Source organism: Theobroma cacao, chromosome 6 (assembly GCF_000208745.1).
Source record: "Theobroma cacao cultivar B97-61/B2 chromosome 6, Criollo_cocoa_genome_V2, whole genome shotgun sequence".
NCBI lineage: Eukaryota > Viridiplantae > Streptophyta > Magnoliopsida > Malvales > Malvaceae > Theobroma > Theobroma cacao.
In genome coordinates this window covers 4,993,583-5,065,361 of record NC_030855.1, presented here as the reverse complement: position 1 = coordinate 5,065,361, position 71,779 = coordinate 4,993,583, and the positions used below count along the sequence as shown (strand labels likewise).

The window sequence follows — 71,779 nt, the reverse complement described above, 5'->3', positions numbered from 1 at the left end:
TGAGTGGTAAGTGTTGTCCAAATTAGGCATTGTATCTAATATTCAATGTCTTGCTTTGTCTTTTTCCCTTGATTATGGTTAAGCTACTCTTGCCTTAACTATCTCACTGTTGTGTCCCGTAAATGATATTTTTTGTCAGTCATTAGAGTTTTGGTTTTTCTTTTTTGATGCAATTGTATTTATTGTTTTTGATTGCTGTAATTTCTAATGGTTTTTTTTTGCAGGAAAAAGACTTGAAAATCATGAGAGAAGCTAAGATCCGAGAAGAGATGTTAGATCCGAAAGCTTCACTTCGTCGAGCAAGGGCAGAAGCATCTCTTGCTGATGGTATCTCATAGGGCATTGGAGAGGACGCTATCGAAGAAGCTGAGGTTTGTGTAACTTGTATTTTTAATCAGATTGAAATACCTTGAAACTAATAAAATTAGCTTAGATGCAACTTTGTATGGTTGTTTTGTTTTTAACATTTTATGCTATACATATAATTCTGTTAACTAGGAATTTTTTTGTTGATTTCCTATGTGATATTATAACTATTTTTTTTTTCTAAATAAAGAAAAACCTGAACTTTTCACTCAAAATTTCGATGAGTGCAAACACGAAATTGTTGTACTTCTTTGAGGATCTGCATCAATCTATCAACAAGCAATTCGATAGATATCAAGAATTTGGTGACTTTCTTCCCCGCTGGCAATTTAGTCTTATTGCTGATTCAAATGCCTTAGTGATGCATACGTGAAGAAATTAAGAATGCACCATCGGGACTGCTTTTCCAACGCAATTTTCTGTTGGAAAAGCATTTCTGATGGAATTTCTATTAGAAATTTTCAACAAAATTCCGTTAGAAATTAATTTCCTACGGAATTATTCATGGGAAATGTTTTTTTAACGAAAAATTTCGTTGGAAATTTTCAAATGAATTTTTCGTAGCAATTTTTTTTCCAACGAAAAATTTCATTGGAAATTTTCAACGTTTTTTCCTTTAGAAAAGCATTTCCAATAGAAAATTCTGTTGGAAATTTCCAACGAAATTCCGTTAGAAATTCATTACCTACGGAATTATTTCCAACAAAATTCCGTTGGAAATTCATTTCCTATGAAATTATTTCCAACGGAATTCTTTTGATAATAGTTTCCAACAGAATTCCAATGAGATAGCCAACAGAAATCATATTTTTTTTAACGAAATTTTCCAACGGAAAGTATTACCGACGAAATTTCCAACGGATTTTTCCATTAGAAATCCGTCGGAATAGGGCATTTCCAACGAAATTCAGCCTTTTTCCAACGAAAATTTCCATTGGAAAAAGGCTGTTTTTTTGTAGTGTAAGCTACTATCTAGTTGACTACCTTAGCCTAAATTTGAAAAATGCCAGCTTTTTGGAAGTGGATCGACTAGAGAACTTCTATACTCAACTATGAATGATCGTTAGACACAAAATTAAAAAAGAAAACGGCTAACTTCTTACCTTAATCATCTTCAACGACTCCAAGACTCCTACAACTATAAAACGGACCATTTGGAAGCATTTCAAAGTGAGGAAAAAGAAAGAAAAAGGCCAAACTCTTCAAGATCAAAGTCTCAAAAGAAAAAGAGAGAAACCAAACCTTTTTGAGCTAAAATATTTTTTGTGCTTTCAGTTCAATATTTATATCTTATCTTTATACTCATTGCTAGGCATTCTTCCTCCATTGTACTAAACTAGCAAAATCCACCTCTGAAAGGCACTTTTGCTATTCTTTGTAAAGGTTCTAACTCATCTTTAAAAAGTTAGTGAGGGTTTGTGGATGAGCTAGCTAAAAGCCATTGTATGGGTTATGCTTGCTCTAGATAAAAGGCAATGTAAGGTTCCACTTGCTCAAGTGAAAAAGCATTGTAAAGGTTCCATTTGCTATCGTGAAAAAGCATTGTGAGGGTTTCATGCTTGGTCCCGTAAAAAGTATATTTCCTTGAGTGGATTTAAAACTCCTTAGCTTGTTAAGGGAAAGGATGTAGGCATTTGATAAAGTCAAACCTCTACAAAATTTTTGTGTTTTCATTTTCATTTTTACTTTGATTTTTTACATTGTATTTCAAGAAAACCCATTTCACAAATTGCTTACATTTTTCACTTCTTGATTTGCTTTCTCTACCATCATTACTTAATCCTTTCTTAAAATATTCCTCTTAAGTTGCTTTAATTTGATTTAAACTTGAAAAATGTTTTAAGTATTTCAAAGTGATTATTTGCCCTTGTTTGATTGAATAGACTTGGTTAAAACTTACATATTCATTAAGGTTTTCCTTGGAACTCTTCTTACAAGCTTTCAAAATAAGTTTCTTATTTAAGAACTGTAGAAAATATTGAAAATCTAAGAAAAGAACTAAACTGGTTGATAAAAATTAAAAAACTACATAAGGAGCTATTTATAATAGTTAACTAAACCTAAACCTACTTGGTGTGCAAGTAATTATAATAGCCAACTAAACCTAAACCTATTTAGTGTGCATGTAAAGAAAATGGTAAATAAGAAAGTATTTTAACCCTAAACTTCCTTGGAGTAAAAGCAAAGTAAAAAGAAAATAGAAAAATATTCTCTCTAAAATATTCTTAGAATTAATAATTACAACTCATGCTGACACTCCCCCTCAAGTTGGAGCATAGATATCAATCATGCCCAACTTGTCAATTATACCATGGAACATTTTCCTTTAAATTGCTTTTGTGAGAATATCAGCTAACTAACCTTCAGACTGGACAAATGGAAATTGTATAATTTTTTGATCGAGGTTTTCCTTGATGAAATGTCAATCAATTTCAACATGCTTGGTGCAATCGTGTTGTACAAGATTTTATGCAATTTCAATGGCTACCTTATTATCACAATAAAGATTTGTAGGTTTTCCATATTCAATTTTCAACTCTTTGAGAATATTCTTAATCCATAATAATTTGCATACACCATGAGCCATACCTCAAAATTTAACTTCTGCACTTAATCTTGCCACAACCTTCTACTTCTTGCTTTTCCAAGTGACAAGATTACCTTTCACGAAAGTAAAGTAACCAAATGTGGATCTTCTGGTTGTTTGATCACCTGCCTAGTCAAAATCTGTAAATTCATCAATGTCAGAAACACCATTTTTTGATAACAACAAACCTTTGCTTGGAGCACTCTTCAAGTATCTTAAGATTTGATATACTGCATTCATATGTTCTCTACTTGGTGCATGCATAAACTGACTTACGACACTTACAGCATAAGTTATATCCGGTCTTGTGTATGACAAATAAATTAATCTCCCAACCAACTATTGATAACGACCCTTGTTTGTTGGAACTTGATATAGAAAAATTCCAAGCTCATGATTCATCTCTATGGGTGGGTGTGTTTGCTGGTTTGCAAGCAAGCATCCCAATTTCGGTTAAGAGATCTAGCACATAATTCTGTTGTGAAAGGAAAATCCCTTGTTTCAATCTTGCAACCTTAATCCTTAAGAAATATTGAAGTTGGCCGAAAACCTTCATTTCAAATTTAGTAGCCAAATATTCATGTAATGCTTTTATTTCGCATGGGTCATCTTCTGTCAAGACCATATCATCGACATACACGATTAAAGCTGCTGCCTTCCCCTTTTGGTGTTTTATAAACAAAGTATGGTCTGAGTTACTTTGCTTATAAACAAATGCTTTCATTATAGAAGAAGACCTCCCAAACCAAGTTCTGAGTGACTGTTTTAGCCTATATAATGACTTCTTCAATTCACACACTTTCTGTTGGTCTCAATAATATGTACTAGAGGGGGGGGTGAATAGCACACTTTGGCTCTTAACAATATTGGAAACTAATTTTCAGAACTTAAGAAAATAAAAACAGAGTACAAGATGCACAACAATTTAGAGTAGTTCGGTCCAAGACCTACATCCACTACCTTGATTATCCAACCAAGGATTTTCCCAACAAATCCACTAAGAACTGGTGAAATTCACAAGCTTTCACCAAGCTTGACAATGGCTTTTCAAGGCTCTGCCAAAAACTTTTACACTAGTTTTTCACGGGCTAAACTAAAACCCAAAGTGATTTTTCCAAGGCTCAACCACAACCTACAACAATCAAGCTATCCCAAGCTTGAATAACCCCTTAGAGTGACTTCCTCACTCTAAGAATACAAGAAGAGTAGTAAAAGAAAGTACCTATGATCACTGGTTGATCTTATTGGTACAAGATTGAGTGCAAAATACAAATGTAAAGAGTAGGCGTTTAAGTGCAGACAGGTGTAGTGAAGATTTTTTATTTTTTTCAACTTTTTATAGCTCATATCTCATTTAAGGCTTCTAAAAACTTGTTTATAATTGTTGGAAGACCTTTGTATACTTGGAGATGCAACTCTGATGGTAGTTTGGTAATTTTATGTCCGTTGAAAATAATTGAGGATGAGTTCTAACTGCTAATCGGTCTTGTAGTGATCTGGTTCAATTTACAGACAAAGAACTCTTAGTCGACTGACTTGGTCGACTAAGTTAGTTCTGTTTCAAGTTGCAGATTCTGGCAGAGAGCACTTAGTCGACTTACTTGGTCGACTAAGTTAGTTTTGTTTCTCAAACTCTTCAGCCCGCCATTCCTCTAATTTGAAACTTGGTCAACCAACATTCTTCCTTGTTTTACCAATAAGCTTCCTCCTTGTTAGACAGTTACATCTTGTTATTTTTATCCCTCTTTTTCTTTTTATATACTCTTTGAAGAGTTGAATAATTAATTTCATATATTAATTTTCCTGCACGCTTAAGTAAAGATATTAGACATAAATAAATGAAAATGTTTTATTATCATCAAAAACTAATGAAGCCAACAATCTCCCCCTTTTTGATGATGACAAAACATTCCTTGATTAATAGCATAGTGTCTTTTTACTCTTTGTAGTTTTCTACAGAAAATGAGAATTGTTCCCCCTAAGTATATGCTCCCTCTCAGTGTGTGTATATTTTGCTTACTTTATTCCAGCAAATTTTATTCTTGTCATATAGAGAGAATGACATTGTACACTTAGATTATATATGACATTGTACACTTAGATTATATATGTGTATATACATGTGCAGAAATCTGGAATGATTTACAGTAATATATGTTAACAGATTTTCATAAAGAATTCAGCAGAGTTCTGTCAACCGCATACAGTCATCAGATTTTATCTATTCCCTTCATGATTCAATTGACATTCTATACACAACATCTATATCTATTTATAAACAGAAGTTATTCTCAATGCCATATTGAAAATCATTTATCAACGTGTAAATCAATATCAGCATAGCATCAGCAGATTTTGTTCGTGATAGTAAAATTACCAGGATAGCAAAATATCAGCAGACTTCAATTTGTAGTAGTTAAACAACATAGACATATCAGCATGCACGTTTCACATACAACCATATAAACAACAAAATTAAGCTTAAGTGTTCAAGTGCCACTATGGCACAAATAGCAGTTAATCAAAAAATATTTCGAAATTGCCCTTGGACTATTTTGCTTCCTATCTCCTATTTTTCTAAGTTCCTGCTCTTGGTTCTGCTTTCTTTTCTTTCCTAGGTTCTTGGTTCCTCCACCTTAATATTTTTTTTAAAAATTCATTCTCTAGTTTTGCCATTCTACTCCCTCTTTTTGTCGGCATCAAAGGAAAGGGCTTCTATTAATCTGATGTGTCAGAGGGTGAGGATTCAGTGCCATAGAAAGGGTTTAGAGGAAAAGGAGAGGGCTCTCGGAGAGGTGATGACTTTCTAGGGGAAGGTTCCGGTGAGGACTTGTCTAAGACAGAGACTAGACTTTAAGGAGAAGAGGCTAAAACTAGTCTGGATTTCTCTGCCAACCTAGAAGACTTTCTTCTCTTGAGAAAAGCTGTCTTGGTGGCCATAGTCTTCTTTCCCTTGGTTGGTGGTTTTGCCTTTACTCTAGGAGCTGATGCAGGTTTCTTTCCTTTTCCTGCATCTCCACCATCCTTTTGAGTTGTTGTCCTTGCAGTGCTTTTTTCAGCTTGTTCCTCTCTAACCATTTGGTGGAAGACATCCATAATGGAAACTTCCTCTGAATTGGGAGGAGAGGCCTAGTGTTTATCTGTTTTTGAACCAACCACTTCAGTTCCTTGTTCTGATTCATTTTTGCTTTGAAGTTCAGGAAAGGGTGTCTTGGCTGGCTGATCATCCCCTTGGCGAGAGTCTTCAATCTGCAGAACAGGACTGGCAGATTTCTAGGTGGAACTTTCAGCTTGAATGCATTAACTTCCAACATGAGGAGCAGATTTTTCTGCTGGCTTAGCTGATCCTTTAGCACCTTACTGTGCTAGTGCAGTGCTAGATGTTGCAGAGTGGTCTGCAGCCATAGGTTCAGATGGCATGTTTTCCTTTTCCTTCAGCTTGTTTTCCAACTCAGTGATTTTCTCTTCAACTTTCTGTAGCTTTTCTCCTTGGTCAGTCAGCTTTCCATCAATCCTCATGAGCAAATTAAAAATTACTTCATTTGAGAATTTGGAAAAGGCTCCTTCAAGTTGAGCAAGTAAGCTGTGTTTTTTTCTTGGACCAGTCTTGGGGGTTTTAATGAACCTTTCCCCATCAAGCACATACCCCATTTTAACCAAGCTGCCATAATAAATAGCTTGATCTCTGGTTTTTACCAAGTCCATATCACACCTCTTTGCCCATATTCCCTTTTTCTGTACAAGGGATGTAATGACATTCCTATACGGTAGATTAACCTTATCAAGTCTGCATGCACTTCTCATTTTTTTCAATCATATATCTTCCCAGATTCAGAGATACCCAGTTGAAGGTATGTTCCATCAGCCAAAGGTCCTAGACGCTGATGTAACTAAGGCTTCCAATTCTACCTTGAATGTTTGCTGTTATAAAATAGTTTAAAATCCTAATCTAAGGGCTAATTATCAGACCTGAATTGCTCTTTGAAGAATATTTTTCCTTTCTCCTGATGATGATCTCCCACAATGAGGATGGATCATATTTTTCAGGAAACTCATACTCACCTTCTTTACATTCTATTCTCAGCAAGTTTCCTAAATCTTCAGTAGTCATAACAAAATTCTTTTCCATTCAAATATACATTCAAACCATCTTTGACATAATCATCATAATGTACTAATTCCTTTCCTTTCAAAGCAATGCCAGAATAGAACTCTTTAACCAGACTTGCACTATAAGATCTATTCTTAAAGGTGTTGTAACCTTTTAGTTTCAGTTCATCAAAGTACTCAGATAAACTAGTCTGGATTTCTACATTTTCATCAAAACTCTTCCAATCAATAAATTTGCCATAGGAGATTGGTGCATTCTCAATATTTTTGAACCTATATTCATGCAACTTATTCCTGAACTTTGAAGAAGAAGAACTAGTACCTTTGTGGAGTAAGGATTTTGTATCTTTCTTCTTGTCAATTTTCTGTTTCTTTTCTTTTAGTTTCTTGGATATTTCTTTCACTAAAGCAGGCATGATTTTCTATTTCTTCTTCAGAGTTTTCGTTCCTATTCCTTCCTTTTTTGGCCTTTTCCCTTTCTTCTTTTCTGATATCTCTTTATTCTGAGATGTTCTAGCCATTTTGATTCCAGAAATTTTTGACCAAGTTTTTTTTTTAATGGTGAAGGTTTGAGTCAGTTTCAGAGGCAAACAGGAAGATTTGAGTATTTGTTTTTAGAGCAACGGATTTTAGGGGAGAGAAAATGAGAGGTTGTCAGCAGTTATTTCTTAGAAAAACTGCTCACTTTCCCTTAAGTACTGCCATACTTTTATTTCTTCATAATTTTAAAATTCTCTATAAAATTTTGGTTATTTACCTTTGGCAGTTTTTCTTCATTCTTTTTGCACCCGGTAAACCCAATTTTTACCTCATTTTACTCATCTTTCTCTAAACTGATTGAGTCTTACTATTTAATGTGGTCAAACCACTCTTAGTTGACTAAGATTTCCTTAGTCGACTGAATGCACTCTGTTTTCTATGTGAGAGCTAAAGGTTTTCTTATAATTCTTTCATATTAATCATCCCTAAATTTCTTGTAATCTTACAGAATCTATCTTTATTCAGAGGTTTGGTAAAAATGTCTACTAATTGATGTAAAGTGTTCACAAATTCTATCTTAATATCATTTTTCATTACATGGTCTCTAATAAAATGGTGTCTACTTTCAATGTGCTTTGTCCTAGAGTGCTGCACATGGTTTTTTGATATATTGATTGCACTTGTGTTATCACAGTATATTGGTACGTTATGCATAGTTATTCCATGGTTTTTTAATTGTTGCTTGATCCAAAGAATTTGTGCACAGCAACTACTTAATGATATATACTCTGCTTCGGCTGTTGACAAAGCTACTGAATTTTGCTTCTTGCTGGACCAAGACACAAGCATGCTTCCTAAGAATTGGCATGTTCCACTAGTGCTTTTTCTATCAGTTCTGCTGCCAGCAAAGTCAGCATCTAAATATCCAACTAAGCTAAGAGTTGAGTCTATAGAGTTCCATATTCCTAGTCCTTGAGTGTCTATGAGGTATCTAAAATTTCCCTTAATAGCTGTTAGGTGTGATTCTTTAGGCTATGACTAAAATCTAGCGCACAAGCACACACTAAACTAAATATCTGGTCTACTTGCTGTTAAGTAGAGAAGAGAGCCGATCATACCTCTATAGAGCTTTTGATCTACATCCTTACCTTTTTCATCTAACTCAAGTTTGGTGGATGGACTCATTGGTGTGGAAATTGATTTCAGCTTCAGCATATCGAATTTCTTGAGCATATCTTGAGTGTATCTTTCTTGATTGATGAAGATTCCTTCCTCACTTTGTTTAATTTAGAGATCAAGGAAGTACTTCAACTCTCCCATCATGCTCATCTCAAATTCACCCTGCATTTCCTTAGCTAAGTTCTTGCATAAAGCCTCATTAGTTGCACCAAATACAATGTCATCCACATATATTTGCACAACAATTAAATCATTTAGATATCTCTTACTGAACAATGTAGTATCGATGCTGCTTCTATCATATCCTTTTTCAACTAGAAATTTTGAAAGCCTCTCATACCAAGCTCTAGGAGCTTATTTCAATCCATACAAGGCTTTATGAAGTTTGAAAACATGATCAGATTTTTCAAAGTCTTCAAAACCAGGTGGCTGTTTTACATATACTTCCTCTTGAATTAATCCATTTAAGATTGCACTTTTTACATCCATTTGGAACTGTTTAAAATTCATGAAACATGTAAAAGCTAGCAACAACCTTATGGCTTCAATCCTAGCAACGGGAGCAAAGGTTTCATCATAATCTATTCCTTCCTCTTGGTTGTATCCTTTTGCTACTAGCTTAGCTTTATTTCTAACTACATTTCCTTGCTCATCTACCTTATTTCTAAATACCCATTTTGTACTAGCAATAGGGTGATTTGAAGGTCTAGGTACCAATGACCATACACGATTCCTTGTGAATTGATCAAGTTCATTTTGCATGGCCATTATCCAACTTTCCTCTTTTTCAGCTTCTTCAAAGTTTTTAGGTTCAATTTGAGATATAAAAGCTGAAAACTCACAAGTTTCTCTAGTTGCTTTCCTAGTTCTAACTCCTTGTGAAATGTCACCTATTATTTGGTCTTGTGGGTGATCTCTTACAAATCTCCAACTCCTTGTTAGATCATCATGCTGATTTTTTACTCTTTGCATATTTTCTAGAGGTGGAGTTTCATTTTCTCTTCTAGGTGAGCTTTCTTCATTATTTTTGTTGTTCTCTAAGCTCATTTCCTCCATTTATTTTTCTAGGATTTCTACATCATCATCATCATCATCATGAACTTCTTTTTGTAAAGCATTTGACTCATCAAAAACTACATGGATTGATTCTTCAACGGTTAAGGTCCTTTTGTTAAAAATCCTATAGGCATTTGAGTTTAATGCATATCCTAAAAATATTGTTTCATCACTCTTTGTATCAAACTTCCCTAGGGGCTGTTTTCCATTATTCAATACAAAACACTTACAACCAAAACTCCTAAGGTGAGAAATATTTGGTTTCCTACCCTTGTAAAGTTCTTATGGAGTCTTTGAAATCAAGGGTCTTATTGAGACTCTATTAAGAATATAAGTTGTTGTATTTATTGCCTCAGCCCAAAGATATTTAGGTAGGTTGTTCTCACATAGTATAGTCCTAGCCATTTCTTTTAGGGTTCGATGTTTCCTTTCTACAACTTCATTTTGCTGAGGTGTTCCAAGTGCAGAAAAATTGTGATCCTACCCCTTTTCATTGCAAAATTTGTCAAACTCATCATTTTCAAATTCTCTTCCATGATCACTCCTTATGCTAACTATGGCTAGTCCTTTTTCATTTTCTACTTTCTTACAATGACTTAAAAAAGCTGTTAAAGTATCATTCTTATGAGCAAAAAAATAAACCCAAGTATATCTAGAATAGTTATCAACTATTACAAAGCCATAAGATTTTCCTCCTAAACTAGTTGTGCTTATTGGACCAAATAGATCAATATGAAGTAATTCAAGAGGTCTAGATATTGACACAATCTTCTTAGACTTGAAAGATGTTCTAACTTGTTTTCCTAGTTAGCAAGCATCACGTATTTTGTCACTTTCAAATTTTATATTTGGCAGCCCAACAACTAGATTTTTCTTGATTAATTTTGACATGGTATGCAAGCTAACATGTCCTAATCTCCTATGCCATAACCAGCTATCACTTTCAGCATTTGCAACTAAACATATTTCATTATTTATTTTAAGATCCTCAAGAAATATCATATACATATTCTTCAATCTCTTTCCTATAAATGAGATTTTGTTTGTACTTATATCTATTACTTCACACTTGTTTGAATCAAAACATACTTTAAATCCTTTGTCACATAATTGACTAATGCTCAATAAATTATGCTTCAAACCTTAACTAACAACACATGACTAATTTGAGTTTAGGAGTTCTTACCAATCGTACTTATCCCATGAATTTTACCTTTTAAATTATCACCAAAGGATACGATACCTCCCTTTCTCTTATCTAGCTGAGCAAATAACATTTAATCTCCTGTCATGTGCCATGAGCAGCCACTGTCCATGTACCAAGGCCGCTTCTTCTTGAGTTGAGCTCTTGAACATGTCTCCTTTAAGTGTAGCTCAACCTACAAAATATCATTTCATTTTTTCTTTATAGGTACCCATACTTTGATGGGTCCTTGAGTGTTAGTTGCAATATAGGATCCTTTTGGAACCTAAATTTTTTTAACTTTCTGCAGGTTATTTTTCTTAAAGCAATCATATGATAAATGTCCATATTTACCGCAACTATAACATTTAGATGATGCAAAAGCATAATTCTTCTTGTGGTATGCAATTTCTTTTGGAGTTTCATTTTTTAAACATTTGAGAGCTGTGTTTTCATCAAGTAATTTTTGCCAAGCTTCAGTTTTATTGTCCAGCTCTAGTTTCAAAACTTCAAAATCTATTTTTGAGTGTTCTAACTCAATTTGTAAAATATTTCTTTGCTCAAAAACAGAATTGAACTCGTCTCATCTTTTCTAAATCATTTTCAATAGATACAGCCTTTTTCTTTAATGTTTTGTATTTTGAAAAAAGTTTTTCAAATTCATCATAAAGGCACTCATACTCATCTTGTAAATCATCAAAAGAATTAATGCAGGGGGATGAGGATACCTCAGTTTCATCCTCTTGTGCCATTAAACAGATGTTTACTCTTTCCTCAGATTTTTCATCTTTAGCTTCAGAGCTTGATGGTCACTGTCCGACCATGCAGCAACTACCATTGCGTTCTTGGATTTCTTATTTTTCTTTGGAGTCTCATCTTTCAACAATGGACATTCTGAAGTGACCAGGTTTCTTGCATTCGTAGCAAATCAACTCCTCTTTTTTGTTAGAGTCATTTTTGTTCCTTATTTTTCATGAAGCAACTTGATCTTTTCTGAATCCTTTTTTAGCTAATCTCTTGTTTCTTCTACCCATAAGCTTTCTGAATTTTCTTGCAACTAGAGCTAATTCTTCATCATCATCACTTGACAACTCTTCCAGCTCTTCTTCAAGGATGTTAGCTTTAAGTGCATTTTTTTTCTTTTCCTTTGATTCCCTCATATCTTCTTCTTCTTCCTCTTTAAGCTCCAGCTCATGAGTAAGGAGAGAACCATAAATCTCATCTAAGGTGATAACATTTAGATCTTTTGCCTCTCGGATTGCAGTCACTTTAGGCTTTCAATTTTTTGGTAGACTCCTAAGTAGTCTTTTTACTAATTTATGTTCAGGGATAGGCTTACCTAGCTGACTCAATTTATTTGTGATGTTTGTAAACCTATCAAACATGCTGGTGATGTCTTCACCAGGCTCCATTTTGAACATTTCATAATTATGTGTTAAGAGAGTAATTTTGGACTCCTTTACTTGAGAAGTCCCTTCATGGATTATTCTAAGTTTTTTCCACACTTATTTAGCTGTTGTACAGCTTGAGACTTTGTTAAATTCAGAGGGGGTTAATGCACAATGCAATGTGTTGATGGCTTAAAGTTTATTTGAGCTTTCTTAGTTTCAGCCTCGGTCCATTCAGACCTTGGCTTGGGCATCAACTCATTTGTCACCACATTCACAGTTGAGGGCATAAAGGGTCCATCACTTATGACGTCCCACATTTCATAGTCTATAGGTCTAATGTAAATTGACATTCTAGTGCTCCAATAAGGGTAATTAGAGCCATCAAACAGAGGTGGTTTGTTTATTGATTGTCCTCCAGCCACTACTGATTTTTAGAGAGCCATTTAGATCCTCTCTAAGAATGTCAAGCCTTAATAACAAGGAACTCGCTTTGATATCACTTGTTGGTTCCAATAATATGTGCTAGAGGGGGGTTGAATAGCACATTTTGGCTCTTAACAATATTGGAAACTAATTTTCAAAACTTAAGAAAATAAAAACAAAGTACAATATGCATAGCAATTTAAAGTGGTTCAGTCCAAGACCTACATCCACTACCTTGATTATCCAACCAACGATTTTCTCAACAAATCCACCAAGAACTGGTAAAATTCACAAGCTTTCACCAAGTTTTACAATAGCTTTTCAAGGCTCAGCCAAAACCTTTTACACTAGTTTTTCACTGGCTAAATTAAAACCCAAAGTGGTTTTTTCAAAGCTCAACCATAACCTACAACAATCAAGCTATCCCAAGCCTGAATAACCCCTTAGAGTGACTTCCTCACTCTAAGAATACAAAAAGAGTAGTAAACGAAAGTACCTATGATCACTGATTAATCTGATTGGTACAAGATTGAGTGCAAAATACAAATGCAAAGAGTACGTGTTTAAGTGCAGACAGGTGCAGTGAACATTTTCTGTTTTTTTCAACTTTCTATAGCTCAAATCTCATTCAAAGCTTCTAAGAACTTGTTTCTAATTGTTGAAAGACCCTTTTATACTTAGAGATGCAACTCTAATGGCAGTTTGGCAGTTTTATGTTCATTGGAAACAATTGAGGATGAGTTCTAGCCGTTAATCTGTCTTGTAGTGCTCTGGTTCAATTTGTAGACAAAGATCTCTTAGTCGACTAACTTGGTCGATTAAGTTGGTTCTATTTCAGATTGCAGATTCTAGCAGAGAGCACTTAGTCGACTTACTTGGTTGACTAAGTTGGTTTTGTTTCTCAAACTCTTTAACCCGCCATCCCTCCAATTTGAAACTTGGTCAACCAATATTCTTCCTTGTTTTACCAATAAGCTTCCTCCTTGTTAGATAGTTACATCTTGTTATTTTTATCCCTCTTTTTCTTTTGATATACTCTTTGAAGAGTTAAATAATTAATTTCATATATTAATTTTTCTGCACACTCAAGTAAATATATTAGACACAAATAAATGGAAATGTTTTATTATCATCAAAAACTACTGGTGCCAACACTTTCTGTCATGACCCGGTACTCTCCTCGAGCCCATGACAACCGTCGCGATGTCTCGATAGACATTCATCACTCGAAATGCCGATCGATATCTCGCAAGGCTTTAATATCAGTTTTCTCACCTCCCCTGTGATCAACAGTGGTAAAATAACATGTTTTAAGAGGTTATAAACTATTTCCAAATTAAAATAATATAAAAATAATTTTTATCTCACAGGGGCATTTTGGTCATTTTTTCCACACTAATCTCGAAACCAGTTAAAAATGTAGTATACGAGTGGAAAACACATATTTCATTATCAAAAATAAATTTAGATGTCTAAAACATTCATTTTAAATGAAACTATATCTATTTGAATATAACAAAAATATTCAATAAAATATTCTATTTTCTTATAAAACAATATTTATAGAGTTACCGATAAATAATTTTTGTAGTGTAAAAGCAAAATAAATTCATACATACTGTAATACAGATAACCAAAGTATAAAATTTAATTTACAGTGACACGTAGACCCACGAATGACCAAAAGTATCATAAGAAATAAACCTACAGTTTTTGGATTATGCAAGTCCAACTGTAGTCCTCGACGATACCAGTTATCTACAATCTATTCTGAGCTTGAAATGGGTGGAAAGGAGGGTGGTGAGATTATAAAATCCCAATGAGTAAACAAACATCATTTAAATCAGCTAAAGCCGAGTAAAAGGAGACAATCAAAATATCCCATCACATTACGTATTTCACAATTTGAAAATTCATCCCAACCCATGCAAACGGTTGTATTTCATTTAATTTCTCATTAAGGCTTGTGACTTTCATAAACATTTGGCTCATGCCATCAAATAGTACTCGATGACANAACTTGGAGTTGAACGGGTAGTTAGGTTGTCATCTATCGACTCTGATGGTAGCGAAACAGAAAATTTTATTTAGCCTATCGTCAACCTGTAGTATATTTGGGAATTAATGTCTTAATCAAGTTGAGTTTCAAGGAAATTTCCTTCCCTGCAGTTTTACAAACTTTTCATGCAACTTCTAGTGGCCACACCAGGCAATCTGTTTACTTTTCTCATTGGAAAAAAAAAAAAGAAAAAAGAGTAGTTTTCTATGATCAGAATGAGTCCATATGGCTCATTTGCATCAATATACATATTCTCATTTTCCATCACTGAAATCCATGGGAAAGGGCTCCATCATCTTTCATTCTTTCTTTCTCAACACCAGAAAACTAAAACCACGTGAACTTGTCAACAGGCATTAATCGTATTCTCCCGTACCTGGCGGTTCAGAGGACTTTTATTTTCGTACCTTTCTTAGCTAAAATATGTATGTATGTATGACGTGTCTTTTGCCTCATCTTCCTTCGAAGAAGCACCTGATTCGTCTCACATTTATTAATTTTAGTGAAACTTCAATTCTTATCAATAACTTCACTAGAATTGATAAGCCTGATACTCTAAAAGACTTTGCTTGCTTTGCTTTTTATGGATTCAGGGAATGGGAGAAGCTCCACTCATTAGATCAAAAGCTAGGAGCTTCCTCACGGGCAAAACCCAACCTACTAGAAAGAGGGAAAGAAAATATTAGCTCTTTATAAGAAAACACACAGAGACGGTATCAAATAATTCAAGCTATAAATGATCTTTAGAAAATAAATTCAAATTTGGGTCTAGAAAGGGCCAAAGTTTTGAATTCATAACCCATCTTTGAATATCTGTGGGCCTAAACATCCATTAAAATTGTATGGGGAAATTATACATGGTCCATAGACTACTGTTGCGGTCCATGTGGAAGCTTTAAATGGGTTCGTTACTTGGCCTAAAGAAGAAAAATAAAAAGCACTAGCTCATTGTTGTCGCATGGTTATCGGTTTACCATTTTTACGTTCGTGATACTTTAATCCGACTGTTTCTTTATCTTATTTTTATTTATTTATGTACTTCATTTTGGAACATAATTATATTTTCTATTCCATGTTCAACCCTTGATTTACTGGATTTTATACATCTGTTTGTGTCGACCTATCTTACTATTCAGTACTACATTATATTCAAAACTTTGGGTTATACAAAGCTATTCATAGCTCTCTTCTTTTCTAATCTTTTTCTCTTCCTCTTCTCTCCAGCCGACCAGCAGCTTCTTGCTTATCTTTCTTTTTCCTTTCTCACGTACAAGAGCTGTCCACAATTTCCTCTCTTTCTTTCTCATCGTCGGCCACACTTTCTAGCTTTTTCAACCATAATTTTTCAACAGCCAAAGCTGCTCATATTGGCTTCAAAATCAGCAGCTAAGCTGCTCTATTTCTTCTCAAAAATTAGCAGCTAAATTGCTTTATTTTCCCTCCAAAAATTAGTAGCCAAAACAACAAAGATTAACAACCAAAACTGCACCTTACAACCTTCAAAATCAGCTGCAAAAATCTGCACTTCTCAGCCTCCAAAATCAGCAACAAAACTGCACTTTTCAGCCTCCAAAATCAGCAGCTAAAGCTACTCCTCTCACTCCTTAAATGGACAGAAAAATTGCTCTCTTTTCCTCCTTAAATGGTAGCAAAATCGCCCTCTCAACTCAGCTCTTCCACCTTCATTTTCTTCCTCACCACTTGGCCTTCTCTTGTTTCTTTTTGTTCTCTTTGCTCACTCCTTCTTCTTGTTTCTTTTTCTTCTCTTCACTAACCGACTTCTCTCTTTCATCTTGTCTTCTTCACTTTACTTATTCACCCATATATATATATATTTTATTCTTTCCATTTTATTCCAACTTGGCCGGCCCTTCACATTTTTCTTCCTTTCTTCATTTGTTCCACATGGCCGACCCCCTTCCATCAATTAAATTAAAGAGTCTTTTGAATCTTTTTATTGACCACATGGGCGGCTACCCATGTTGGTCTTCCTATATTATTTTTTTTATATATACATACTTGTATTATTATTTTTACCATTCATTTATTTTATCTCTTCCATTTAATTTCTCTACATAATCTTTCAACTTTTATACTTTAAATTCGATCTCTTCAATGCATCTAAAAATTTTAATTTTTATCTATCTTCCTTTCTCTGTACGTGTACCACCAAAATATCAAAATTGCACTTCAACGCGGTATTACCATAATATTTAAATATTTACTTATTCGCATTGGTTCGACTTAGCAAAACATGCGTATTTCACTTTCGTCGTTCATCTCCAAAAATTTATTTGTATTTCTTCTCCTCCACTTGGATCAACCATATGATCCTTCTTTATGACTGATTTTGATTTCGACATCCGGTTAAATATTAATATTTTAATATTATTTTATTAATAAAATATTATTTTACTCTAAAATTTTTTCCTTGTCTCCTTGGTACCTAAAATACCTTATTATGCCTCAATTGACTTCTGAATCACCTTTTATCTCACAAATTCTTTTTCGATAAAAATATTATTATTTTATTATTATTTTCTCACGTGCGAAATATTTTATCCTAAACTATTTCTTTCATCTTTCATCACTTTTAAACATTATAATTGACCTCAATTTGCATCCGATCAACTTTATTAATCACTGTTTCAAAATATGGGGTATCACATTTTCCTTCTACATAAAGAACTGTGTTTAATTCTTAGTGGTAACTCCATGTAGACCTCTTCCTTTGAGTCTCCATTGAGAAAAGCATTTTTAACATCAAATTGTTGTAAAGGCCAATCTCGATTTGCTGCTATAGATAAGAGAATGCGAATTATATTAATCTTGGCTACCAGTGCAAAAGTCTCTTGATAATCTACCTCATACCTCTGCGTATACCCCTTTTGCAACTAACCTTGTTTTATATCTGTTAATGCTACCATCTACTTTGAGTTTCACCATAAATACCCATCTATATTCAATTGTCTTCTTTCCTTCGAGTAAAGAAACCAATTCTCAAATAAAATTCTTTTGTAACGCCTCCATTTTCTCGTTCATCTCTTTGATTCATGTTGGATCTTTTAATGCATCATGCACACTACTAGGAATAGATACAATGGATAATTGATTAATAGTGAGTGCATACGATTCAGACAATCTATGGGAGGACACATAGTTGCTAATTGGATATTGGACCTCGGCTTTAGGATCAGGTTCATATTGTTTATTTGGGACTCCCTTATTCGATCTTTGTGAATATTTAGGAACTATCCTTTCTATAGGAACATGTGTTTCATGGGACTCATCAGATATGAAATTCGAAATTTCATGGGACTCATCAAATATGGGATTCGAGATTACTTCAGATATGGCATTTGGGATTACTTTAGGGAGAACATTATAGGTTAATTCTTCAATTAATGGTGTAGGCGTAGGCACGGGTAATTTTGAGGATTCTATGACAAAAGTACCTAATTCATTTGCAGGAAGAACTAACTCACTCTCAATTTTAGGAATTCTATCATAACATTATTGAACACTTTTCCCAAAATGTCCATTCACTTCCTCTAATTCCATAAACTCCTCTCTTACACCACCTTGTTGTAACACATTCTCTTCACTAGAGCTCTTCCCTTGAAAAAAAGTCCAAAGACTCCTCTTAAATAATAAGGCTCTAATTCACAAAAAGAAGCATTCAGGTTTTATGTAATTGATGGGTTTGAGGGTCATAACACCTATACCTTTTCTAAAAATCAAAATAGCCAACAAAGACACATCGTTTTGCACATGGATCAAGTTAATTTCGCAAGTTTTTAGGAATGTGAACATATACAGTTAACTAAAAACTCATGGTTCAAGATTAGGGAGGTGGGGAACTAAAAGTAAAGATCGCATTTTTTGTTAAAGGGCTTGAAAGTTTATCACTCAATAAGGTATTCGGTTAATAAGGTAGGTAATGGATTTTACAACTTCTCCCTAATAAAATTGAGGCATGTTTATGCCAAAGAGAGAGGCACGAACCATTTCTAATATTTATCTATTCTTCCTCTCAGTCAATCCATTTTACTGTGGATTATAAGTATAAAAAGTTTGATGATGAATCCCATGAAGGCTCAAAAATTCATCAAGAGATCCATCATACTTAGTACCATTGTTCGTTGTAGAGCATGAATTTGCTTCTAGTACTGAGTGCCCACCATAGTATAAAATTTCTGAAATGCTATGCATACATCACTTTTATTTGAAACAGAGGTACCCAAGTCATTCTAGTACATTCATCAATAAATGCAACAAAGTAATGAGCTTTAGAAACAGAAGGAATTTTTACAAGACCTTAAACATTAGAGTGAATAACTACAAAAGGTTTTGAACTTTTATTCAAACTTGGTGGATAAGAAATACGATGGCTCTTACCTAGTTCGCAAATGTCACAATGAAAATCCAAATCATTCAGACCTGAAAATAGATGTAGTTGTAACTTCTTAAGATAAGTGAAAGAAAAATGGCTTAATCTTCAGTGCCATAACCGTATAGTTGCTCGAGCTTTTTCTTTACTACTAGTTAGAGTCACCTTGTTGAATTTCGATCTATCACTTTTTGTTAACTTCAAATAATAGAGTTTGCCTTGCCTAACACCATGACCAAGAATCTTCAAAGTCAGAATACCTTGAAAAAGGCCAAATGAGGGCCAAAAAGTTACAATGCAATCAAGAGTAGATATAATTTGGCTAACAGACAAAAGATTACATTCAAGGGATGGAACAACAAGAACTGTATCTAATGTAAGAGTATTGGATAATATGACAGATCTTTATCCAATACCAAAACATGTACTATCATTAGCTGTGGAGATAACAGATTGAGAATAAGAGAGGACTAATTATAACTAACTAAAGTTCTTAGTCATATGGTCAGATACCCCTGTATCAATAATCCATGTATTATTCTTAGAAGTTGCAAAGAATACTAATGCCTTACCACCTATACTTGAGTGGGCAATGTTTGCCGTAGGCTGCGATTTGTCTGTAACATTTTTCGTAAGCTTCGATTGGTTTTCTTCCGTGGATGTCACCATGGCTTTCCTTTCAATCTTCTTTCTTAGTTTCTTTATGAAGTCCCACTACTCAGGATAGTCAATGATTTCATAATATCGTTGTTTCAAATGACTTGTTTCACCACAATGAGTACATACCAGAATGTTAGATTTTTTGGTTGATTGATTACTTTGATACTTCGAGGAGTTACACGATAATCCTTGTCGAGTTCGATTGGCTAGCATAGTCGTGCTCTCAAGATTCGGGTGAAAGCCTCTCATTATTTGTCTTTGTTGATATTCTCTCCTAACATATGCATATGTGCTTTTCAAATCAAGTTTTAGATCTTTTAGTAAGATTTCTCCACAAACCTGAACAAATTCAAAATCAAGTCCACTTAGAAAAATATGGACTTGAAGCTTAGCCATCGCGGAATGCAGTTGGACTATACCTTCAGTTTTTCCTTCCTACGAGATAGTCTTGTGATCAATTTCCTAAAAAATAGCCACAAGTTCATTATAGTATGTTGATAATGGTCGGCCACTTTTTTTAGTAGAGAAAGATCTCTAATTCAATTCAAAAATACAATTCTCGTCCCATCCATCATGGAAGGTTTTCGATATAGTTTCCTATATCGACTTGGTTGTGAGAAATGAATAAATTGTTACATTAATGATGGACTCATTGAGTCAATAAGCCAACTTTTCAATTTGTGATATTTAGTAATTCATGTTCCAAGAATAGGATCTCCGGGTACACACTTTTTTGCTTCTCTGGTGAGATATCCAGCTTTGTTGCGAGCGTCAATACGCATCTCCATGAGTTGAAATCATAATAAGAAATTTGTCTCATCTAGTGTAATACTGGTAGGAAACACAAAATTGTCTTGGTGGACAATAATTGCTGGTGTTAGGTTGTCTGGTGTGGCTGGAACCATGGAATTGCTTGGTTCAATTAGAACAATGGAATTGGTTTTTGCCATGTAGTTTCAGATGAATAGAAGAAAAAAATTTGATGGTGATTTTTTGAGTATAAGCTTCAGAATACGAGATTTGTGTTAAAGAGTTCTTTTCGGATTAAAATTGCTCTGATACCATGTAGAAAATATTGAAGATCTAAGCAAAGAACTAAACTGCTTGACAAAAAATAAAGAATTACATAAGGAGCTATTTATAATAGCTAACTCAAAATAGACCTACTTGGTGTACAAGTAAAAGTAATTATAATAACCAACTAAACCTAAACCTACTCGATGTGCAAGTAAAGAAAATAGTAAATAAAGAAGTATTCTAACTCAGGCCTCTTTAGTGTACAAGTAAAGTAAAAAGAAAATAAGAAAATATTCTCCTCAAAATATTTCTAGAATTAATAATTATAGCTCATGCGGACAAGATCAAATAGTAAGTCTTTATAGTCCACTATATATTTATTTAAATAGTTTTTGAAAAGGTTTTGTTAAAAAAAAAATACAACTCCAGTCAAATATAGCTTCTCCATAATTGACTATAGCAGTTCATGCTTCATTCTGCAATATTTTTAAAATCTAATTCATTCCCTTGTTGGATGTTCTTGTTACTTATTCATTGAGCTAACACTCCTAACAACTCTAATGAAATTGAAATATGCTATACAAAATTGTCATTCAATTTACTATGCCAAGTGTCAACTAATTACATGAATTGAACATAAATTGAAAGATGGTCCTTATATACATATAGTTATAGGTTATTGATAAATTGCATTTTTAGATGTGAAATAAATTTTTTTTTTGTTCGAGTTGAGGTTTGGGTCAATTAATCAAGTACTCATGAATAGATAAATAAATTTAGTCTTGTAAAGTCGAGAATGTAATGGGTTTGTTTATTTAGATAATGTCTAGAATATTAGGATTTGAATTCAAATAATAGTCTTAAATTTTAATCAAGATTCTAATATTTTATAAATAATAGGATTTTTGTGGCATTGTCAAAATTATGACTCTTTTGATATTTCTTTTACGAAGAATGAAGAGAAAAATAAAAAAAAAATAAAATGAACTTAAATTAAATAAATAGAGTATTCAAAGCGTTTAACATATTGACCGCTGCGAAAGCAAGACAGGCATCCGATTCAAAAACAAAGAATAAAGAAAAGTAAAAAAGGAGTTAGAATCTGACAGACAAACCATTTACTAAACTCTTCAAAGATCATTATCGTTGTTAGCTTTGAGGAAAGAAAGAAAGAAAAATGGCAGAGCCTCCCTTGCAACAACAAGAGTATCTCGATGTTCTTACAAAATCCGGTGAAAAAACCGGCGTTTCCAAGCCCAGGCACGTCCCCCCCTGCTTCCCCACTCTACTATAATCTTAAAGGAATCTTCATCTCTGGATTATCATTTTTCTTATTTGGTTGAATTATTGATCTTTCAATACAAATGACCTGACCGGTTATTCCAGTTCTATCAGCCAATTATTCTCTATGCTGTTAGTTTCTGAATATGTAAATCATTGTGGTGCTCTTGCAGGGGAGATGTTCACCGAGATGGGGATTACCATCGAGCTGTCCACGTATGGATCTTTGCTGAGAGTACTCAAGAATTGCTTCTCCAAAAACGTGCACACTGCAAGGACTCGTGGCCAGGGTTGTGGGATATCTCAAGTGCTGGCCATATATCTGCGGGTGATTCATCACTAATAACAGCGCAGTATGTGAATCCTAGTCCACAAGCTCTTCTTGCTGTTTTTATTTAAGGAGCTTGTATGCTTATGAAGAACTGTTTATAATCTTTCTTCTCTGTGCTATGCAAAGATATTGTCCTCATCTTCTTGTTTATCGTTGCTAATTTTCTTTTGTTGTATATTCTTGGTTGGCATGGTTAATATTTTTTGTTTTAAATATCTTATTGAGACAGTCTCCTAACTGATGCTAAACCTGGTGGTTTCCGGAGTGGCTAACCAACCCTTTTGTTGGGAACCAGTGAAGACATCTGACTTCTTTTTTTCTTGTCCTTCTTTTCAAAATGTTTGGTTCTCCTAATATTTTGAGTCCACTTGATATATAATCAAATGTTAGCATTTTCGAGAATATTTTCTTTCGTCAACACTAAGGTCACTGAAGATACAAGAAAAATACAATCTGTTCATTTTCCTCAGAAGGGACTTTCTTCAACCATAAAATCAGAAGTAAAAGTCCTAATTTTTAATTTTTAAATTGTATCAACAATGTTTAATTTGTTTACAGCTATGTTATAATCACTTTTTGGCATACACTCTATCTACTGTAGTGACACATAGTTTGATAACGGTGTTTTAATAGCAGTGTAAAGTTGACCCCCCCCCCCCCCCCCTTATTTTTGAGGGCTGTCCTTCTTGCATACTTATGTGCGATAATCTTGTAAGGAGGAAGATTCTTATGCAAGGTATTAGGGAACAATGATCCTCTTCTAAAATGGGGGCAAGTAAACATGTTAAATATACTAACTTCAAGTTTTCAGAAAATATATAAATATATTTCGAAGGGAATTTTTTCTGTTATTCTTGTTGTAAAGTTTTCTTTTTTCAATATTTTCAACTTCTTGGAATGTAATAGAAAATTGACATATTTTAACAATTTTAAAGATGGTAGTATCACAAGTGATAATTTTCAATTATACTAGATAACTGACAACTGTGAGAGGTAATTTCTGGTAGTTGTTAGCCAAGATTGTCATAATTACTTTTTAGATCTGAATTCAGTGAGTAGTTACACTGTCAACAATGTTTCCCGGTGGCTAAAGATGTTGAGACTTGAGAATAATGGGATGATCAGTGGATAGTAGCTAAGAAACGGTGCAGTCAACTCCTGGTAATAGTAATTTGATTTCCCCCAGAAATGACTTACTGTCTTTCAGAACAGAAAGTCACCTTTTTTCCCTAAAAACCAGACCTTGTTTTTTGTTCGAACAAGCAAATATATCCCTTTGACTAAGTTTCTTGTATTACGCAAAACATGGAGAACTTGAAAAATATCTCTATAAGCTATATTTTGCAAAACAAAGCGTATTGATGTTTTCAGTCACTTAGCGGCTTGAAGCAACCATCGCAGGAAATGGTGACAGCTTCAAAGTTGTGAGTTAAGATTGACTGTCCATAGTTCCTATTACGACCAATATTTGAAAAGTGAGTGGTTTCAGAAATATAGCTGCCCAATTTTCAGCTTCAATTGCACTCTATCTTAGTAATTTCCATCATTCATTCACCCCATATGTATATTCTCAGGCCTGTATCCAATGTTTGAATCCTTTAATCATGAGCCGAGGAGCCCTTTGCTTTGGGATTATAATGAGTTTCCTTTGAATTGTTATGACAGACTCCCCTGCTACTTTAAACCTTGTATATCTCATGGTTATAAATACGAGGAATGCACTTTGACCTTGAAATCTTGAGGACATGGCTCATGATGCTGGCAAGTTTTGAATTTGACCAGATTTCCTACTATAGCCTAACAGATTGTTGCTTAATAAGAATAAAATGATAGTTTTTTTTTTTTATTAACATTGTTCGACATGATACCTGTTAGTTTCCTTATTCTTCTAGCAATAGCTATCTGGAAGATGATCTTATTGTCCGTTCCTTTGTTAGTAACTATCAACACAAGAGACTCTTTGGAGATCAGCTTCTATGGATTTTTTCCTAGCTTAGCCCAGTTTTCCATCTTCCCCATCACTTCTTACTTGTTGAAAATATAACTCTCCACATATTTATCCATATTTGGTTGTTCCTGGTGTTAAAGTACGCTGCTTGCTAAATATCTTATGGATTCAGGAGGGAGCTTCATGAAGAACTGGGGGTGGTCCTCCCAAAGGATGCATTTGAGTTGATCTTCATTTTTCTTGAAGAGTGGTTAGTTGATAAAATTCTCTCTGTTGGACGAATTTTACTTTTCTCCTTATAATATAACTGCTCTAATGAATGGATGACTATGGTTCTTTGTTGGTGGTCTTGACCACAGTTTCTTTGGTTTTGTTTTTGTCATCTTTTACTTTTTCCCAATGATTAATGCGAAGAAATCACACTTTCATCCCATTTATGCTTTGCTAGACTTTTAGCAGCAGTGCAGTAATTTCTCTGGTGCTAATGCAGCTTATTATATTCAAGCCTATTTTTGGTCCATCAGGGTTCCATATTTTCAATAGACAACAAATACTTGAGTATATTTATTGGGAAACATATGGTTTTAATTTTCAATAAAGTTCATAGATGGATTGACTTTCTTTTTCTTAGAGAACAGCATTTTGATCTATATTTTTTCTAAGGTATGCTGCACCAAGGTGATGCAATATTGAAGACCAACTGGACCTTAAGATTTTACTTTGGTCCTGCATCACTTTCAATGAACCATTTTCACCATTTTTGCGTTTTTCATTTCATGCTGTGTTTATTTTCATGGAATTTTTGTTTGATGAATTTCAATGTTTTGGGACGCTTAAGTGGTTTTGTGATGTTTGCAACTTCATTTGACTTAATACTGCCATTTACATTTGGTTGCAGTGTCATAAATGATGGAAAATTCATCAATAATGAATACAGTGATGTATACCTAGTAACAACTCTAGATCCAATTCCTCTAGAGGCCTTTACACTTCAGGTAAGGAAGTTAATCATTATTTTCAGTTGAAAATTTCTACTCATTCAATGTTATTTCATATGTATATAACAAAATTCTGTTTTCTTTTTCTGTATCAAAGTACTTTCTCTAGCCTTTAAGAAAAAAATTGAGATGAACAATAACAGTTAGAATTATCATTCAACATTTTACTGGTTTTGCTTTCTATTGTTTTGGATGAAGCATGGATTCATTTTCTTGCTATTCCAAAATTTTCTCCAGGAAAGATAAAGTTGTGTATAAGTGGAATATGTGGTGTAGGTATGCTTTATCATCTCAAGTTTAAACATTGCTTGTAATGAATGTCCATATGGAATTCAACTCTGGATCTTAAGCCGACTACATGGCCTGATGATGAAATTCCAACTCTTGTTTGTGTTTCAATGCTGTTTTGTTTTGTAACTTCTGTTATTTGATCGGAAACTTCCTCGTGGATCTTAGTGAGCACTGAAAGAAAGATGCCAGGTGATGAGTTAGAGGAACTTAGTTGAACAAATTTCTCCTTTTTATTTTTTTCAAAATCTTCCAGAATACTATGGACTGCCAAAGCATGAGTAAAATTTAACTTTTCAAAATCTCCTTTCCCATGCATTTTTGAAGTTAAATAGGCAGTTAAAACAATCAGGAAAGTACATAATTTAGAAATAAAGGTTTTATGGCAATAAAATTGCAATACTGGGAAAACATCTTGCACTGAGATGAATGAGAATTCTAAATGTCCGTAAATGTTTGATCACATGCATTGGTTAGAAAATACCATTCTTTTACGGTTAGTTGTAGAACCTAATAGGCATGCTCAGATATGCTTCAGTAGTCCTATTTTAAATTAAATCACTATAGCTCACAGGTTTTTATCCGATAGCCTGAGATCTCTTTCTTCAAAACTTCCATCCTTACCATCATTGTCCATGAGTTGGTTTTAATCTTAGAATCTTAAAGGTGTAAGTGGTAGCCGGTGCTTAATCATTAATTCACTATACCCTTGTTTCACAATCATATATGAATATCATGCTTTGACTTGCAAAACATGTTCAAGCCTCAAATTCATCTTATTATAATTTCTTATTAATAACAGGTAAGAACCCTACTTCTACAAAACTGTCTGAAAATCTGAATGTCTCTTATTTGCTTTTGTTTGATGACAGGATACTGAAGTGTCTGAAGTAAAATATCTTTCTTATGAGGAATATAGGAGTCGGCTAGCTCAAGAAGATGCTGAATATGTGCCTTATGACGTAAATAAACAGTATGGTCTGCTTTTTGATATAATTAGAAGAAGGTAGGCTATGAGTAGCTATGGCCATGAAATCCAACAAAATAGTCGTCAAATTCATCTAACTGTTATCTATTCATGTTGTTGTTAACATTTCACATATACTTGCCAAAGGTACAAAGAGAACACTGAGGCACGCAGTTTAGCACTACAAAAGCAACTTCAGCGATATGCTTCTGTTTCTCTGACTGCAGAGGTTGTCAACTTTCTTCAATTTCAATATTAGTTACTCTGCTGTCTTGGTTATGACTTCTGATCTATCTTTAATATCTTACCCTCAAGCTTTTATGTAGTCAATCTGCATTTAGACATGGTGTGATGTGACTAGTATGTGTCTGCGTGCATGTGCATAAATGGACATCTAATTTATTATTAATGAAGCATCCTTAGATTTAAGTTTTTATGTTATATATACATTGAGTAGGATGTGGAATCTTTGTCAATCTACTGGAGGTAACTCATGGTACAAAAATAGGATATGCATGAGATAAAAAAGATGGCAGTGGGAAAGTTCTGTATGCATGTGCTTGAATGTTTTCTTTCTACTTACTGCTGGATGGCCCTGGTGTGAACTGCGCAAATTTCAAATGGAATGCAAAAGAATTTATTGTATGATGAGAGATGCTGGATAGTGGATAGGATCTTGACTATGTAGAGCTTGTAAAAGTGAGATGGACAACTTTTAATGGGTATTCTATGGAAGATAACTAAAGTATGACTGAACCATCAAATCACCTTCAATTGTACTTTAAAAAATTCTGATTGCACTTTGAGGGAATTTATGGATACTTTTGGTTTTACCTTCATCACTTTGCTCATTCTCAGGTGGATGACGTTAGAAACAGGCATATTTGGTTGATTTTTTTTTTTGGGTTATTTCTTTTTGTGGTCTGTCAGGTATCCTCCGAAGATATATAGAAGCATGGAGTTATAGGTGATGTAGGGAAGGATTAGTGTTATGATTCTTTGTTCTGCTTGCATTACACATTCAATGGATCACAATATATAAGATTCATGCACAACTGTCAGCTCTTCTCTCACTTTTTAAGTTTATAAAAGATCAATATTAGAGTAAGGCCTTTTCTAAGTATGTATTGGAATATTTACTAAATCTATTCCCTCATTGCAGTTGACAGGACTTACGGATGCTGACAAGGAGGCCTTGGTATTACTTATTAAGGCTGCAAAGATTATGGATGAGATCTTTTATCTTCAGGTTGTATTTATGCATACAAGTAGACAAAAAGTCACACACACAAGTACACAGATGCACAAAAACTTGTGCTCTGATCTGCTAGCATATCTGATGGTTTAGGTGTGCTTTATTTTTCCATGGGCTTAAAACTTGTTTTATGAAGCTTATCCATCTATATGTGTGTGTGTGTGTGTGTGTGTGTGTGTGTGTGTATACATTTATTTTTGTTATTATTATTATGTTTGGAGGTTAGTTTTGGATTATTGACATTTTGACATTGAGATTTGGAATTGAGAAAACCTCTGATTTTGAGTTTATGCAATTAAGATTGTTCAGACTATTATTGAGTATTTTTATTCTTGGTTATTTTTCCTAAATCAATATCATATATGCCAGCAGTGAGCATATAATTGTTGGTTTCTTTTGATTTGAACAGGAGGCATAATGTGTAGAATCATGCCACAAAATAGCTAGTCTAGTGCATAATATTCACAAGAACTCTCCAAAAGACTATAGAACTTTTAATTGATTAAAAACTTTATATTGAAAGCCACATAGATGGCTTGTTTTATTACCAACGCACTAGTTGCAAAACAGGGAGACAGAACACAAAAATTCTTTGCTAGTTCAGTGTTATAATATAGGTGGTTTTGAGTGATTTCTCTCAGATGCTTCTAGTGCCTCATTACCTTGTTTCTTCTCCTGGGGAAAATTAGTTTTAAACTTATGAAATGGAATGCATATGTGGTCTTTCCAAGAGCAATTCAATGTGAGATGATATTACAAGAAAGTATTAGGTATATGGGCATAATATAAGGAAGAAGAAGGCATAAGTCGATCTTACACCAGAAAGTAACTGCCAAGGATTACAACTTAAATGTCCAGAGTGCAAAAATAGAAACTTTGTTTCTTTCACTAATTGCACAGACTTTATTAGCTAAAAGGTCATTATCTTGTTGCATGCAAAAAAAGCGTTTTGATACATATTTACAATGAAATTAGAAGTATTCATTTTCAGTATAGGATTTCAGCCGGTCACTAACTCGATTTGTTGATGGAACCTTGTGCTCTGAATGACATAATTGTTTCCATGTCTGGAATATTGCACAGAAAAATTATGTTGTTGTGAATGTTTTCACCTAATTTTACATCATCTCTATCATCCTGAAGCGCTTAAATCTTTAGTTTATTTGGAATGAAAAGTATTAGATGGTATGGTGCTAAATTTTGCAATTTAAGTAAATGCTTAATTTTGATAGCATGGCACCATATGCTGATATTTGCCTTTATTCTCTTCCACCTCAAATAATCAGGTTTGGTACAGCAATCCAGTTCTAAGAGAATGGTTAAAGGAGCACGCTGATGTCTCACAATTGGACCGCCTGAAATGGATGTATTATTTAATTAATAAGAGTCCATGGTAAGTCTTTCTATATGATGCGTAGTTTTTTTGTAGGGAATATCTCTCTATTAATGATAAAACATTATTTATCAACAGGTCCTGCCTTGATGAAAATGAGGCATTTTTAACAACTGCAGATTCAGCAATAAAGCTGCTTCCTGAAGCCACAAAGCCAATTACTGGGTGGAAGGGTCTAGAGTACAAAGCTGCATTTCCGATGCTAAAACCTCCTGGTGCAAACTTCTACCCTCCAGACATGGACAAAATGGTAGTACAGGGAATTCATTATGTGCTGCAAAGAAGAATAGTTTATGATTATATAAGTGACTATGCAACTAAGCTGCCAGAGTAAGCATCGTTTTTTTATTACTTACATATGGACTGAGATTGACAAGTTTCATTTGTGTCGTAGGAATTTAAATTATGGAAAGGAAGTCTAAAAGCGGATCAGCAACAAGATGCAATAAGCTTTTTCAGTGTTATTAAAAGGCACAGTCAAGTAAATTGGGACTCTTGTCTTTACAATAATATATTTGATGGAACAAATCATTCAGCAGGTTCTAGTCATGATCTTTATATCATTCCTTACTCCCAAGAGTATCATTCTTTCCTGACAAGAGCTTCTGAACTGTTGCATAAAGCTGGGGATTTGGTCAGATCACCTAGGTATGGTTGTGGCTGAATTTTTTCCTTCTAATGTGACTGAATTTGAAAGCTTATGCCACCTGCTAATATCACTTCAGTTGTTCTTGGTCTATTTAGTTTGAAGAGGTTGCTCCATAGCAAGGCAGATGCATTCCTTTCAAATGACTATTATGACTCAGATATAGCTTGGATGGAATTGGTTAGTAATTTCTAAATTTTTATCCTTTTCTTTCTTCTTAGGTTATGTTACTTTTTCATCTTTTACATCATTGAATTGTTACAATACATATTTAGTATGGTATAATTTTAAAAAGACACCCATAAAATTAGATCCAAATGAATGGCTACCTGTGGAAGCAATGTGCTTGAGAAGTACTTAACTTGATGAGGGGAGAATTTTACTATGTTGATCTAAGAGTGGGATCAAATCCCCCACCCCCCCCCCCCCCCCCCCTTCCATTAGATATCAGAGTTAGCATGTAGGAGGATGACAACGTCGCCAAGTTAGCTCAATTTTAAACTTTTGAATCACTCCCTAAACAAGGTGAAAGTTTTCTTAGAGCCACCAATTCTCTGGTGTTGGTACTACTTTTTTTTCTCTGCTTTAAATTCAATTATATCTTTTTTTTTTAATTTCAAAATATCAGTGATATCTTGTTTTGATGTCAATACTTAATTTGACATTCATTTCAATTCATATTCTAATGAACTCACTGGCACTTCTTTCTCTCCCTGTTCCATTTTCCTGGTTTAGGATTCTGAGCTGGATGTCACCATTGGTCCATATGAAACATATGAAGATGCATTGTTTGGGTTCAAGGTAATGTTTTTCATATTAAACACATTTTCTTCCTCCACTCCAATCATTTTTATCCAGCATAAGAGGGTGTTAATGAAACCTTCTTCTCTTTAATTGTCCATCCTTTTCTGTTTTTTATTTAGATATATTTATTTGAGTCATTGTGGCAAGTCATGGCTTACTAGAGTTTGAGTGCTCCCATACGCGCTTGCACTTATGCATGCTTATGTCCATGTCCTTGTATAAATAAAGGTTGAAAATTAAATTTGTAACCTGGTGTAATTGTGTTGCAATTATGAGTTTCCTTTGATGGGATGTATAGCTCATTAAAGGCACTGTTTGCTTAGGCTACATTTGAAGCATTTATTGGAGTTCGGGACAAAAAAGCAACTGCTCAACTTAAATTGTTTGGTGATAATTTGCAGGTAGGTAAAGTCATTCATAGCCAAAGTTCTAGCAAATTTCTTCTGGTCACTTATTTGTTTCTGACAAAATATCCTATGTTTAGGTTTTGGAACAAAACCTTCCTATGGATGATGCATACAAATCAAAGGATATCATTGCTGCTCCAATTCGTGTTGTTCAGCTTATTTATAATGCAGGGGTAAGTTGTAGGGAACATTGAGAAAAACTTTTCATGATAATCATATGATTTTGTTGGCATTAATATACATCGCAGACGCATGAATGTTGTATGCATGCATTTTGTAGCTAAGATTTTAGGGACTGCATGCTGTATGAATAGTTTGTTCGAAGTTATATTGCTACACATAATTAATTCATGGTTTAGATCCTCCTCTTTCCCCAAACCTTTAATCTTGAAATTTCCCTTTGTAGATTTTATCAGCCGTTGACATAATGATTGCTTAGACAAGTAGAAAAAGAGTAAATGAAGTATCAAATGTAATACATCATGTGTGTGTGTGTGTGTGTGTGTGTGTGTGTGTGCGTGTGTGTGTATGTATGTATGTATGCAAGTATGTATTATGTGGGCGCATTAACTAGTTTAGTGACTCAAAAATGGATGCAAGGAATGAGATTGGAAAGAATGCAGCACAACAAAGAAATCATCTCTGAAATTTTACCTTTTTGGACAAAGTTCTGGTGCAAAACAAGTAGAAGAAAAAACTCATGTTGCCTACTGGTGCTGCTGCGTGGTCCTGGCTGCAGAGTTACTATAGTGTTTTTTAATAGAAAATCAACAAGTTAATTTTGGTTGTCTATCCATAATATGGAATTTATTGTTTGAAAAAAACCCTTGTTTGTATTTCTTTGTTTTCATTAGTTTAATTTTCCTCTAGAGCATCCTTTCTTATATATGCAATCATTTATCTCAGACCAATATAAGGTTAACATATTTGTATTTTACAACAGGATGTGAAGGGTCCTCAGACTATTGCTTTTAATTTACCAAATGATGAACGTATAGTAAAAGATCGAGGAACAGCAATGGTTATCCTTAAGAATGTTTCAGAAGCAAAGTACAATTTTTTCCTTCAAGTTATATGATCATTTTTTAATTGCTCTGTTGCTTACATTTCCATAATTCTTAATGATTATATGATTATTTTCATCCTAACCAGGTTCGAACAGATTCTTCAGCCCATAGCTGATGCATGTATTACAAAGGAACAACATGAACTTGTAGATTTTGAGTCTTTCTTCACTCACACAATCTGCCATGAGTGCTGCCATGGAATTGGGCCTCATACCATAATCCTTCCTGATGGCCGAAAGTCTACTGTTAGATTGGTTAGTTATAATGTTTTCTTTTTATTCATGTTTTATTTCTGTTTCTAGAATGTGTCTTTCTAGCATTTTCATTACAAACATAAATTCATGTACTGAAAGGAAAAAATTTGAGCTCTTTAATTATATGAGGCCAGTTATAGTAAAATATCAACCATCCAGCTCATTGTAGGCGGTACATCCATATATGTGAGCATACTTTGTATCCTGTGTACCTTTGGGTTGGGAATGGTTAGAAAACGCTTGCTTTGCTGGCAAGCAAGATTATATATTTTCTAACATCGATAATGTCTACAAACCTTGAGCTTCTTTTTGTTCATACTATTGACTCTGAGAAACATTTAACTGCATGTAACAGAAGGTATTATGTAAATAGAGGTTTATATATTATTAGAAATGGGGGAGAAAAGAGAAAAGGAAGTAATATAATTGCAACATACATGAGTCTGGAGAATTTGTGAGGAAGATCATTACCAATGGATTATAGGCTTTCTCATCTAGTATGGGTTTTCTTTTTCGTTCAAGAGTCAAGACTAGGGTTACAAGCATTCTTACTATCCATATTTAAATTGTGATTTCCAAACTTTTAACTTGATTATTGGAAATGGAATTCAAAAATACTCTTGTTCTCTCTCTTTGTGCTGCATCAATCTGGCTATTAACCTTTTTCTTTTGAAGTTTTCTTGTTGGAGTTTCCACAAGTTACTATTTTCATTAACATTTATGTTACTGTATTCTTAGTATTTATGGTTTGCAATGGCTTCTTTCCTACTGTTTCTAATAGGAGCTGCAAGATCTACACTCAGCTCTGGAAGAAGCAAAAGCTGACATAGTGGGTCTTTGGGCACTGAAATTTTTAATCAAGAAGGTTGGTGACCAAATCATGTTTTAATATTTTTTCTTTGATGATAGGAGTGCATTTGACTATCAAGTTTGCACGTTAGTTGATGCAGTTGGCAATTAATTTTTCTCCAAGTGCCTTATCTTTGGGATTAGGATTTTCGTTCTTTGCTGCAATTTACTAGTTCTTTCAACCTCACAAGTTTTTCTGCTTTTACAAGAATAAAGAATTCATAAATTTCAACTGCCACCAACGTGACTTAAAATTCATATTTTACCCAGCTGCTAACCCCCTTCCTAGAAGAAAGGTTTTCAAGTTGGCTCAAGATTGGGCCCTAATCATAAAGATTAGGAGCCATAAATTGTGGAATTCAGAAATTTGTGTAGTCATTTAAGGATTAGATTGAGGTTTCATGAAAGCCAGCTACAAGGTTGTTGGTATTAGCTAGTGAAATAGCTGCTTTGAGTGACACTTATTTTACATATTTATTTGTGAGTCAAATATTTCATTGAAACACACCAAACTGGGTTGCATGCACAGCCCAGAAATATTCTTTTTAACAAAAAATCTTTGGTTCAATTTCATTGTGCCCCACAAAGTTTCAATTGCAGCAATCTCACAAATCTAAGCACAGCACTCCTTCCATCCCCCACCCTGCCCCCTCCACAAATTTTGACCAGCAAAGTTGAAAGAATGTATACACATCACCTGGATATTCGGTTATAGTTCTTTTTTTGTGTGTGTTATCCTTGCGTAATTGGGAAAAGAATTTGAAAATTCAATGTCATTGTCCAATCACTTTCTGAAACCGTTTTGTCAATTGGCAGCTTCAATATCCCATCAGGATGTTTGTGATTTCTGTAATAACAGAACTTAACAAAAATGCTTGTCAATTCATCCACATCTGATCTTTTCAATCTGTTCATTAAGTCTGGTGACTGCAATTAGTTGAAACCAAAAAGTGGTCACTTGGCATTTGGCAACACAGAAAGTAAAGAAGGTTGATGACGCATGTGAACTTGGCTGTTGAGCATATTTTCTTTATCTGACACTGTAAAATTCTTTCTTAGAAATGCCTCAGTTTTGGAGTAATTCCTGTAATGGGAAAAATCTTAAAGGGTCAAGAGTTGGATAAAAGAGGAGTTTCTTCAGATCGCAGGTGTTCAAATGCAACCCTTTACCATGCACATCGCACTCCTGAATAATCCTTCACATGCATTGAATTCATCTGTTTGTACATGCACTTGTACTAAGACTTTAGGCTGGAAGTGGTCTTATTGGTCCAATTTTAAGTAGTATAATGCCACTCATAATTAATTTGAGACGGGTGTTTTAGTCAAGCTTAAGTCCCAAACTCCCAATAATGAACATAGGGTGGTAAACCTTCAAACTTGAACCTTACATTTGAAGGATGACTGCAGAGTTAATCCATACTGTATGAAGAATAAGTCAGAGAGTTGTGCAGTAGTTGTCTTTCTATGAGAACATTATGTGCTTTTATGGCAAATGATATTATGTGGAACTAATGAAAATGAAGGCTTATCCGTAGTCTCTCTCTCTTTTTGTGTTGACATTTTGGAGCAGCATTTACTTCCGAATAGTTTGACTAAGTCCATGTATGTTTCTTTCCTTGCGGGATGCTTTCGCTCAGTACGATTTGGCTTAGAGGAAGCTCATGGGTAAGCAAGCTATTCTCTGTCCATTGGCAGCATGTTTTTATTATTGTTATTGACCATTCTAGATTTACTGAATAATGTTCAGAAAAGGACAAGCATTGCAATTTAACTGGTTATTAGAAAAGGAAGCCTTTATTCTGCATCCTGATGAGACATTTGCCGTTAATTTTGACAAGGTATGGCATGTTTAAATTTTCTCTTAAATAAATTTGTTTAGCTAAAACACTTCCACCAAAAATGTTGTTATCTTTGGAAAGGTTGAAGAAGCGGTTGAAAGCTTGAGTAGGACAATACTTACCATACAGGCAAAGGGTGACAAAGAGGGTGCAAGTTTGCTTCTTGAGAAATATTGCACGATGACACAGCCATTGAAAGTTGCATTGCAAAAGCTGGAATGCATTCAAGTATGTCCTACAACATTCTAGTATACATTTATGCATAAATACTTCCAAGTGGATGACTACTAATTTAATGCAAAAATTAAAGTTATTGGTTAGCATGTTTTTGGGGAGAAAGAGGGATAGATGTTTACTCTCCGTGCACACGTACTGGAGAAAAATTGTTACCGGGCCTATGTGCTAGCGCCATAACCCTAATTTGGTATGAGATGGAAAACGGAAAGGGAGAAGATGAAGTGAACAAGAAAACTTGAGATGCTACCAATGTGGTAGTGTCCTATTGTTCAAATAAAGAATACAAAAAAACTACAAAAACTAATGTAGCAGTTACCCTAATTCTGTAATACTTAAAATGATTCTCTCTCTTTCTCCTGTTCATGGAATAGATTTATAAACAGGAAGCAGTGTGACTAAAGAATCTACTTGCCCACATCATACCCTCAAGGGCTTGGCTGTTAAACGTAGATGGTCACCTTATAACCTAAATCTTTAATTGCTATGTAAAAGGTGAAATATTGCAGTAAAATTGATGCCTGTTGTGTTCTAACCTCGTCTTATCTAGCATTATGCTTATAATGCCTCATATATTAACATTTGCCTTAGGTGCCAAAATCTCTCTAGCTTTTATGTGTTTTGAAGGTTGATGTCATTTTGTGCTTTTTTTTATTGGCAGGAATAAGAATCTGTTTTCCAATAAATGATTATGATAGAAATATTAAATGAAAGGGCCTATTTCAAGTTCTTTACTTATATTCTTTTGCTTCCATTTATTTTTCAGGTGCCTGTGGATATTGCTCCTACATTTCCAGCAGCCCAAATGTTGTTAGAATGAAAGACTACTATTGTATAGTTTACTACTACCACAAAGGGCCCTGCCGTTTATGTTTGAAATTACAATAATAAAATAATGCTTTTTAGCGGTAGCATCATTCCTCATGTATACAATTTGTTGAGGTATATTTGATGTCAGCTGTACGATTGGGTGAATCATCCCTTTACAGAAGTGTAATTTCTCGAACGTTTCATGAAGCTGTAAGTTTGATGAAGTTCCTGGTTTAAGCATCCAGGAAACCAGTGTGAATGATATGTTGGCTTTATTAGAGATTAAACAAATTGAGCTCTTCTTGCATCCTTAGCATAACTAATTTCCTGCATTTTCTCATACAATTCAGAGAAGCAAATATTGATTCCAGGGAGAAAGAGTCATGGAGCATTTGAGCCTAGACATGGAAACTTACATGCACTCCTGCTGAGTACCAATCTAATTTAGGTTATCCAGCCAACCGTAGCCTCCAGTGGACCACTGTTAACCTCTCAAAATGATTGATGAATCCAATCAGATTGTGGATTTAGTTCTCAGGAACAAGAGACTGTACCTTATTCATGGCGTATGGTTAAGAAACATAGGTCGTTGAGTTTTCATGAGCATATGCTATCCTTTCGTTTCCAAGAACTTGCCTGATGTTCAAAAGAAAATTTAGGGACATGCTACTAGTCTGACGAACTTGGTGCAACATAACGTAGCTGAAATGGTTAAGTAGCTGATTGTCAGTCGACCTAATGGTTTTAGATATAACGTTTGAAGCTCAGGAATCTGCATTAGTTTAATTGTTAAATGAAAAGCCTGAAAAAGGAACACTCCACCTAGAATGCAATGGGGAAAGAGCAACGAGAGCAGAGTTCATTCTAGCAATATTAGAGTCAAGATTTGAAGAATGCTAGGACACAATGAAAAATTGGACAGGGATGACCGTTTGATCACCTTTGTATTAGCATGTTAGTATCTGCTAATACACTCTCTTTCAATACAACTTTTAGTCAGCTCTGGGGCTTTGCCACCCTTTCTATCCAATCCCCATATTTATGGGCAATTTATTGGGTATCCTGTGTAGATGTTTCTAATATAGCATCCACTCCATTGACAAGTGGATCCGTTTAATAGAAAAAGCAATGAAGAAATCTTCCATTGCATTAAGGATTGAAGAAAGTGAGTCAGATACAGGAGAAGGCTTTGGTTGAATTTTCTATTGACCATGCATATAAAGGTATCATGGCAAGCATAACTAGTTCAATTCTGATTGTCAGTCTGTTACAAGCACAAGCAAGAATTTGGATTCACTACTACATTTACCAGTCTAAAAGTTCTCCTCCTACACAACTTTTAACTCTTTGAGCCATGCTGTATGCAGGGGACAAGGATCTGGTTTCCCCTCGGCAATTGCCTTCTCAGAGATTGAGTAGAACCATCCATTCCTCCATTTGAACTGTGAATAAAACAAACTTAGCAAGAAACAATTATAGCAAATTATGGTCTTCCCAAAACTTTCCATAGTGTGAATTGCAATTTCACCTCTTTAACTGCTGTTGGAAAGTGGGCCACTGCTCGTGAATAAGCACATAGCCTATCCTCCATAGCTTCTTCAAATGTTATACCTTTCTCCCCCGCAGCAGCAGATGCGAGTTCTGCAATGAGGCTTGACACCTGAAAACATAAACTTCAGTTCATGTGATGGACAGATACATAAATGGCAACAACATCCTTTAAAAGCTGATGCATCACAAAAACAATTAGTTTAACAATATTTGCCTATTAGGCTTATTCACCTCATGCCATAGATGCGCTGGTAATGCAACTACAGAAATAATATTATTTTAATTTGATTTTATTCTTACTTAAGGAAATCAATTTGGAATAATGTGCAAGTAACCAAACTAAAATGCTTCACACATATAGTACTGTTGACAAGAATGCTCCACCTCAGAGCGGTATTCCTTCTCTACATCGCCTACAGTCGCCCCAGGATGATGAGCTCCAACAAGCATGAATGCTGAAATCCATATGAGCTTTTCCAACATCTGCTTCTGAAATGCTTCTTTGTCAAGGACCTGGTAACACAACATGATACATAATTTAGTTAAATAAAGTAACCTATGAAAATACAGGAGAAAGGTTATTAGTCCCTTAAGGCTTCCTCTCAGTATGCAATTTAGATTTCAGACCTTTTTGTGTACCCGTGTGATCCCTAAACTAACAATTTTGAACCAATTCAATCCACAAATTATTAACACCATCTACCAAGATGCATTTAACATGTTGAACTGGAGGTATCATGAAAATTTTTAATCACCAGCAAGTAGAAAATATTCACATAAATGATTATCAAATGGCCCAAACTCCTATAATAAGTCAGTTATCGCCTTATGACCAAACTCCTCCTGTCACCATGCCCTGTACCCCATTCTTCAACCAGCACCAAAAAAACCTCCCTCTGTCTATATTTATGTCACAAACTCAGTTCTCTCTTTTATCTTTTTCCTAGAGGTTGCCCATACTTTCTCTCCTAGAATGCTTTAATAGAGCTCAAATAAACCACCCCAAACCCATGCACTGTTTTCGTCAACAACCACCAGTCAAGCTCCAAAACACCACACATTTAATTATTGTAGCAGGTTTGATACTGTTTGATTTTGTTTGTGACTTGTATGATACCAATTCTAATTTTAATCATATAACATACTGTTAAATATTGGGCCAATATACAATAACCCAATCAAATCAACATTCGCCCATCATCTGCAACTTCACTAAATTCTTCCTCATGCAAGAATTAGAAATGTGACTATATCGATCAATGAATTGTAAGTTTCTGTTGTGGGAAAACCTAACCATTTCTTCATAGAAATCATTCTTATAACCAACATTATCCAAGGAGAAAGAGCTTAATAACTGGGGCAGCTTTATTGCTGCACTTCTCTTAACCTAGAATTACACAAAAACTTTAAATTTGAAACACAAAATAGACATGAACTAACCCATAAAGCCATGTAATGATGCCACAACAAGCACAAAGAAAAACAAACTAAATCACCAACACCCACAGATGACTTCAATGAAGAAGATTGAATTTTCTTGTGCTTCTATTATAAGAAAAACTAAAAATGATCTCTCAATTTGCATGAGTTGATTCCAACCTATGAAAGCATGGACAGGCTGTTTACCCATACATACCAGCTGGTGTCATATCAGTGTTTGACATGGACACATCTCTGACAACGCGAGATACATGTTGGATGTGTGGCGATACACCACCAAAAGAAAAAAATCGGACACAGCCAAGACACACCCAGACATGAAAGGGACACAGCTGGACATGGGATGGAATTTTTCTTTTGTTGAATATACTTTCCCAAATCTGGAATCAACAATCATAGCAAAATTTCATATCAACCCCTCATTAAAATCAAGATTTTGAACCCCAAAAATGATATTACTATGCTAATAAGGTCATGGGCCCATGGCTTTTTTGTTGCATATCTAGTTTACTCATATTGGTAACTTTTAATGTACATTTTGATTTAATTGAATTGTGAATGACAAGACAGCTTTGTGAAGAAATTGATTATATTTGAATGACAAGTATCAATATTTACATTTATTAATATTTTCTTATTGACGTGTCCTGCCATACCCTTGTTCTAATTTTTTAGAAATTATCGTGTCGCCTTGTTTGTATGGTGGCATACCTGTATTGCATGTCTGTGTCTGTGCTTCCTAGATTCCAACCATTTCTCCAAAATCAAGGAGATAAAGGGTTGTGAATCTCAATTAAAACATAGAAAAAAGGAGATAAATTGATTGGGTCGTGATAGAGAAAGTGTTAGTTGTGGGTTCAAGGGACAAAGAAAGGAAGAAATGTGGTGCGCAAGAGAGGGGGAACGCCAGAGCCACGGGGGAGAGTGAGGAGAAAGAGAAACAGATGGATGTTTAAAGTGAAAGTGGGGTAAGTCCAGACAAGCTTGAGGAGGAAGTAAAGGAGGAAAACATGATGATTTTCAAATATTCAACGTGAGATATGTCAGGTAACTCATGTCAATTATAGTCACATGGCTCCTGTCATGTGTCATACTTAGCAAGATAGAAAGACTTAAAATAGCTAACAGAGTGTCAAATCCTGGATTGAACTTTGGAGCAAAGTCCTAAGTCGGGATTTAACCATCTTTTCCCTGAAAGTTAACAATTGTAGTCAAACAACATTAATAACAAAATTGAACAGATTCAATACCCGAATTTCACCGATAGCATTCAACCAAAGAGAAGTTTGAGCAAAGACTTGTGCATCAAGCAAAAGTTCATAAACCATTGGTGCACCTTTTTGAAGGATAACAATGAAAATGTTTCTTTTACCTTGCAAGAGAGGCCTCCAGCATGCAATCTAGTAGCTATAGCAGATGCCCATTTCCCATATGCTGCTGTTAGACCTTCAGGATTTGTGTCAGTCTTCCCATCAACAGGAGGTTCCCCAAGTTTTGATACAGCAAAATATGCCAGCACTTGGTCTGCATCATTAAGACCTTTACTTTGAAGCCAGGGCTCCAGCATGCCATTCTGGAAAAAAACCAAATCTGCTAGATTGTCAACACCCAATGGATTATCAAATCATTTTTTGAAAGCAATTGAATCAACAAAGTTGCAGTGAATAAAGACGAAGTCCATAAGAGGGGTAAACATAGCATTATATATTCAAGTAATTTGAAAATGACAAAGGACATAATATAAGAAATTTTCCGCAGAATAATGCATCATGATCAAATCATTTAAGTATCCAAATCATGTACAAATAAAAATGTAATTGAGCTATGTAATGGTATTCTGTAAGAACCCCGTTTTCAGGCAGTGACTTCGAGATCAAGTTGTAAACCAGTTCAAACTTGAAGTCACTGTTAAGCTCTATGTTTGAGTAATACAGTAAGCAGTGAGAATCCTACAGAAATTCTTGATGACAAGATAGAACAAAGATATGCTAAGCATGACTAACAAATCTAAATCTCACCAACGGACATTGACTTATTAAACATTCACTGGAAAGTTCATTGAAACACCAACAAGGAAAAGAGCATTCTTAAACATTCACATAACAGCTCCAAACTTTATTGAATTATTAAACTGTTATAAAGAAAAAAATGGGCTTTTTTCATAATTATCCATGGAACTCAACAATTAAACAAAAACACATAAAATGATCATTTGTTTTTTTTTTAATTAAACCAAAAGGGGCAAATAGAGGGTATGATCAGGTAGTGGTACCGTCCCAACGAGACTTAGGAGTGGCCTCAAGCACAGACTCAAGATCATCATTCCTAGTACAAACCAAAATGGGACCTTCAAAATCAAGCGGCACGGGTTCACCTCTCTTCACCAGCAAATCATCCCCCTTTCCCATATCTTGCAATGCCTTTCCCACTCTTCCACCGCCAACAATCACTGAGGGCACAACCTTAGCAGCAGTAGTAGTTGGAGTTGCGGCCATGACAATGGAGATGGACTTCTTTGGTGTAAAGATGAGTGTCGAAGTGAAAAGAGTGAGTCTTGGAGATATGGGTTTGGAAGAATTCGAGCAGAGGAAGGAGGAGCTAGAAAGTGCAGCCATGATGATGGGTGGGTTTGGTGGTGGACTTTGGAGCCATGATGATGGGTGTTATCGGTTTATTGAGACAAGAAACGAGGTGAGAGCCACTCGATTCTCAGGTGGGCTTATCAGTTTCTATCCAGACGAGAATCGAAGTGTTCCTTTTTTCTTCTGGACGGGAAAAAGGAGTATTATTTTGGAAATTTGGAGGTGAGAAACAGTCCGAATAAAAAGGGTTTAACGAGAGGTGACAAAAAAAAACCAATTTCTTATGTTGTTTTGCCCCATATTACAAGAGTTCTTTTACTTTTATAGACAAAAGAATTGAAAACAACAAAACTTACACATGAGTTTATAGTTAAAAGATAAACATTCATATTTTACATAATGAACGGAAAAGATAAAGACGAGCACAAGATAAAGATAAGTACAGACTACACTCATACTGACAAATAATGGTCAGGGTTCTAGTCATAATTTATTTTCAGATCAGGGAAAAGGTTAAATTTCACTATCATCTGTTGTTTTATTTCTCTGCAGATATATATATGCAAAGGAAGATCTTTGAGGTCTGTATCATAATATCTTTTGTAAGTTTCACAAGATGACTTTATAGAGAGTTGTACAGTCTTATCTTTAGGTTGCTTTATAGAAAGCTGTGCAATCTTATCTTCATTAATTTTTTTGTAATCTCAAAGCTTTTGAGATCATTCACGAGGATCTGGGATCTCGTCATTGTATTCTTTTAATGTTGCTTTTAATATGATCATGATAAGATCCAAGTGTATTGAGAAAGTAGTCCCATGACATCTATATTTCTAATAAGGGCTAGATGTGATCAGGGATGATCTTATTATGTTTGCAGATGTGTCTTTGAAACTCCCTGTATTCTTTTTCAAGTTCTCTGATGTTGTAGGAAAATGACTTATATGCCCATGTTGAGGGAATGGTACCAACCTAGGTAGTTCTTCCATGTGTCACAAAATATTGAGGCTTGTAGAGAATAAAAATGACCACATCTTTTTTTTTCTTTACTTCTAATATGGCTAATTCTTTCCAATGAGAATGTGGATAGAACCATGTGAGGATATCCGTAAAATTTTTCCGCTATGTCTCGACTTCTTCATTTATTGTTTTTTCTTTGAATTCCAAGAAATCCATAATATGAAGTTGGATACCAATGTAGTAATTATGTGTTAAGTACCAAAATATCCATTTTAATTCTTCAGGAAATTTCATAAACTTGTAGTAAAAAGGATGGATGAAAGAGTATTTTGGATGAAGGTCATAAGGTTTCAGAATAAGACCACCATATTTTCTAAAAACTTCGATTTGGTATTCAAAAATTATCTGCTCAGTTTTTTGGTGAAACGTTCCTTCTTGGACTAATTTAAGGAATTCAAAAGGGTAGTCAAGATGAAGATTTGGAGCTATTGGGATAGAGGATGATCATAAAATGTAAGTTCTTAGTTTTGGTGTGAACCTTGAGGGTTTTGGATTGAACATCATGATTTTAAGTTCTTGAGTAGGTATGATATTAAGAGGTAGGAGTAAGTAAAATTGGACCAAATGAATTCAATGATTTGACTGAATTAAATATAATTTGGATCAAAAAGTTTGATTTAGTTCATAGGTTTAAAATTTTTTGTCTAATCCATTATTTGATTGATTTTTTATATTCAAATTTTTAGACTAAACCAATTAAAAAATTAAATTTAATATTTTTATATGATGTACAATGTCAAACCCTATTTTATAAAATAATTACGACGTCATTTACATCCTCAATAGAATGTTTGCATGTTTAGGAAGTTTAAGGAATCGTTAAAAGACGATATTGCCCCTAATGGTATCATTAAGTCGATTAAGCCTCGAACTAGTTCAAATAGGAATTTTGAGGTGAAATTAAGAGTTTTACAGTTCAGGGACGACTCAAAATGGTAATTCGGAGTTCGAGGATCAATTTGGAGTCAAACCGAAATTTTTACTATCTAGGGGCAAAATGGTCATTTGCCACCTAGAGACAAATTGGAAATTTTAAGAAAAGATTTTTTTTTTGGCCCCATTTAACTTATTGGAGTATGATTTGAGTATTGGAGTATAATTTGAGGGTTTGGCAGTGAAAAAGTTTAATTTCGGTGATTTCTGGAGTGTAGGGGGAAAATCGTAATTTTTCCACCCACGGATAAAATTTGAGATTTTGAGAGAATTTGGATCAAATTTGACAAATTGGAGAATGGTATGAGTATAAGGGATGAAAAATATGTCTATGGGCAATTTTTTAGTTTTTAGGGCAAAAATGTAATTTTTGACTTTTACGGGGGCAAAAGTGTAAATTTTAAAAATTACTCCACCAAGACTTTGGATAAGTCTAAGAATTTTATCTAAGCTATGGATATGTGGGACAAGTGTATGGTGAAAATTTGAAAATAAATGGATGGCTAGAATTTAAGGAATTAATAAAATAAAAAAATGAATAAAATAATATTATATTATTTTAGCCTTTAAAAATGTCAAAATTCCAGAATTCTCATCTTCTTCAGCTGTCCAAACCAGGAAAGAAAAAGGGGGAAAAGAAATAAGAACCCTAGCTGAAAAAATTTGGGAAAAATCAAGAGAAATCAAGAAATCAAGCATTAAAAAGGTAAATTTCATTGATTTTCCTTGTGATTTTCACTACCCATGCATTTTTTCTCATTTCCATGCAAAATTAGAAAGTGGGTATGGACACCCATGCTGGCAAAACCTCCATGGATGAGTTTTGAACTTGAGTTTTGGTTGATTTTAATTGAATTAAGTGATTTTAGTTAGGTTATATTGAAATATAGCAAAAATAAGCTAGAGAAATAATTTTCTCCCATTGAAACCCATTATGCTGAATTTTCTAGAGTAATATTGGCTGCTGATCTTGATGTTTATTTGAGGAATTATGATGAATAATGATGAATTATGAGCCTAGAAAAATAATAGAAATTTTCGAAGCAAAAATATGAATTTTTACCTACTAGGGGTATTTTTGTAATTTACTATCGGGACTGATAATTTGCACCACACTGAGGAACATTAAGTCAATTTGGGTGCAATTGAGGTATAGAAATTGAAAAAAATTAATTTGAAGTTTAAACGGACACGTATATCGATTTATCGGGTAAAAGATCGAAATAAGCTAATATCTCGTTTAGGCAAAATTTAGACATTTTGCACTTCATATCATGCATTAGTAGTATAAATTAGTTTATTTTGGTTTAGTACCAAAGTAGTAAACCTCTTAATTGTGCAATTTGTCAAGGTGGCGAATCCTCTGGCAAAGGCAAAGAACTCGCACTCGAGGAGTAATAGTTGGAGTACCCGAATTTAGTTTTCAAAAACTATGAGTAAACTTATTATCGTTTTAATTATCTAGAGTAGTTTTATACAATTGTGTGATTTTATGGAAAATGAGTTTAAATGGTAAATTGCTATATTTTAAGAGAAATTATGATTTTATAAAATGATTTTATAAATTTTCTGAAAAATCAAATACTGATTTTGAAAATAGAGTAATTGGAGACTGCCTGCTTGTGTTGTAAATTTATGATTTTAAATTGAATGGCTTATGACAATAAATGAGCATGAATGGCTGAACTGATTTTGGTGTTAGAATTATTTGTACTGTGTATTTAGCTTTGAGAGGCTAGGTTGCGATAAATTGCCATGTCATGTAGAAAAAGATTTTATAAATCATGTGGTAGATAAAAAATTAGCTACTGCAGTGGTGGGGGGTTCCGTGGACCAGCCTATTAGAGGGGCACGGTAAACTCTTTTATATTCTCACCTCGGTCGTAGAGGCGCGTAGGGTATCTCCTGAGGTGGGCTTTTTGAGTGCACTTCAAATGGACCACCGCGTGAGAGTGAGACTCAGCCAACGCCAAGGAATGACTATATTTCAAAATAAAAATATGATTTATGCGAAATATGAATTTTTAACAACCTTGGCGGACTCGGTTGGATACCCCTGGTCCAAGTGTCACCTAGTACAGGATTTGGCATGAGCCAAGTTTTGAGTAATTCACGAGCCATATTGATTATTTGGTTGAAATGAATATTCGTGATGTGAAAAATTTGCTAAAGTTAATTATTTTTTTAATTGTCTCCATTTACTCACCTTTAGATAGTTTAGATGGTGTTTGTTTACTCATTGAGATTTTATAATCTCACCACCCTCAATTCCCCACATTTCAGATTCAGGATAGCCGATAGATGGCTGATTGCATCGAGGACTTCAGTTAGCTTTGCATTGTCAAAATTATAGGTTCACAGACTCGCATCTTATTGGTTAGTTGGAGGCCCACGTGTCATTGTAAAAGTAATTTTATACTTTCGTTATCTGATTTAAACTATGTATGAACATATTTAGCTTTTACACCATGTTTTTGGCGAGTTTTGGTATTATCGAAGAAAAATGACGAAAATGCCCCTATGAGCTAGAAAATAATATTTTATTGTTTTGATTTGGAAACGACTTATGATTTCTTGCGGAAGATTTAATAAAATGATTTGGAAACGACCTATGAGCAAGATTTAATAACTGTCGCTCATCGGGGAGATGCGGAAGCTGATGCTAAGCCTTGCGAGGTTCCGATCTGTATTCGAGGTAATGAGTGCCTATCGGGACTTCGCGGCGGTTGTCACGGGCTCGATGGGAGTTTCGGGTCGTGACATATAACATATAAGGATAAACTTTTTTTAATCTTACAAGATAAAAGTGTTTTCAAAAATAATTTTTTTATTTTAATTGTTTTTAACTAAGAGAAAAGATTTTTTAATAAAATTTCCCTTAATAAAAACTCTTCATACTCAAGCGCACGTGTTGAAATTTTTTTTTTTTTTTTGAGAAAGAAGAAATTAACTTCACCACTACTCAAGAACAATAATACAGAAGTGCAAAAGTTAACAATAAAATATTTAAATTATTAAAAAATACAAAAAGATAAAAAAAGGGTTATTGTCATAATCATTCTCTTATATACACCAACAAACAAATGAAGAGAAAGAAAAAGAGAAGTGAAGACAAAACTATTTTGGTTTTTGATGAGTCTCTTGTTTCTTTTTTTTTTTAGTTGGTGGGGTTGTTATAGAAGATCCTAAAGCTTTAATAGCTAAAACCCTAAGGATATAATGGTGGTATGCAATAGTTGTTACAAGAGTTTCGACAAAAAGATCAATCTAGAAAACTCAAAAAAAAAAATATTGTTATACATCATATTGAAAAAATTTTTTGTTACACGCCATGTTTAAAATGTTTAACTTCAAAAGTTTATGTCTTAATGAAATACAAAAATAGAGACTAAATTACACACCATGTTTAAAAAAATAATAGAGTAAAATACCCTCATATTCGTAAGTTTTTATTGAAATTATACGGAAGTCCATTAGTTCTCAAAATGAACACTCCACTCCAAATGTCTAAATGACGTTAAAATTAAATATAAAATATCTAAGATGCCTTTTTTTTTCTTTTTGCTATTATTTTTTCTCTCAAGCCGACTGGTGGTGTCCCTTACACTAGCTGACCATCCATCTCCACCTTGCACTCCATGGAGTGCACTAAATCTAGTGCTCCCTTACGAGTCTCGATCTGGCTCTCCAAGTGAGCCCTAGGTTTGGTGCTCCTTTGAGAGCCCCGGTTAGGCTCTTTAAGGGAGCCCAACCCCAAATCGAGCTCCCTAAGGGGAACATTGGAACTCTCAAGGTGGAAGCCCTAATTGGGCTCCTTATGGGAGCACCGATGCTTATTTAGGGAGCCTACCTTTTTTTAAAATTAATAAAAAGTTAATAAAATTATATATTGGTAATTTTTAAAAATAATAAAGAGTAAAATTATCTTTTAATATTACCACGTCATCAAATTAACGAAAACATTAACAATTGACTAACGACTGTACTAATGTGTTTAATAGAAAATATTTTTTGAGACAGAATGTCTATTTTGGAAATTAATAAATTCGCTTAGAATTTCAATTAAAACTTAAGGGGTGGAGGCATTTTACCAAAAATAATATTGTTACACGCCATGTTAAAAAAAAAAGTTATTACATACTATGTTGAAAAAAAAAGTTGTTACACGTCATGTTTAAAATGCTTAACTTTAAGAGTTTATATCTTAGTGAAATATAAAGATAAAGAATAAGTTACAAGTCATATTAAAAAAAAAATTGTTACATGTCATGTTTAAAAAAAAAGTTATTATATGCCATGTTTAAGGTGTTTAATTTCAAGAATTTATGTCTTAGTGAAACACAGTGATAAAGACCAAGTTACATGTCATGTTGAAAGAAAAAAAAATTATTATACGTTATATTGAAATTATTACACGCTATGTTTAAGGTGTTTAACTTTAATAGTTTATGTCTTAGTGAAATACAAAGATAGAGAACAAGTTACACGGAAAAAAAATTGTTACATGTCATGTTGAAAAAAAAAGTTATTACACATTATGTTTAAGTTATTCAACTTTAAAAGTTTTATATCCCAGTGAAATATAAAGATAGAGATCAAATTACATACTATGTTTAAACTATGTCAAATTTAATAGATTTGTTATACGTCAAGTGTATTAGAGTTGTTATATGTAGGCATGGCACGCAAAAACTCTGGGCAGTATTCTAATTTATAGATTTCACTTATATAACTTCAACTCATCATTTTTAAGGTTTTGTGAATGTAAATAAATAAATCCTAAAAACATACATTGATATCATTTCTGCTCTTTGATCTGTAAATCGACGACAACATGACGAGAAATAAACAAAGAGGGATGGCAATGATAGTAAAATTAAAGAGAGTTGAATGGCGGAAGGGAGAAATTGGGAGCACAGTAGAAGGATGAGAAAGAAAAATCGATAAAATTAGAGTTTCATGATAGAGAAAATGGGAGCACAGTAGATGGATGTGAGAGAGAGAAGAAAGTGATAAAATTAGAGAGGGTTGGATGATGAAAGAGAAATAAGGAGTAATGCACGTGAATATTGAAGAGAGAAATCAAAAAGAAAAATTGTAATAAATGATTTAATTTATTTAAAATGATTTTAAAAGTATTTTTGTTAAATTATGATAAAAATTGAATAAAAATAGTTAATTTTATATTAAAAATTATTTTTAAATTATCCTACGAGTTGATATTTTTCATAATTTCTTCTTATACTTATATAAATTAACATAATAACTAAATTATCATATATAAGTATTTTAGCTTAAAAATTTCACTTTCAATATATAAAATATTATTTTTAATTATTTACATATTTTATTTATGGTATATTTTGTTAATATGTTACTATTACTTTGTTAAATATAAAAATTTAATTTTCAAGCTTATAAGCACAAGCATCACCTCATGGGAAAGGCGGGCGGCTTACCTTCGTATTCAAAGTTTGAAACCCTGTTCCCGCTTCTCGTCCATGTAGAATAAACCAATCCCCTTTCTCAATTTCCAACATATTCATACACAAAAGGACAACGAGCTTTGAATAGTTACCGTTGATGTCACCAAACCCAGACGGCCCACACATTTCCCTATACCCTTTCAAATTCAAACCTTTTTTCTTTGTACAACAAACCCATCGCCTCCCTGATTTCTGCCACGTGGATTGAACCCCGGATTAAAGCTGTACTTAGGAGTAGTTGATGCCTCGTAGGCCTCGTGCTCTGCTCCCTTCTCATTGATTTACTTTCCTACTTCCCTTCTCAAACGAATGACTGGTTTTCAAGATTTCTAACAAAAACCCAGAATTCTGAACCTGTCTTTGCCTTCTCAAACTGCAAAATGAGTGATTTCAAGGAACCTTTAGTTCAGCGTCAAGCTTCATACACTTCTCCTTATGTCAACCCTCTCACTGACCTCAAACACAGCCGCAGCTGCAGTGAAGGGAACCATGCAACCTTTACAGACAACAAAGAAAATGTTTTCTTTGGTGTTGGCAAAGAAAATGCAGCTCCTACAACAAATAATGGGTCGTCGTCATCATCTTCTTCAGTGGCCAAAAGGATCACTCATTTGAAATCTTTGTCAACTATTGGTACTTTTGATGCTTCCAAAGAAGTTTCAAGTTACAAGTCTTTGTCTACCGGGAAGGTCTTGAAAGAGTCATCCCTTCAGTTCTGTATGCAAATGAATGAGCCTGACAAGGCTCTTGGGTGCAAGTTATGGGACCCCATTGATTCAGAGAATTCTAATTCTTTGAACATTTGGGATTATTCAGATTCTGAGGCTGCCCCAGCTTCTTCTTGGTCTACATTGCCTAACAGGTTAGTGTCTGTATATAGCCTACTGGTTTTACTCGTAATATATTTTTAACAAGTTTTTCTGATCCATATTTTTACTCTAATGTCGGGTATTCTGAAAGTTAAAGTTTGAAATTCTAATTTTAAAGTATATCATTTTATAGCTGAAGCCTGAAGGTCTAGTGGATATGTATTTGAACAGAAAAGAAAAGCTTGTCTTTAGTGGGAAAAATGGGAAGGATGGCCTGTATAACTTATACCCTTTAATCAAATGATCATGATGACCATGGTTTTATATATGAAGTTCTTTTGACTCTAATTCTGGATTTATCGACCTGTGACTGATCCTTCTTTTTATTTCCTTTTCCAAATCGTTTTGGTTTGGTGTCTTTTGTTATAGGGCCTTGTTGTGCAGGCCGTTGCCGCTGGACATAGGCAGATGTACTTGTGTTATTGTGAAGGAATCCTCACCAGAAGGATTGGCGGGTGGTACTCTGTATTCACTTTATACCAATGTAAGATCTCCATGACTTGTAAGAATTTTGCCTACCTTTTTTGAGTTGTTGGGAGAATTTTTTTTCTCATCAGACTTGCTAGGGTTCTAGTAACATCTATATCCTGATCATCTGGATCAGCCCTCAGAATCCATTCATTTAAATTTTCAATATTCTATGTTGCTTAGGAGTATTTTTGGATGGTTCATTCCAAGGCACATTGCCTGCATGACATTGAACAACTAGTGGTCTACTACAAATACTTGCAGGGTAGTTGATCAGGGCAATGGCCAAAGGTACCCCACTGACTGAGTGAGGTCATGAAAATGAGCTAGAAATATCGCCTAACTATAAAAAGAGATTCTAATGAAATCCTACTTTTAAGTCCAGTGAAATTTAATACAAGTGAGTCAGTATTTATTTATTAAGACAAGCATAGAATCGGCAATCAAGTGTTTGAGTTTGTAGTTATCTTTTATCTCATTAGAATCAGAGAACTTTTCATTTGTTTCTTTGTAACTAAATTGTTAAACTTCTTACAGATTAATGTACAGCTACAAGTTTCAAAAGTACTTTTTCCTCCAAGTTTCTCCTCAAGTTTTTGGTTGCAGACCAATTATCCATTTACTAGTTGTAAACAAAAACTAAAGAGGACATAATTTTAATAGCTAAAATGTTTTAAAAAGAAAATCTTTTATGAAACATAAAAAATGAGGGAAAATTGAACAAAAAATGAGAATATTTTAGTTTTAGTATATTGTATTTGTAGTATTATAGAAAAAGTAACAAGTTTCGAGTTAGGTAAAAGATAATGATGATCAACAATTGGATACATTGAAATCGGGAGAAGCTAGGTGGCAATTATATATAGTATGAATAAAATATTTTTCCCAAGTAAATTACTTATGAAACTTTAAAAGAAAATGTAATAGGTCTTCTAAGATAGTAAAATAAAGAAGGATCTATAAACAAAAAATACTTTTATTCTATTTTTGTGGATCTTCTATTTTAATCCTTTGACTCTTTTGTTGTGTCAAATACAAGTTATCATAGAGGTGATATTGCAAATTCTGTTCTCCTTTCTGCAAATTAAGTTTCTGAAAATTCGAACATGAAATCATTGTTTCTGACTCTTCTAGTTGACAGAAAGTGTTAGATTCACAAGTCATAACTTTTGTAAAAACCAGTATACTATTTTTATTTGTAATGATTACTTAGTGTAAGTAGTCATAAAATAGCTATCATGGTATCTTTGCCTAGATTTCATCAGTAACTTCCTCTGTGACTTCTGCATGCCTTTTTAAATCTCCTGCCTGGGTTTGTTTACTGGTTCCAGCATTCTTTTGTTTCTTTCTTTTTGTCTTTTCTGTCAATAATTAACTGGTAATTTAAGTTCAGATTGTGCAAAAATCATTTACCATATCCTTTTCTATCTGTGGATCTGTTTTCATGTTAATTTAATAGGAAGGTCAAGGAAGACAGGATCGGAAACTAGCAGTAGCTTATCACAAGCGACAGAATGGGAAATCAATGTTCTCCATAGCTCAGAATACAAAAGGGATACTGTCTAATTCTGATGATAGTTACATTGGACTCATGACAGCTAACCTCATCGGATCAAAATACAATATATGGGATCAGGTTTGATCTCTAAAAAGGTTAAACTGTACTATGAGTCTGTAGAAAATGGCAATCAAAGATAGGGAAATAATTCTTACTTCAATTGGTTAATAATTTGCTTGATTGTAGGCTGGTCGCACCAAGTCGTTCAACAAACAGTCTAATCCTCTCCTGGGTGTCATAACGTAAGCACAGCATCCCCTCTCTGTGAGATTCATTTTCTCTCACTCTCTCCATTTTGTGGTTATTCTTTTTATTAATTTCTGCAGGTTCATGCCAACCATAGTCACCTGGACTGGAAATTACCGAAGCATGAAGGTGTATATACCTAAGCACCAATCAATGCAGATGAAGAATGTGACTCAGGTATTTAAAAAGATTCATTTATATAAGTTTTCCCCTCTTAATAAGTTATCTTTTACTCTCCCATTGTGATTTTTTGTATCCTCTATTTTTAACTATTATGGAGTTCAAAGAAAATAAGTTGGATAATCTATTTGTTTTTATGTAGATGCAACATATTAGTGGACTACCTAAGGACTGGGAGGGGAAAATGGATAAAATTCACAAGTTATTCTCAAGGATTCCTCGTTACAACAACGTAAGAATTTGTAAAGGTGTATTTTCTCATCATACAGAATTGAGGTTTTGGACTTCAGGTTTTTTTTAATCATTAAATTGCTTTGATTTGAGTCAGATGCTGAAAAAATATGAGTTAGACTTCAGAGATAGGGGAAGAGCTGGACTCAGAATACAAAGCTCAGTAAAGAATTTTCAGCTGACATTTGAGGTATCATAAATTTCTTGAGTTTGGTCCTAAGAATGACATAATTAAGAATTAGTTATGCACATACAATACTCATGTCAAAAAAAAAAAAAACACACACACACACACACACATGCACACCACCAACACTCACAGGACATATCACAGACATGAATGCATGTGATACAGAACTTGTGTACTTATATCTGTGTGATTTTGAATCTAGAGGCCCTTTTACATTAGGGTATGGAATTATTTTAACTTGGCTATGTATTCTAGGAGAATGGAAGGCAAACAATTCTGCAGCTTGGCAGGGTGGACAGATACAAGTATGTTATGGATTTCAGGTACCATTCAACCCGGTTTCTGAATTTCATGTGTTGCATTAAAGGAAAATATTTTGATCTTGACGTTTAACACAAGCATTTAGAAGTCAAGAACGAAGAAAAATTAAAACATATGTTATATTTCTTTCTTATGCAGATATCCATTGACAGGCTACCAAGCATTCTGTATTTGCTTGGCTTCAATTGATTCAAAGCTTTGTTGCGCAATGTAATTGAAGTCCATGGCCGTTTGTAGTTCAACCTCTGAACCGAAATTTTTTCAATTCCCAAGTCTTCATCCTGGAGCTTTTCTGCCTCACATTAGTGAAGGAAAGGTGACCATATTTGTTTAAGCATGAGAAGCTATATTAAGATTAAAGATGCTTTGATGATGATTAGTGTTTAAGAATCATAGCTTCAATGCAAATATTGCCTTCTAATTCCCCACTGATCCTAATTTATCCTTGGTCCACTAGTGTCATGTTTCTATGTAATTTCAGATATAATTACACAGATTCATTTGAATTAATTATTTGTTCTTCCATGCAGAAAAGATGGTTTATTCCTTTCCTCTTGACTTGTGTATATTGAATTCAACAGCCATTTTGCTTAAATGTTTACCATCTTATGCTGTCATGAAGACTAGGTGATAGCAATGTATTTTAAAATTATTTTCCCTCCTTAGAGACAGACAATGTCATCCTGCCAAAAAGGTGATGGGGAGAGGGAGTGATGAAGATTCTTGATCTTCCAACTGCTCTTTCCATGTGTAGCAACTGCATGCATGATCAGCAGTTGAATTTTATCTGCTACTTCAAAACAGTTGTAGTTTCTTTTTGCATGACTAATAAGAATCAGAGTTTGCCATGAGCTTTGGGGTTCGTTTTCAGCGGTCTTTGTCACCTTTCATTTGATTTGAAAGACCCCAGCAATGTGGAACCAAATGTATTCTTCAACAGCTTCCAACCCAGTACTGCATTACTTAGCTTCAAATCTCCTTTTGTCGACTTGTTATTTTATTTCAGTGACGAAAGTTCAAAGATGCAATTTCTTACAAAGATGAGACTGCAAAAAACACATCATCTAAGTTCATACTAATTAAAGACAACATTTTATGTAGGTAGTCTCATAAGGAAACTTCTCCTCATTCCTGCTTATTTTAAGACAAAACTGACAAGGTTTTCTCATTGTGAAGATTTTGTGTTTAAGACTATTTGATTAATATTTTTAAGCATAGTATTCAAAAAAACTCTTATTTTATCTAAAAAAATTTAAATAATTTTTTTAATACATTCAATCAAATTCTTGTGCTTTTTTTTTTTTATCAAATTAACTCTTATGACTAACGGTTCATTAATTGTGATTAGTTGCAATGTAACTTGTCATTTTATGTCACGTGGTGCCAACGTGGTGTGTTGATATGTTGTAATAAATAGTGACATGACATATTTATGTGGTATGATTATAGTGTCATGTGTCATTTTTCAACTTTCATGTCACTGTTATGTGTAATGGTGAGCAAAATCAATTCAGATAAATTAATCCACCCAAATTAAATGCAATTTGGGTAAAATGGTTCGATCTAATTGGTCCATTGAATTAATTGGTCCAAAATATTTGGTTAAATTGATTTTTTGGTCGGTTCTTGGTTTTAAAATTTTTGGATCAATCCATCCAAAAACCCTAATTAGTTTTTTATATATATATTTATATATATATAAATATATATAATATTATAATATATATATTTAAAAAGAAGTCGTGAGATTAGAATAGTTTTGAAACNAATTTGATTTGATAAAGTAGGACTAGAACTCAAATTTTTTGAATAAAAAATATATCACCTACTACGAAATTAAATACTCGAGTGCCTTAATTATACCTTTAATATCTATAAAATGATGAAATTTTAGCTTGGTTCTTGAAGTAAAAATAGGAAACAATATGGGTTTGGTTGCAAAGTTAGACAATAGGGTAAGTGAAGTATGATTCAATTTGAAATAGTACTCATGATGTCAACGACACGATTAACAGAAATTGATTGATTAGGCGTCGGTCAACAAAGGAGAAACAGTATTTATATATTAGGGAAATTAGTTTCCCATAAATATAACAAACGAACAAAACTCCAAGGTCGAAAAGCAAGTTGATGGAGATGTTATAATAATTATTTAATTGCAATTTAAACATTGATTGTCTTGTATTTTACCAGTTAAAATTACAGCACATTTACGATAATTCTAAGTTAACATGTTGGTTTTTAATAGTTATATTTTTTTTTGAAAAGTATAATTTTTTAATAGTTATATTGACAGAAGGATTAGTTGTACTTTTATTTAAACATAGAGGCATCCAAAGGTTACGTCAGCTTTGGTTTTCTTTTTTCAAAACCAAGCTTGAGTTTGGTTGGATTAGTCTATTTAATTATTATTATTTTATTATTAAATTAATAAAATTTTATTTTATATTTTAGAATTAAAATTTAATGAAAATGTAAGTCATGAGCTTGAACAAATAGTTTGATTCGTGGATACCTTTCTTTTCACATGTAATGCATGCAGGGTTTCCCTTTCATAGTTTAATGAAATTTTAATTTTTATTTATAAAGAAAAGTTTTATACTTTAATTGTTATAGCAATAGTGTTAATTGTCATGTGTTAAAATTTAAGTTCAACCTCATGTGACCTAAAACTTTGAAAGTAAAATTTAAGTATGTTTTAAAATCTACGAAATAACAGAAACCAATGAAAAAAAAAAGAAAATTTTTGAGAAATAGAATGCTTTATATTTTTTTAAGACGTGCAACAAATGAGGAGAAGAAGCTTATTTATAGACTGATGGCTCCTCTTTATTAAGTAAAAATAGATTACAAGAAAAGGATAAGATAAGATAAGTGATTTAATTTGAAAAGATAATATTCAAATTAAATTCAAATTTTATTCAAATATAGTAAATCTATATCTAAACCTAGATATATATTAATAAATGTAAGAGTTCAAATCAAATTACACTACGTGAGTTAGATTTGTTGTCTGACCTATTTTGTTCAAATCCCCCGCTCAATCCAATAACGCCTTCATTATTGAAAGATGAATTGTTATGTCGCGATCGTCCTCTTCCACGTCTTTGCGTGGAACAACTTCATTTTGTACACTTTTGGCTTTTTCACACTTCTTTAGAATGCAGTGTCTCCTAGGCACTTGTTGTGGACCAATTCTCCTTTACCTTTACCTTTTGGTCACACGCAGAGGGAGCCTCCTTATGTGATGGATGGGGCCAAAACTTTTAAAATTTTTTTAATAACATATAAAAATTTTTAAAATTTTAAATTTTTTATATATTCTATTACTTGCTTCCTCAAAATAATGTTTTATTTAATGATTAATATAAATAAAAAATAATAAAATAATTTCACTTATCTCACTCAACTTTAAATTTTTTTTTAATTAGTATATGTTTATTTTTTTATTTTTATTGATATATATATATATATATATATGTGTGTGTGTGTATGCGCGCGCGTGCGTGTGAAAGACAAGTTAAAAAAAAAAACATGTAACATGTCTTGATATTCTTGATAGAATATGCTTTCATTTCATACGCAATTTTCATTATTAATTATGAAAACCAACTTTTCCCTTTCTGTTTTATGGAAGATTTTATACAATTTTTCTCAAAAACCAAAAAAAAAAAAAAAGTGTTACATTTTGAGATGCATGAGAGGGAAGGATAAAGTATAGATAGTTTGTATCTGGTTGTGGTGGGATGATCCTCTTGTGATTCCTGGGCTTTTCTTTAGCGCCATGCTTGGGAAATGTTTTATTTTGTCCCTAACCTTTCAATCTTTCCATTTAAATCCTAACCTCTTGTTGTTATTCCAATAATGTCTTATTGTTAAATAACACTATTAGAAGAAAAAAAGAGAGAAATGTCCAAATGTTAAAAATTAAGATGGTTATTATTGTAATTAAGCAGCAGTACTTTCCATCCAAATTAACGGAATTATCAAACAGAAGAACCAAATTTTAATGCTTTAAAAAAGTTTGTGATTGAAATAAGAAATTCAGAGAAGGTAGGGATCGAAATGAAATTTATTTAAAAGGTTGAGGAGCACCGATTCATTTCATGCAAGGAAAAATAGTACGGGGTCGACCTAATTAATTATTGCACCACAGGTGTGACCCCTTCCTTCCAAATACCAATTGCCTCACCCTTCCAGCCATAACCATCCTCTGTGTCAGTAGCGTCGACCTTTCACCAAGAGCTCATAGTTGGGACGATTCCCAGACAATACGTACCTTAGGCAGAGAGTACTCTCAGCAACTTACTTATCCAGAAAATTGTACCAGATTATGCAAATTTAATTTTCATTCACTTTCTAGATTTGTGATTTTTTTTTAAAAAAATACTTCAAATACATCTATTTTATCAACCACTATTAAAATCCAACTAAATTTGTCATTTCAACACCACATAAACGCGGACATGGCATGACATAAATTTTTATCATGTGAATATCTACCCAGTGACGGATCTAATAGTTTGTAAGAAAAGTGACTGAAGGGTAATTGTATAAAAATATAAATTTATATATTTCAAATTTTATACATAAAATAATAAAAAATAAAAAAACTAGACCGTTACCACTTCCGCCATTGTATCCACATGATGATAAAAGGCAGACTCGTGCTCGATTTTTTAGATTGAAATTTATGCCACATGACATTGAAGTGATAAATTTTGTTAATTTTTTACAGGACTTGATGAAACAGATAGATTTATCATTATTTTTAAAAATAAAAAAAGTTTAAAATTGAATTTCAAAAATCAGGAATGAAAATAAAATGTTATGTAAATGATTGACACATTTTATTCCTACTTGATCTCTATCTTAAGATCCAGTGTCTGATCAACTACTATCTCCCAACAAGAGAGACTACTCCATGTTCTCCAATGTTCAGTAAAACAAGAAATATATAAATGAAGATTTTACATTGCAATAGAAAAACAAATGTGAAAAAGAGGCTCTAAAATGCCAATGCTATTTATTAAGAATCTGTGACAAATGAATGTCTATCTTCATCTTTATCTACATTTAAATGAACCAATACAAATAACTAAACTCCCTTTTTCCAAATTTAAAACGAACGAAGAAAAGCATTTAATATTAATAAAAAAAAAATCTAATTGCCCCCTTCACCTTACTCTTGTTGCTCATTGTCCTTCCCCGTTACTATCCTTACCTTTAATATATTCACATATTCTAAAAGCGTTCATACCATAAGGATAGACTTATTTTTCTCCAAAAAAGTTTATTTTGACTCTTAACCATCAAGTTCACAATGAAACATTGGTGTTGCGAATGGATTTAGGTGGCCAAAAATAATATCATCACCTTCAGTGTAGCTGCTAGAATCTTGACAATCGAAGTAGGTTTGAATGTCGTCCGGAAAGCTTCGACGAGGTAGATCCCGCTCCGGTGGTGTTGATGGACAATTAGTGGCCGAGGTTTGCTCTAGCATTTCCTTAAATTTTGATGATTGTAACAAAAGCCCTAGTGCTGATGATGCTGAGGCACTGTTATCATTACCGCCACCGCCACCACCACCTTCGCCATCGAGTCGCGGTGGAGTCGTCATCGAGGTTTCACTAGTACTATAGCTTTGAGGTTGGATGGAAAACCCTATTCCAATATTGTCATGGTTAGGGCTTGGGGTTGAATTGGTGTCACCATTAAGGATTTGTTGAGGGTTTTCCGAGTTGTTAGGGTTACTTTGGTGATTTGGACGTATCCATTTGATGTATCGGCTAAGGTCAAAGTTTGTGACTGCATTGAGTCCTCGGTACTCTATGGCTGCCATGTCATATGCAGTAGCTGCTTCCTCTTGAGTAGCTGAAAAAAAAAAAAAAATCAGTGGTAGTTTAAGAATTAAAAGTGAAGACATAAATAATAAAGTGGAGAACTAAATTTGCATGCAGATTTCGGTGGAGGGTTGGAGATTTACTCCCAATGACTTTTCGAATCTTAAATACAGCTGAGAAGGCAGTTGAGGTTTGGTGAACTATATCGCAACCAACTGGATTTGATTACAAATTCACTTTCATCGTTTTCGCTTAGTCTGACTTGTTCGGTCCGTATTTAACTATGTCTCAAATACTATATAGAAATTTATTTTATTATGTACCAAAACAGATTAAAACTGTATTAATTAATTTGGAGTCTTGGCTATATTAAATTTGATTGACATTGACTCTTGGTACAATCATAACTTTCCGTCTGCCTGCCCTGTCAACTGAAGTTGCTAAGGGAATTCTGTGCATAAAGTTCAGGTACTACAATTTTATCTTCCTTTTGACATGGAAGGACAAGGTACTATAGTTGTACTTCTATGGAGGTCATTTATATATATATATATATACATCTGCCACATACTATTGGAGATATTTTTTATTTGCCAAACAAAATAGATACCATTTTAACCAAATTATATGCATATGGTTACTTATTGCATCTCAACCTATAATTGATTAGTAAGTTTACAACTTAATTATCATCAGTAAAAGTAATTGTCATTTCATTAAGGTATATGAGAGTTTTCTATTGACTAAATTAACTAGTCAATGCTAATTGAGCAATAGTAAAACTAACACTAATTCTTTTTCTATATGTAGGAGACCAATGTATTTCAATACATAATTCTTTCATTTGGCTAAAGCAAAACAATAGTAGGAAAAAATTTAATGCATCTGAAAATTTGACTTAGTCCTACTTCACGAGTTGGGTTCGAATCCCTGCAACCCGGGAGAGAAAGAGCGTTTTAATTAGGAGCAAGTAAATTAATTACCGTATGTTCCAAGGTAAAGATATTTGTTGCCAAATACTCTGCCAATTCGTGCTTCCCATCTTCCATTGTGGTGGTGCCTGCAACAAAATGATGAAGGAGTTATAAAGCCATATAAAGCCCCATAAGAGGGAAATTAATTTTTACAGCTAGATATATAGATTGCGACGCATGCATGGTTGGCTCACTCGACATATCAAAGTACAACATTCAACTCATTACTTCAACTAAAAGTGTGGACGGAAAACTATTTCTTACCTGGCAACGCCTCTATACTTTGACACTCCACGAGAAAAACCACTGCTTTTCCTGTAAATTAAATCCCAAAAAATAAATGAATGAAAAAAAGGGTCAAATTTTTATCATTTCCAAACCAGTAGGATTGAATTTAACTGTACAGATATATTTACTCCTCCTTAAAATCGGATAAGATCCACGAATTTAGAATCCCTAACAAATTATATTGTACAAGATTCGAATTTACTTGTAACAATTTCCTGGTCAGTAGAAGAAAAAGTTTTTCCTTACCTCCTCAAAGATCCGATATATTCTTCTTTTGATTGACCCTCCATTTCCTTGAGCTCATTTTCATAAGTTGATACCTACAATCAAAACATAATAAAAGAAACCTTCCTCAGGATTCAACAGCTCCAACACCAAACCAATCAAAAGGAAGGAAAATACTTTCCACAAAAAGATGAGGAAAAAAAAAAGTCTATCGGTGGCATGGGAAACATACTGGGAAATTAAGGATAGTGTCCTGTCCCCAGTACTTCAATGCTGCCAAGTCATAGGCATGTGCTGCCGCTTCTTCATCGTCATAAGCACCTAACCCGGAAAATTCATTACAACCATTAAATCCCTTCAATAATAATACCATAAATCTAATGCAGGCAAAAGAAAGAAATATGGCAAGTAGTTTCTTGAAATGACAAGTCTATATGTTAAAGATGGAGGAGAAAAAGAAGATGATCATCAGGTGGTAAACTCACCTAGATATACTGCATTCCAGTTCCATTTCGTCGTCGCCGGTACCATCAATATCAGCAACATCAATTGAATTATCAGTGATCGACAATATACCAGTGTTAAATAAACATGGCTAAGGGAGAAAGACGAAGATCATTACCTTGTCTTCCTTTTTTGTTCTGTGACTCGTTCCAGCAATTCTTATCCCACAAATGAGCTTCATACCGCCCTGTCCATCGGTGCCTAACTCAATAAAGAAAACCAAAAGTCAGAACAGAAGTTTAAGAGGAATAGAAATCCGGGAAAATGAAACATGTTGGTTATGGATTGTTAACCTTGTAACACCTCTATAAACCGAGCTGCGTTGGGGAGGACAGTCACGGGGAACACTTTTGCGAGTCCGTTTCACTTTGGTTGTAGGCTTTGCAACAGTAGCAGTAGTACCGTTTTCATGATCAGTACTGTTCTTCTGGGTTTTCTGTGAGATTTTCGCCATGAAAGCTGAGCTAAAGAGAAGTAGACACACACACTCTCTCTCTCTGAAAAACGTTTAAAGAGTCCGGGAAAGAAAGAGAGGAAAAAGAATAAGCGGTAAAGGTCATCCAATGAGAAGGGTTTAAAAGGAATGAGAAAAAAAAATAATTGGTTTGGTTTTTTACGAGGAAATGTGGGCAAAACAGAGAAGAGAGAGAGAGCCGGCAAAGTAGCAGTCTTTGTTGTGGCCGTCCTTAAGCGGCTTTTTCTCTACCCACTTTTCCTTTTGTCCTCACTTTTATGCCTTGGAAATGGAAGCACTGTTCCAAACTTTATATTTATATATTGTGTGACAATTGATTGGACTTTCAATTTCCGTTTTAACACTTTCTTTGTTTCATTAATTTCAAATCTACGTTCTTTACTAACCCTATTAAGTACCAATTTACTTGTCTACTTTTCTAAAGAGCAAAGAATACTAACAAATTAGATAAATTCTTTTTCTTTTTCTTTTTTTTTGAAAAAAATAACAAATTAGACTCTTTTTTATTGTAACTTAACTAATATGAAATTGGTTATAAGTTTATGTTTTAATTTATGAATTTTCTTAATATAGTATAATGGGACATGTAACAATCTTCTAATCTCGTTTACGAAGTTTAAAAACTTCATCGATAATGTATATAAAATAATAATACATAATAAATTGGGAATGATCATTTTTTTGCTTATTAATGCTCTTTTGTCAATTAACTCCACAAAGTTTCTTACCCTTTTTCTCTCTTTTTAAGAGGAAATTAAAGAAAAAAAAAGATTGGATGCAAATAAACTTTTGTTTCTACTCCTCTTTCCATTTCTTAATATATACAATACACACACACGCGCAAGAGTAATTTATTGTTGGTCTTTTCAAAAATTCTTTTGTAATGTATATAGTAAGTTGTAATGTATAATGAAGTTCAGACTGGTTTCATGTCCTTTCCAAGTTCGAGAAAACATCTTACCGAAAGGTAACATTTGAAAATATCAATTCACTTTAAAAACAATTTTTTACATTGAAAATTCCCATCGAAAAAACTAAATTTTTCATCGAAAACCACTTTTCTCGACAAAATTTACTCCATAGAAAAATTCTATTTATTTTGTAATGATTATGATGCAAAACAAACATGACATATGTCTCAATTGAAAGAATTGAGGTCTTTCTTAGTACATGAACTCGTTGGGTTTTGAATTATACAGTGGGAGGTAGTTTTCTCTCGTATTGATGAAACCTCTCTTGTCTAAAGATTTGAGTTCAATATTCCTAATTTGGAGTAATATCAAATTCTAACCATTAGAATGTTCCCTTGTATACCTAACTAAAGTTATATTTCTTTTTTTTTTGGAGAGGGGATATATATAGATATATATATTTAAATTTCTTTTAGATGAAGTATATAGGGATCTATTGAGATTTCCTTTTTATAGTGAAATGTCACACAGATATAAGATGGTCCCAAGGGGCTAGCTTAGGATGCAACACTCGCTATTGTTTCTGGGTGCGCCATACTATGCGGCGTTTGCCTAAATTTCCAGCTAACCACATTAAGGCTTGGACTATCACAAATATATATATTTATATCAATAAAAATTGAACAACTCTCCTCCAGGAACAACTCAGCAAGGCGTATATGGTTAGGTTAGGGTTGGGTACTTACTACTAGGGTGGGTCAGGTTAGGTTAACACTATGTATTATAATTAACGAAAGCTCAGCCTTTGAAAAAAATAAAAATAGGGCAGGGGCTTTCAGCAAAAGCAGCACGCAAAATGTGAAGTGAGGAAAAAGACTATCCCTTGTAATTGTTATGTTGGTCAAATTTGCAGTAGCAATGTTGATATTAAGTGAGAGATATGGTGCATTTCCCTCTCTTTACATTATGTTCGATAGGAATGGAATGAAAAAAAAAATTTGAGAGAGGAGTAAAAGGTAGGAATGGAAGAATTTTATTATTCTTAGCTTTAGAAAATGGAATACACAAAAGTTGTGGGTAAAATCATAATTAAAGTAATTTGTTTTAATTGAATCAGATAGAGTGTTTCCCTTTTCACTGGTGAATGCTTTTATTTTTTTTTAAGAATAATATTTTTCTTTTATTAAAAGATTGTTGTAATGTGTGGATTCGAAAATTCGACTGGTTAATGTGAAAGGTTCTTAAATTGTTAATATAATTAATAATTTCCTTTTTGTGTTTGTCATAACATGTGAGTTTGAAAACCCAATCGTTTCACGTAAAAAAAAACCCTCATCAAATTCTATCTAGGTGTCTATTTGGTCTGACTTTTTTTTTCAGTTTATCTACCTCTTAAAACAAAAACTAGGTCAAACAGAATTTTTGAAAAGTTTTTTTAAAAAATGCTACTTTTTTTAAAGAATAATTTTTTTTAAAAAAAATGCTTAAAGAAAAGCTACATAGAGGAGCTTTTTTTTTTCTCTTTTATTAAAAACATATAAGCTTTTTAAGAAATACCCTTATCTCAATCAATCTCTCTCTCCTCTACCTCTCTCTACAAAAACTAGTAAAAAAAAAAAACAAAAGACCAAAATAGCAAAATCTAGAATTTTTTTGTTCTTTCAAAGATTAAGAGAAAAGAAGACCAAAAATTCAAAAATATATTCAGATACTATTTAAAGGTTTTCTCTTTTCTTCACAAAAAAATCTAATATTATTATTACTATATAAGTTTGAAAGTTGTTCCGTTTCTTTATAAATTTCTTTGATTTTAATATCTGAAATCGTATATAAATTAAAAGTAGACTTGTTCCGCTTTTGTTTATTAAGTGATTAAAGATGGCATGAATACCCTTTATGGTAATTTTAACTAAAATTAGAGCTTATATAATTTATTTTACAAAACAACTTATTAAATAGTTGTAACTTAATTTTAAAAGCTATTATTTTTCATAAGAGCTTCAAAATAACTTTTAAGTTAAAAAAAAGCTAGACTAAATAGGCTCTAGATGTGATTGGCCATCTAATTGAATTTTTCTTTGCTAATTATGTTTGACTTAGATTCATTAAAAATGATAAATTTCAGTTTACAAAATAGATTTAGGATCAGGTGTAAGTTTAATCCCTAGATCCATGTGTAAAGATTAGAGCACCAATAGTCAAATAATTAAACTAGTGTACTTGTTTGATTTGTTAGTGTAGCCATTTATAGTTGTGGAATACCAGAGAACTACTAGTAGAAGCTAAGTCTTCTTTTTCGCTCTTCTCTTTTTGGTGGCTCACAATAGACAGAAACCGTTCGTTAAAAGTAAAGAGGGGACCTAGCCAAATATGTAAATAATAAACCCTAAAAGCCTCCTTATTAAGAGCTTATCGGATTAAGGCTTGCACAACTGCCAAACCACATTGACCCAATAAGACGTGCAAAACCCATCATCAACATATCACTTTAATATTAATTGAGCTCTCATGTTTTGTCTCACAATAAGACTAAATTATCAATCCGTTTTATTAAATCAAAATTACCAATTAATAGTAGCTCATATAATAGAAAATTCTAACATTCTCCCACTTGAGCAATATTAATTAGAGTTTATTTTGAGTTTAAGAAAACACTTTAGAAAATAAGACTCTAGACTGATTTACTTAATTTCGATGTGACCACAATTTTAAAATATTTAGCCCTTAGAGACAACGTCTTAATGATCGTGTCCAACAAAAACATTTAATACTAAATTATGGTAGCCAGTATACCACTTATTTGTTGGTCCCAAAGAGCGTGCTAGAGAGGGGTGAATAACACTTTCTAAATTACTCAAAAATTCTTTCCAAGTAAAGAGCTGATTAAGGGAATTTGAAAATAGAAGTTTAAAACTTGTTGGAGGAATGATAGTGTTAAGAGTAAGAAGAAAATAAAAGAATGTAGCCAAAACACAATGATTTATAGCGGTTCGGTGCCCTTAACCTACATCCACTACATTAATTTCTCAATCAAGGATTTTCAAACCAATTCACTAAAATCAGTGAAATTCCTAAGCTTTTACTAGGCTTTTAGAATGGCTTTTCACAGGCTTGCCATAACCTTTAACAATGGTTTTTTTCAGGATCAACCAAAACCCAAAACTAACTTTTTTAAGGTTAATTTAGAACCTACAACACAAACCAAGCTAGCCCAAGCTTGATCAACCCCTTAGAGTGTTAGCTTCAAAATTATTATAGTTTTGATTATGACAAAACGATTAAATTTGCTTGAACATTATTTGAGTAGTCCTTGACAATTTCTTGAAATGATTTAACTCCCATACATTTGTTCTTGCATAGACACAAGCTTGACTCTTAAAGTTATTGAACTATATTTATAAGTTTGTATGACTTAGGTGTATAAGTGCTTATGATTCTCATTCATTAAAGGTTGATTTAAAGATTAAAGGAAAATCTTGATGCACTCATTAAGGGAGAGTTTTGAATATATTGTTTAATGATGAAAAAGAAAAAGGAGAGAAGGAAGACTAAGTTAAATAGAGTTTAATGGACTTCATGTTTAATTTATATGTGTGATGCTTAGTTTCGGTTTTGTTGAAAATTATGTAAAGAAAGCTAGATGCATTGACCAAGGGGGAGTAACTCATAATGCATAAAGATTTGAAGCATTTATATTGAACATAGACATTGCATTCTTAACCCATGAGTGTTTTGTGATAATAAAAAATAAGAGATAGAGAATGTTGACTCTATATATTTTTTGATGATAGTAAAATATTTTCATTTATTAATGTCTAATTATATTGTTTAAGTGTGAAGGAGAAAGCTTAAATTCACTAATATATTTGGTATTTGAAAGCAAATCAAGATGCTTGTTTAGTTGCAAGATGGGTTAATAGGTTAAACAAGCAAAGAATAAGGAGCCACACTTGATCAACAGAACAGAAGCCCCTTGGTTGAATAATGAAGGGTTAGTTAGCTAAAAATTCAAATCAGATGTTGGCGGGCTTAAGAGCGTTGAGAGACAGAACCAACTTAGTCAACCAAGAAGTGGGTTAGTCGTCTAAGTAGCTCCTGCCAAAAATCTAGACTTCAAGACAAAACCAACTTAGTCGACCCAGAAGTAAGTTAGTAGACTAAGTGCTCACTGCCAGAAACTAGAAGCAAAAAACAGAGACGACTTAGTCGACTAAGACGTAAGTTAGTCGACCAAGAGCATTTTGTCTGAAAATTTGAATTAAGCAGAAAAGGACAAAATAACTACCAGAAATGGCTAGTTTCTGTCTCCAACGGCCAAAATTGATTTTGTAAGTATTTAAAGCTTTTCTAACAGTCAAAAAGAAGAGAGAGAAGTCTTGAATGAGATTTGAGCTATAGAGAGTTGAAAAAACAAAAAATCTTCACTGCACTTGTCTGCACTTAAACGCCTGCTCTTTGTATTTGTATTTTGCACTCAATCTTGTACCAATTAGATCAACCAGTGATCATAGGTACTTTCTTTTACTACTTTTCTTGTATTCTTAGAGTGAGGAAGTCACTCTAAGGGGTTGTTCAAGCTTGGGATAGCTTGATTGTTGTAGGTTGTGGTTGAGCCTTGGAAAACCACTTTGGGTTTTAGTTGAGCCTGTAAAAAACTAGTGTAAAAGGTTTTGTCTAAGCCTTGAAAAGCCATTGTAAAGCTTGGTGAAAATTTGTGAATTTCACCAAATCTTAGTTGATTTGTTAGGAAAATTCTTGGTTGGATAATCAAGGTAGTGGATGTAGGTTTTGGACCGAACCACTCTAAATTCTACTGTGTTATCTATTCTGTTTTTGTTCTTATTTTCATTCTTTTTTTTTTCACTTACATTTGTTCCCATTTAGAGCTAATTTTTGAAAGAGCCAAATTGTGCTATTCGCTCCCTCGCTAGCACATTTACTTGGGACCAACATTCTGGCTGTTGGTGTAAAACCTGACCCTATAAATACATGTCATGACATACATGCACTGAGTAGCATGTTATTACGCTAGGAAAGCCCCTAAGAATAGACGAAACCCAATATTGTACCTAACGGTACACTTGAGTTGATTTAACCTCGAACTAGTTCAAATAGGAATCGTAGGATGAAATTTAATATTTTACAGTTCAGGAATGACTAAAAATGATTGTGCAGAGTTCGAGGGTTTATTTGGGAAAAAATTGAAAATTTTGATGTTTAGGGATAAAATCGTCATTTTGCCACCTAAGATAATAATTTTTTCATGGAGTGAAATTTTTGACCAAGATTAACTATTTGGAGTATAATTTAATGATAGGAAGTGAAAAATTTCAATTCCGGTAATTTTTGAAACATAGGGGCAAAATTATAATTTTATCGCCCCGGGGTAAAATCATAATTTTCACCACCCAAAACTTGTCAAAATCATAGAATTTATTTATTTTTGGTATGAATAACTATGGTATTTTAAGTGGTGAAAAATTGAAGTTTAAACGATGATATTTTAAAAACGGGCCATTGGAAAAGTGATATATGGCACTTTTTAATGATTTAATATTATTTTAAAGGAAAATCAGTCCATTTAAACCTCACATCAGGTGATGGTCGGCCATAAGGAGAAAATAAGAGAGAAAATAGAGAGGAAAGGAAGAAAAGAGAAAAACCAAAGGAAAACTAGAAAATTCAAAGGGGAATTCGCGTTTTTCGTCCGTTTACTCGTCTAACGGTAAGGTTTTTCGACTTTAGCTTGATTTCTACCTTTCCTATGCCTTTGTTTCCATTTAGCATGCTTGAGGAGAGAGATCTAAAAGTGACATCAAGGGCTGGCCGAATTTCAAGGGGGGAGAAATTGAAATTTTTAGGTTTTGATTTTTAGTTAAATTGATAGTTTTAGTTAGTTAAATGTGTTTAGAAATTAAATTGGGCAAGAAAGCATTAAATTTTCACAATACCCACCCTTGGCCGAATCTGCAATGAGGTACAATGATGATGATCTGATTTTTATTCTAAGAGAAATGAAGAGAAAATGATGAAAAATGGTTAAATGTGATAGAAAAACAAAGTGAAAAATTAACAGAGTTAATGTCCCATTTTTGACCGAATTTTTCAAGGAGGAAAGTGAGTTGATTTTGGTGATTTTAGAGGGTTATTGGCTAATATTTAATGGTTAGAAATGATGGAGAGAAAATGGGACAATTTAGAGCTAAAATGGAGAGCGTTAGCAATTTATCGGGTAAAGTGCCAAAAAATAGGTTAATACCGCGTTTAAGCCATTTTAGGCTATTGCATTTCATACCATGCATTAGTATAGGATTTAAGTCAATTATATAGTGATTTAGCATTAATGTGGTGAATTGTGTAATTTTTGTAATATGTCTAGGAGGAGAGCCTTTCGGTAAAGGCAAGGAAGTCGTACCTGATGAATAGTGATTAGGGCACTTAGAAAGCATTTAATTTGTACAAACAGTGAGTAAACCTATTATTATTGTAAATTATCTAGAGTTTATTTTTAAATGCTCTTCATGTATTTTATAAAACGAAAATGAGATTAAAATGGAACTTTTGATGTTTTAGAAATAAATGTGACAAATAAATATATTGTGTTGATTATCTGAAATAAGAAACTTTTGATTATGAGATTGAGTAATTGGAGGCTGCCAATTGTCTTGAAAAATATATTTTCTTATGAATGGCTTATGATATATGAGTATATGTGGCTATATTTTATAATTGCATTGGGAATTTATATAAGCTGTCTTTTACTATGCAGGCTGGGTAAATAAATAAAAGCCACGTTATATTGTCGAAATTTTATTAAAATTGGTGGGTTTAGTCACTACAGTGACGGGTTTTCGTGGACTGCCTATTAGAGGGGTACGGTAAACCCGTTTGCATAGTTACTCCGATTGTAGAGGCGAGGAGGGTAACTCCCGGGGTAGTGTTAGAGCTCACTTCACGTCGAACCCCCACGTGAATGTGTAACTCGGCCAACGCCAAGGAACGACTTGTTTTCAAAACTAACATGTGTTTAACATGTAAATATCTTAACAACCTTGGCGGACTCGATTAGATGCCTTGGCCAAGGTATCCCCGAGGACTAGTTTTTGGCTTGAGCCCTGTTTTCAATAAAAGTCATAAGCCTTAACAACTGTTTTGGTAAATTACAAATATTTTATGGTTTAAGAAATAAATTGAAAACCTTATGAAATAGTTTGTGATTTGTTGTTTAAACTTGCCTCCATTTTACTCGTCTTTAGATATTTATAATAATGTCTGTTTACGCATTGGGATTGCAAAATCTCACCCACCTCCTTTCCAAATATTTCAGGCCTGTGGTAGCTTGTAGATACCCGATTTTGTCGAGGATTCCAGTTGACCCCTTTATCTCACAGACAGCTGATTACTATCACCAACACTTGGTGTATTTATGGGCCACTTGTCATTATAATTATTATTGTACATTATAACTTTGTAAATTATTGTATGTATGAATTTATTATACTTTCACGTTACAAAAGATTACTTACATGTGTTTCTATAAATATTGTTTTATATAAAAATACTATATTTTAATCAATATTTTGAATAGTAATATTTGTCTATAAATCTTTAAAAAAAAAAATATTTTTGTCTTTTGATTTACTTGAGTTGAAAACGACTGGTAATTGTTTAAAATGGAATGTTTAACAACGATTGCTCATAAGAAAGGCAAGAAACTGATATGTAAGCCTTGCTGGGTTTCGATTGGCATTTCAGGTAATGAGTGTCAATCGGGACGTCGCGACGGTTGTCATGGGCCCGAGGGAGGTTCCGAGTCGTGACAGTTAGAGACAGAAACTAGCCGTTTTTGGCTGTTATTTTGTCTTTTTCTGCTCAGTTCAAATTTTCAGACATAATGCTCTTAGTCAACTAACTTACGTCTTAGTCGACTAAGTCGTCTTTGTTTTCTGCTTCCAGTTTCTGGCAGTGAGCAGTTAGTCGACTAACTTACTTTCTTGGTCGACTAAGTTAGTTCTGTCTTGAAGTCCAGATTTTTGGCAGTAGCTACTTAGTCGATTAACCCACTTCTTGGTCGACTAAGTTGGTTCTGTCTCTCAATGCTCTTGAGCCTGCCAACATCTGATTTGAATTTTTGGCTGACTAACCTTTCATTATTCAACCAAAGGGCTTCTGTTTTGTTGATCAAGTGTGGCTCCTTATTCTTTGCTTGTTTAACCAATTAACCCATCTTGCAACTAAACAAGCATCTTGATTTGCTTTCAAATACCAAATATATTAGTGAATTTAAGCTTCTCCTGCACACTTAAACAATATAATTAGACATTAATAAATGAGAATATTTTGCTATCATCAAAAAACATATAGAGTTAACATTCTCTATCTTTTATTTTTGATGATCACAAAACACTCTTGGGTTAAATGCAATGTCTATGTTCAATATAAATGCTTCAAATCTTTATGCGTTATGAGTTGCTCCCCTTTAGTCAATGCATCTAGTTTTCTTTACATAATTTTCAACAAAACCAAAACCAAGCATCACACATATAAATTAAACATGAAGTCCATGAAACTCTATTTAACTTAGTATTCCTTCTCTACTTTTTCTTTTTCATCATTAAACAAGATATTCAAAACTCCCCTTTAATGAGTGCATCAAGATTTCCTTTAATCTTTAAATCAACCTTTAATGAATGAGAATCATAAGCACTCATACACCTAAGTCATACAAGCTTATAAATATAGTTCAATAACTTTAAAAGTCAAGCTTGTGTCTATGCAAGAACAAATGTATGGGAGTTAAATCATTTTAAGAAATTATCAAGGACTACTCAAATAATGTTCAATCAAATTTAATCGTTTTGTCCTAATCAAAACTATAATAATTTTGAAGCTAACAATCTCCCCTTTTTTGATATGACAAAACTATGAGCATAATTTGCATTTGAAATGATTTTAAAATCTCCCCCTCAATATATGCATAAAATTGAATTTGCTCATAAACCTTCTCCCCGTTTTTGTTATATCAAAAAGGATAAGAGGAGTGAGCATTAAACATTTAAGCTTAAGAAATAATGGTTAGCAAAATCCATTAAGAATATAAGCATTAAGACCATGGATATGTAACCATAAAGTCTTTAAGTCATCATACATATGCACTAAATATCCTCAACAAAGTCATTAAGAAATATACCGATTAAGCACATTCAAGTATTA

The 71,779-nt window shown here is 33.6% G+C and overlaps 5 protein-coding genes across 7 annotated transcripts in view; 3 read left to right on the top strand and 2 right to left on the bottom strand.

Annotated features, from left to right (window-relative positions):
* LOC18595501 (serine/threonine-protein kinase TOR) overlaps positions 1–511 on the top strand; it is a 2,526-nt gene extending 2,015 nt beyond the window's left edge. Inside the window, exon 6 of the mRNA XM_018122988.1 lies at positions 225–511. The gene's annotated coding sequence lies outside the window, so the exon portion shown is untranslated. The remainder of the gene's footprint in view (positions 1–224) is intronic.
* On the top strand, positions 21,944–36,581 carry LOC18595500 (nudix hydrolase 3). Of its 2 annotated transcripts, none has more exons than XR_001928525.1 (21): positions 21,944–22,161; positions 22,356–22,535; positions 24,634–24,711; positions 25,360–25,456; positions 26,620–26,753; positions 26,862–26,943; positions 27,877–27,963; positions 29,256–29,362; positions 29,441–29,612; positions 29,757–30,010; positions 30,107–30,188; positions 30,744–30,809; positions 31,136–31,213; positions 31,297–31,392; positions 32,163–32,269; positions 32,372–32,540; positions 33,322–33,405; positions 35,030–35,057; positions 35,140–35,230; positions 35,312–35,458; positions 36,231–36,581. XR_001928525.1 is itself a non-coding variant. In XM_007023475.2 (21 exons), exons 1-21 carry the CDS (start codon positions 22,079–22,081, stop codon positions 36,282–36,284), a joined length of 2,343 nt encoding a protein of 780 aa, XP_007023537.2. In that variant the 5' UTR covers positions 21,948–22,078; the 3' UTR covers positions 36,285–36,581. The 2 variants fall into 2 exon arrangements, 1 of the variants encoding a protein (XP_007023537.2); XM_007023475.2 differs by having other exon boundaries at positions 21,948–22,161; positions 34,963–35,057.
* Positions 37,450–42,088, bottom strand: LOC18595499. 2 transcript variants are annotated; one of them, XM_007023473.2, is made up of 5 exons: positions 41,538–42,088; positions 40,638–40,855; positions 38,210–38,338; positions 37,803–37,934; positions 37,450–37,716 (listed from the first exon to the last, which is right to left on the bottom strand). In XM_007023473.2, exons 1-5 carry the CDS (start codon positions 41,878–41,880, stop codon positions 37,603–37,605), a joined length of 936 nt encoding a protein of 311 aa, XP_007023535.2. In that variant the 5' UTR covers positions 41,881–42,088; the 3' UTR covers positions 37,450–37,602. The 2 variants fall into 2 exon arrangements, with proteins under 2 accessions (XP_007023535.2, XP_017978892.1); XM_018123403.1 differs by having other exon boundaries at positions 40,638–40,838; positions 41,538–42,087.
* LOC18595498 (tubby-like protein 8) lies at positions 49,496–54,208 on the top strand. The gene is made up of 9 exons (XM_007023470.2): positions 49,496–50,145; positions 50,522–50,636; positions 52,080–52,256; positions 52,365–52,420; positions 52,505–52,601; positions 52,747–52,836; positions 52,933–53,025; positions 53,281–53,348; positions 53,485–54,208. The coding sequence occupies exons 1-9, from the start codon at positions 49,664–49,666 to the stop codon at positions 53,558–53,560; spliced, it is 1,254 nt and encodes a 417-aa protein (XP_007023532.2). The 5' UTR covers positions 49,496–49,663; the 3' UTR covers positions 53,561–54,208.
* On the bottom strand, positions 58,338–61,896 carry LOC18595497 (AP2-like ethylene-responsive transcription factor At1g16060). Its single transcript, XM_018122548.1, has 8 exons — positions 61,474–61,896; positions 61,299–61,381; positions 61,162–61,170; positions 60,909–60,997; positions 60,698–60,771; positions 60,428–60,478; positions 60,173–60,249; positions 58,338–59,220 (listed from the first exon to the last, which is right to left on the bottom strand). Exons 1-8 carry the CDS (start codon positions 61,632–61,634, stop codon positions 58,652–58,654), a joined length of 1,113 nt encoding a protein of 370 aa, XP_017978037.1. The 5' UTR covers positions 61,635–61,896; the 3' UTR covers positions 58,338–58,651.

Bases quoted from the DNA above. Each gene is read 5' to 3' on its own strand.
- LOC18595498 (XM_007023470.2), top strand. From the start codon at position 49,664: ATGAGTGATTTCAAGGAACCTTTAGTTCAGCGTCAAGCTTCATACACT. The intron at 50,146-50,521 runs GTTAGTGTCTGT...CTTTTGTTATAG, and splicing joins TGGTCTACATTGCCTAACAG to GGCCTTGTTGTGCAGGCCGT. The intron at 53,349-53,484 runs GTACCATTCAAC...TTTCTTATGCAG, and splicing joins AAGTATGTTATGGATTTCAG to ATATCCATTGACAGGCTACC.
- LOC18595497 (XM_018122548.1), bottom strand. From the start codon at position 61,634: ATGGCGAAAATCTCACAGAAAACCCAGAAGAACAGTACTGATCATGAA. The intron at 61,382-61,473 runs GTTAACAATCCA...TTATTGAGTTAG, and splicing joins GTTTATAGAGGTGTTACAAG to GCACCGATGGACAGGGCGGT. The intron at 60,772-60,908 runs GTATGTTTCCCA...TTTTGATTGTAG, and splicing joins ACACTATCCTTAATTTCCCA to GTATCAACTTATGAAAATGA.
- LOC18595499 (XM_007023473.2), bottom strand. From the start codon at position 41,880: ATGGCTGCACTTTCTAGCTCCTCCTTCCTCTGCTCGAATTCTTCCAAA. The intron at 38,339-40,637 runs GTAAAAGAAACA...TTGTGTTACCAG, and splicing joins CTGGAGGCCTCTCTTGCAAG to GTCCTTGACAAAGAAGCATT. The intron at 37,935-38,209 runs GTGGAGCATTCT...TTATGTTTTCAG, and splicing joins AGAAGGAATACCGCTCTGAG to GTGTCAAGCCTCATTGCAGA.
- LOC18595500 (XM_007023475.2), top strand. From the start codon at position 22,079: ATGGCAGAGCCTCCCTTGCAACAACAAGAGTATCTCGATGTTCTTACA. The intron at 25,457-26,619 runs GTAAGGAAGTTA...GTTTGATGACAG, and splicing joins TAGAGGCCTTTACACTTCAG to GATACTGAAGTGTCTGAAGT. The intron at 30,011-30,106 runs GTATGGTTGTGG...TGGTCTATTTAG, and splicing joins GATTTGGTCAGATCACCTAG to TTTGAAGAGGTTGCTCCATA.